The 72,089-nt window shown below is 40.9% G+C and overlaps 1 protein-coding gene across 4 annotated transcripts; it reads left to right on the top strand.

Moving 5' to 3' along the window:
* The first annotated feature begins 16,557 nt into the window (after window positions 1–16,557).
* LPIN1 (lipin 1) lies at window positions 16,558–71,209 on the top strand. Of its 4 annotated transcripts, XM_083378767.1 has the most exons (22): window positions 16,558–16,682; window positions 18,328–18,586; window positions 28,864–29,064; window positions 30,319–30,414; window positions 32,708–33,036; window positions 35,252–35,338; window positions 36,141–36,248; window positions 40,309–40,438; window positions 41,775–42,087; window positions 43,189–43,282; window positions 44,312–44,502; window positions 49,094–49,187; window positions 51,555–51,624; window positions 55,441–55,533; window positions 56,773–56,828; window positions 57,467–57,587; window positions 59,820–59,968; window positions 62,333–62,419; window positions 63,692–63,844; window positions 64,862–64,976; window positions 66,568–66,671; window positions 68,215–71,209. In XM_083378767.1, the coding sequence occupies exons 3-22, from the start codon at window positions 28,873–28,875 to the stop codon at window positions 68,372–68,374; spliced, it is 2,742 nt and encodes a 913-aa protein (XP_083234893.1). In that variant the 5' UTR covers window positions 16,558–16,682; window positions 18,328–18,586; window positions 28,864–28,872; the 3' UTR covers window positions 68,375–71,209. The 4 variants fall into 4 exon arrangements, with proteins under 4 accessions (XP_083234893.1, XP_083234892.1, XP_083234895.1 ...); XM_083378766.1 differs by lacking the exon at window positions 16,558–16,682 and having other exon boundaries at window positions 18,231–18,586; XM_083378768.1 differs by lacking the exons at window positions 16,558–16,682; window positions 18,328–18,586 and adding an exon at window positions 21,808–21,813.
* Window positions 71,210–72,089: the final 880 nt, after the last annotated feature.

Raw genomic sequence — 72,089 nt, 5'->3', positions numbered from 1 at the left:
CGTGTCGGGACAGCCCACAATGTCTTGTGCTGTGCTCACCACCCTTTGTAATACTTTCCTATCTGAGGCTGTCAGACCAGCATACCAAACCACAATACAGTACGAGAGGACGCTCTCTATAGACTGGTAAAAGAGGGTCATTAGCTGTTGTTCTACCTGTTGTGTATGTAAATAGTTATTAATATGGGAATTAGCTGATTGCAGAATAGCAGGGTTTTGAGCGGGAAATCCAGGTGCAATCATTGGTTGCAATAACCTAGGAGCGGGAAAATAAGCTCCATTGATTGGTTACAGTTCAAACACTACTCCTATAAAAGATTGCAACATTTGACAGTTGACAGTTGACTTTGTGTATTCAATAAACTCGTTCATTGTTAAACTACTCTGAGTCTTCGTCTATCAGAACTAAACAATTGGCGACGAAGGTGGGATAGACAGAAGACCAGAGAATTGGCGGAATCGTCGCGCTAAGGCGGCAGAGTCAGAACGAGCCACAGTCAACCGAGCGGCCGCGGCAGAAAAGAAAATTCTCCGAATGGCGCAAATTGGGTCATTGAAGGAATTCGACCCAAACTTTCCCGAGGATTGGGAAGAATACATAGGACAAGTCGAAGGGTTCCTGTTAGTGAATGGAATCACAGACGACCGTAAAAAAGCGGCAGCGCTATTGACGATTTGTGGCACACCGGTCTACAGAATCGCTGTCGGACTATGTCAACCGCAACCAGTCTCAAGCGTGCCTTACGTCGACCTCCTAGCCAAACTAAAGGTCCACTTTACACCAAGGAGGTCCGAACTATTCTGGCGGCGCATCTTTGAGAAGAGAAACCAGAGACCTGGAGAATCCATACAAAAATTTGTCGCTGCCGTCAGGGAAGCCGCAGTACGATGTAAATACGATAATTTAGAAATAAGAATTCGGGACCGAGTAGTACTGGGCTTGCGTGATGAGCAGCTTCAAAACAGAATAATCGCCAAACCCACTGGCGATCTGCAGGAAGTGATCGACGAACTTCTAACGTACGAGTCCACCGGGTATCGCGACCCCCCCCGCAGCAGCATGGCAGCGGCATCCGAGATCAATCAAGAGGGCTATGTGGACTGCGGGGAGGCGGACCAGCAGTGGGAAGAAGATATAGCTGAAATCTCCAGGTGGTTCGGAAAATTGGCGCCAAGACAACCCAGAAGTGAAGGGCCTGAACCTGCCCGTCGTCAACAACCCGCAACTCCGCAAAGACAAGCGACGGCGACACAACGACCTTGGCGGGACACCACAACCAGACCGCGCGACATGGACAACCAGAACCGGTGTGGCAGCTGCGGAGGCAATCATCCCCGCGCCTCTTGCCGATTCCGTACCGCAAAGTGCAGGGCATGCGGCAAGACCGGCCACATCCAGGCCATCTGTAGGAGCCGTGTTCGTGACAACCGCCTTCACGAAGTCGATGTGTGGGCCGAGGGGAAGGTAACCCCTTGTTTCAGTGGCAAGGAGACCCCTAAACCCTGGGTTAAAATTCCAAATCTAGGGGAGGTGGCGCGTGTCAGCCGGAGGAGACAGGGAAAAGGTTACAATTTTCCTGGAGGAAAATTAAAAATCACAGTCCACCTGCAAGGGGTCCCTTGCAGAATGGAAATAGACTCAGGGGCTTCAGTGTCAATAATTTCCACTGAAACCCTTGAGAGGATCGAACAAATAAGTGGAAGGAAAATTCCACTTAATTCAACAAATATTCAATTAACTGATTTCCAAAAAAGCCCCATAAAAATAAAAGGGAAGATCAGCCTTAGCGTTAAATTTAAGGGATTTAAGGGGGTCTTAGAATTAATAGTTACTGAGGGACATAGGACTAGCTTAATAGGGGTTAACTGGTTCCCTGCCCTGGGCATTTGGATTGGGGGGATAAATTCAGTAATTAAAAATAAGACCCTCGAATCAGTCTGCAATGAATTTGCAGACGTATTCGATGGGTCTTTGGGTAGGTACAAAGGGCCCCCAATTAAATTTAACCTAGACCCCTCTGTAAAACCAATCAGGCTTAAGGCCCGAAGGGTGCCTTTCGCCCTGAAGGAAAAAATCGAGGCCGAGCTCGACAGGCTTGTAGGCCAAGGGGTATTAGAACCTGTTGAGGGTGGTTTGTGGGAAACGCCGATTGTCACACCCCTCAAACCCAATGGGGATGTGAGAATCTGCGCTGACTACAAGGCCACCCTGAACATTGGAATGAAAAAGCATGCTTACCCGGTCCCGACGGTGAAGCAGGTCCTCGCCATGATCCAGGACGGCGCCATGTTCGCCAAGCTAGACTTGGCGCATGCGTACTTACAGTTGACTGTTTCTAAAGAGGCTGCAGAGGCACAGACAATTGTTACCCACAAGGGGGCGTTCCGAGTCCACAGACTGCAATTTGGTATTGCAGCAGCTCCAGGCATCTTCCAAGAAGTGATGGAGAGGACCTTAAAGGGCATACCAGGAGTATGCCCTTACTTTGATGATGTCCTGATAGCTGGAAAAGATGAGGAAATGTTAGTAGAGCAGCTGGAACAGGTACTGGGTAGATTTAGGAGGGCTGGATTGAAATTAAAAAGGGAAAAATGTAGCATAGGGGTTAAATCCACTGATTTTTTGGGGTTTAGGATTGACAAAAATGGAATCCACCCTACCCCTGACAAAATTAAAGCAATTAAATGGGCCCCAGAACCAAGGAATAAGGCGGAACTACAGGCCTTCCTTGGCCTGGTAAACTTTTACCACACGTTTGTGCCCCACAAGGCTGCCATTGCAGAACCCCTCCACAGACTCTTAGATAAGAAGACTCCTTGGCAATGGCTGGACAAACACAGAGTAAGTTTCCAAACTTTAAAGGACATTCTGTCCAGTAAATCAACTGTAACCCACTTTATAGAAAACAAACCGATTTACCTGGCGTGCGATGCTTCGCCTTATGGTGTAGGGGCTGTAATCAGCCACTTAGACAAACAAGGAATACAAAGACCAATTGCATATTATTCACGCACACTAACCAAAGCAGAGCGGAATTACGCTCAGATAGACAGGGAGGCATTAGCAATAGTGGCAGGAGTAAAAAAGTTCCACGACTACCTTTATGGTAGGAACTTTACTATACTGACAGACCACAAGCCCCTGTTGGGACTGTTTACCACAGATAAACAGACTCCCCAAATAATGTCGCCTAGAATGCTGAGGTGGTCCATTTTCCTCTCAGCATACTCATTCTCCCTCCAATACAGACCGGGCAAGGACATGGGACATGCTGACGCCCTTAGCAGATTGCCCCTAAACATAACAGAGGAAGACCCTGCACCTGCGGGACAAATAATGTCCCTACAGGATATCCCCAATTGGCCCCTAACTGCTAAAGACATAGCTGAGGCAACAAATAAGGACCACACTTTAAAGAGAGTAATGGCCTGGGTCCTGAGTGGGTGGCCAAACGCCAACCCGGATGAAAAATACATTCCCTATTTTAGAAGGAAAGATGAACTGTCAGTTCATTTGGGCTGTTTACTCTGGGGAAATCGTGTGGTCATTCCAGGAATACACAAATCAGCCATTTTACTAGAATTACATGAAGGACACCCTGGAATAGTACGGATGAAGGCGTTGGCTAGGAGTCACTTGTGGTGGCCAGGACTGGACAAGGACATCGAGGAATGTGTTGCCAATTGCCATCTGTGCCAACGCTCTAGGCCGGAACAACAACACATCCGTACGCATAAGTGGGAGTTAGCTAGAAATCCTTGGTCCAGGATTCATATTGACTTTGCTGGGCCTTTCCAAGGGTTAACATTTCTGGTAGTGGTTGACAGCTTCTCTAGATGGCTAGAGGTAGTACCAGTCAGTTCAGCAACCTCAGGTAGAACCATACAGGCATTAAGGGGCCTCTTTGCCACTCATGGGTTGCCGGATTTAATCGTGTCTGATAATGGGCCACAATTCACATCTATTGAATTTCAGGATTTCCTCAGGGCCAACTCGATTAAGCACAGGACATCAGCACCCTTCCACCCATCCACCAACGGCTTGGCTGAACGGAATGTGAGGACCACGAAGGACGCCTTAAAAAGAATCATTCGAGGTGACTGGCATCAGAGACTGGCCGAGTTCTTGTTGGCCCAACATACGACCCCATGCTCTGCTACAGGGAAAAGTCCAGCTGAAATGAGGTGGGGAAGGAGACTAACCACCAAATTGGACAGATTACACCCTGACAGACTTCTACCAAGCGCTGAATTGGACATTCCTAACAGAACATTTAAAGTGGGGGATTTGATCTGGGCCAGGAACTACACCCAAGGGGACAAATGGATTCCGGGGGTGGTGACTGAAATTTTAGGCCCCCTGTCGTACACTATTGAGGGGGAAGGGAATAGGATATGTAAAAGACACACAGATCAGCTGAGGAAGAGATCCAGTGGGTGCTTGCCAGTAGAGGGGGGCCAAAGCACTTTTGGGGAAAAAGGTACATCCAGGTTCAGTAATAACAACATGCCAGAGAGTGTGGTAGAGGAATGGCAAAACATCTCTTCTCCTGCTACACCACCACCACAACAACAACAATCGAGTCAAATAGACTGGGAGGTACCTCTGCGAGGTAGGCCAGTGACTACTGAGTATCAAACACAAACCAATGCACAAAACAGCAACAGGGAAACATCAGAGTCTAATAACCCAGAGCCTAGGTCCAACACAGAGAAGCAGCCAAGCAGTCAATCAGGAAAAGGGGTCCCTAGCAGCCAGAGTAATAGATACCCTTCTAGATTACATAGGCCGCCAAAATATTTAAAGGACTTTGTAAAGAAATAACAACAACTGGGGGGTAAGGGGTGTTGTGTATGTAAATAGTTATTAATATGGGAATTAACTGATTGCAGAATAGCAGGGTTTTGAGCGGGAAATCCAGGTGCAATCATTGGTTGCAATAACCTAGGAGCGGGAAAATAAGCTCCATTGATTGGTTACAGTTCAAACACTACCCCTATAAAAGATTGCAACATTTGACAGTTGACAGTTGACTTTGTGTATTCAATAAACTCGTTCATTGTTAAACTACTCTGAGTCTTCGTCTATCAGAACTAAACACTACCCTGTTCTTCTGCAAGACTCTGAGGAAGGGGAGTCTCTGTTGGGCCTTCCTGGCCACCTGGGTTGTATTAACTTTCCAGGTAAGATCTTCACAGAAGTAGACTCCCAGAAAGTTAAAGGAGGAAACTCTCTCCACACAGCACCCCCCTGATGTAAAGTGGGGCAGGTTCCTCTTTTTTCCTCTGGAAGTCTAGCACCATCTCTTTCGTCTTGCCAATGTTCAGGTGCAAGTTGTTGTTGCAACACCATATGGATAGTTTTTGTACCTCCCCCCTGTATGCTGTCTCATCTCCACCTGTAATAAGACCCACTATGGCAGTATCATCTGTGAACTTAATTATTGCAGTAGATGGGTCGGATGATACACAATCATATATGTACAATGAGTACAGGTAGGGGCTAAGCACACAGCCCTGTGGCGAGCCGGTGCAAAGTTTCAGGGGGGTGGATAAAATAGACCCGACCCTCACTGTTTGTAACCAGTCTCTGAGAAAGTCTTGAATCCATTCACAGATGGAGGGGGAAAATTTCAAGTCACTCAGCTTTTCATTGAGAGTGCTCGGAAAAAAATGTGTTGAAAGCTGAGCTGTAATCAACAAAAAACATCCTGACATAGCTTCCAGGTTTCTCAAGATGGCTTGCTACAGAGTGTAGAGCAGTAGCTATGGCATCATCTGTTGACCTGTTCCCCCTGTAGGCAAATTGATGTTTGTCGAAGTCCAGTGGGAGGCATGTCCTCAGATGTTGGAGAACCAGTCTTTCAAAGCATTTCATGACTACAGACGTTAATGCAACAGGTCTGTAGTCATTCAGGCACTCAACTGCAGTTTTCTTTGGGACTGGGACAATGGTAGCTGCTTTCAAGCATGATGGTACACAGGCCGTTTGCAAAGAGATGTTAAAGATCCTTGTCAGGACCCCTGCTAATTGGTCGGCACAGTTCTTAACCACTATCCCCAGCACCCCATCTGGGCCTGCGGCTTTGCTGGGATTCACAGCCTTCAATACAGCTCTCACTTGGTCTTTGAACAGGGTGAGTGGCTGAGAATCAGAAGGCCGGCCAGCAGAGGCTACGGGGTCTGGTCTTTTTACCTCATAGCGAGCAAAGGAGATATTCAGCTCCTCTGCCAACGACTTATCGGTATTAACCGTGTTCCTCATACTGCCCTTGTGGTTGGTTAGGTGCTGCAGTCCCTGCCACACTTGCTTCGGATTGTTGTCTGCTAGGTGGTTCTCCACCTTATGTTTATATTGTTGTTTCGCCATCCTAATGCCTCTTCTGAGATTTGCCCTGGCCTCTCTGTATGTGTCCCTGTCCCCTGCCTTAAAGGCAGAATCCCGGGCTCTCAGGACGCACCTTGTTTGGAAAAGTTTTGCCCTATGATGCACTTTTGCCCGGTTAAAAGTTATAGACAGAAGAGTTTTAGTGGTATATGGATAGATTTAAAATGTTTGTATGGCTATGAAACTCAGCCAAAGTGATTTTAGATGGCCTGCAGAAAATTCAATAAAACCTAATAAATGCAACAATTTCCCCCTCCCCTCCAATATATAAATGGATAAGCAAGAGTAAAATAATAAAGTGGTGATCCACACAAAAGTGACACCGCATCCAGCAGGGCTCCAACATATCATGACCTCTTCATGGGAGAACCTTGACAGTCTTTTCAGAGGCCAGCAGAGCTGCAAAAAAGTTTGTTCCCTATGATACTTCTTCCATGACCAAAATCAAAGGACTGTACGAATCTGAGAATAATTGAGGTCATAAATACAACTGCCATGTAAATGGAATATTATACTGGAGAGAAGGTATTTTCCTTCCTTCCTTCCGATAAGAACTTATTCCATCATGCCTTAATGTTATTATTTTGCATAAAGATAATTTAGCTGTTTGCAAAACAAGGATCAAATGCACATGACAGAAAGTAATAATCTACAGTGCAATTTAATTGGTGTTCTACCTCTGGAAATCCTCTGATTAGGATCAATTGGTATTAGAATTTCACAAACATAAACAGAGGAGATGTGCTCTAATCAAAACAATGCTATCAGGTTTTAAAGCAATAATATATAACAATTATAAAAACAGAATGAATGTGATTTGACTGAAGAAGAATCTTATTGGATGGAACTGCCATAAATTCCATTTCATGGTACTTCAGCTTTAGCCAGAGTTTGAAGTATATAGCAGCATTTTATTAACCATATGCACATTATGAACCTCTCTTTTAATGGATATAGCTTGGCCAAATCATTAAAAAAAGTCTAATTAATTAAACCAAGCCTTTCTTATTAAGCAACCAGATACAGGGCCTTGGTTTTGTTTTGTTTTGTTTTTAAGCACAAATATTGAACATCTCTCAATAATATTTTTTTTTATTGGAAAGTAGAATTATAATGAATCTCCATTGGTTCATCACTCATAAAATACAGTGCCCCTCGCTTAACAATCACTCATTGAGCGACCATCTGGCCTTGTGACAGTGTTGAAGGAGTGACAGGATTGGTCCTCAAAATTCCAACCCCCAAGGGCCCTGCAGTCACATAGTCGCCATTTGCAACCTTCTTTGCCAGCTTCTTACAAGCAAAGTCATTGGGGAAGCCAGCAGGAGGTCTCAAATGGAGATCAGGTGACATCCTTGCTTAACAACTCATGATGATTGACTTAGCAATGGAAGTCAGGAAGTCTCAGATCAGCTGTTGCTAAGTGATGCGTTTTCCTACTGTGTAGCTTAGCGATGGAAATTCCAACCCCGACTGCTGTCATCAACCAAGAACTACCTGTACAACATTTCTATAACCTGAACCAGGGAACATTTGGGTTACTCATTGCATGCCGGCCAAACCCCAGATTCAATCTTGTTGATGGCCTAACACAAAAAGGAAGAACAGAATAGCTGTAAATGGAGTCACTGAAGCAATAAGCGTGAGCTTAAGTGGACTCCAGAAGATGGTAGAGGACAGGAAAGACTGGAGGAACGTTGTCCATGGGGTCACAATGGGTCGGACACAACTTCGCAACTAACAACAACAACACTTGCCTACCTGATAATAAAAAAGTAAAGGTAAAGGTTCCCCCGCACATGCGTGCTAGTCGTTTCCGACTCTAGGGGCCAGTGCTCATCTCCGTTTCAAAGCCAAAGAGCAAGCGCTTGTCCGAGGACGTCTCCGTGGTCATGTGGCCGGCATGACTAGACGCCAAAGGCGCACGGAACGCTGTTACCTTCCCACCGTAGTGGTCCCTATTTTTCTACTTGCATTTCTACATGCTTTCGAACTGCTAGGTTGGCAGAAGCTGGGACGAGTAACAGGCGCTCACTCTGTTATGCGGCACTCAGGATTCGACCCGCCAAACTGCCGACCTTCTGATCAACAAGCTCAGCGTCCTAAGCCACTGAGCTACCACGTCCCTCTATACCTGATAGTACACTCTCCTAATTCTACTTTACAAAAAAAACCCTGCAGGAACTAGACAGGAGTCATAATTGACTTGAAGGCACACACATACAAAATTCTCCTTAAACATATGGGAACATCACTGAGTTTTGCTCTTCCTTGTACTTGACTGAAAGCATTGCGTGCATTTTCTGTCTTGGGAAATATTGGAGGCAAATTATGTGACAGTGCTGAATCAGGATGTAAACTATGACTCATGTAGCAGGTGCCACAATTGTGTGTACGACCACCTTTTCTATTTTTTCTATTTATATCTTTTCTATTTGATGCAATAACTTGATATCAGTATGTCTTACATTAAAACCACATGTGCCTAAATGCAACAATGGTTTTAACAAACCCTATAATCTGTTGCTATTGTACAGGTAGTCCTCGATTTATGACCACAACTGAGAGCGGAATTTCTGTCATAAATTGCTGTGGTTGTAAGTCAAATAGTGACAATTTTTACACCAATTATTTAGTGAATCTAGCTCCCCCAATGGGATTTTGTTTACATTTTTTTGGTCAGAAATTGCAAAAAAAAGGTCACTAATTGTGATTATGTAACGGCAGGATTCTGCAAGTGGTCATAAGTGTGAGCTATTTGCCAAGCACCCCAACTGCGATCACATGACTGAGTAGTGTGAGGGTGGGAAGTGTGAATACAGGTCATTAATCACTTTCTGAGGCCATCATAACTTTAAACTATTATTAAACAAATGGTCGTAAGTCATATTACTCATATTATAATAATACTTTATTTAGTTTAGTTTAGTTTATTGAATTTATATACCGCCCTTTTCCCATAGGACTCAGGGTGGTTTACAAAGTATTTAAAAACGTCAATACAATACAAAAGTTAAAGACAGTTAAAATAATTAAATTTAATCCCTGAACAAATATAAAACCCCATTTAGTTTATAAGGCCGTCTATTTCTGTAGGGCAACCTACAGATATTAAAAATCCAATATTTACAAACAGCAATTAATAATGCCTGAGGTAAATAATCCAGTCCAATCATAAAACTATATCAACAACAGAGGCTATGAGCTCAAGTGGCTGGAAAAACAGCCAAGTCTTCTACGCCTCAAGAAAGGCTAATGGGGGTAGGGTAGGGTGGCGGAGTCATCTGGATCCCTGGGAGGATGCTGTTCCCCAAGGCATTGGCACAGAGAAGACCCAACTCCTTGGTCCAACAAAATCTTATTGTTTGATAGAGGACACAGAACATGCCTATTCTGCTAAATTTGGTGGGGTGAGCAGAAACAATGGGAGCAAGACAGTTCCACTGGAAGTGCCCCCATGCCACGCAGGGCTTTATACTGACAACCAGCAACTTTTAATTGCCCCATGTTGGCCTATTTTGCCATTGCACACTCAAACAACCACAGTCCCCCCTTACTATTATCCTTCTCTTTCCCGTTACCCTTTCCTAGCTTCTTACGATAACTTTGTTGTTTGTATCTCATGATTTATGTTTGTTTTTATTTAGGATCTTATTATGATTAATGTTGATTATTTTGTATCCTATGACTATCACTGACTGTTGTATCTTATGATTGTATTTTATGATTATGAGCATGAGAGCTTATGCATCGGAGACAAATTCCTTGTGTGTCCAATCACACTTGGTCAATAAAGAATTCTATTCTATTCTATTCTATTCTATTCTATTCTATTCTATTCTACTGTACTCTACTCTACTCTACTGTACTCTACTCTACTCTACTCTACTCTACTCTACTCTACTCTACTCTACTCTACTCCATTCCATTCCATTCCAATGAAGCAAAAGCATTATATGGGTAAAGTGAGATATGCCAAAAACTACCCATGGCTCTGCTTTCTGGAGCAGTTGCAGAAGTCCTCCCACCAAAGCCAGCAAGGGATGATCTATTTATGATAAGGGATTGATGGTAACTCCGCACCACTCCCCTTCCAACTCCATATCATGTTGCCATGGCTGTAGGATAAAAACCAGGTCTAATGTGTGGCTGTGTTTTGGGCCAGAGATAACCTGGATCATGGTTACCAGATGCCTCTCAGTTTTATTTATTTTATATAACCCATGGATAGCTGACTGAATTCCCACAACCCAGGGAATTAATTCCACTACCAATCTTGGCACAGATTCAAGCAGCTCAGGCAGAGGTTGCTATGCAGCCAGGAAACTCTTAACATACAGTTAAGTAACAGTTCGTTCAGATCCCAACAGCTCAGATTCACAAAAAAGGCCTCATATCCAGTACCCCCGAATCTCCCCCTAGAATTTGTTGAATAACAACTGCCCGGCCATCATCCTGATCCTGAGTCCATGCTAATGCCATACTTGAAAACTACCTTGGGAAACCTCAAAGAAGGGAAGTGCCCCCTCCCCAGGCAAATTTCAGTAATACAAACATTACTGAATTCCCAATTAAGTCATGGACGAGGCAGATTTGTTATAGAAGCAGCTGCTAGAAACCAAGTTCTCTGGAGCGCTGGTTACCAGACTTTGGAGCAGAGCCCAAAGGATTGGAATGCAACAATTATATTACACATTGAGGCCACCTTCCCAGAAAGTAGTGCACCCCAATACCACCCTAACTGGTATGCCTGTCCATTATCCCCAGCCAATTTGAAAGAGGTTTCCAAAAGGAGATTGGAGAACCATTTGTTTGAAATGATACAGGGTCTCTGGCTTGAGGAAAGGGGTGGACTAGAAGACCTCCAAGGTCCCTTCCTATTCTATTCTATTCTATTCTATTCTATTCTATTCTATTCTATTCTATTCTATTCTATTCTATTCTATTCTATTCTATTCTACTCTACTCTACTCTTGCCATTCTTGTTTTTATAAATAACTCAACATATGAACATACCTAATATTCCTTCCTCCTCCTATTTTCCCCACAACAGCAGCCTTGTGAGGTGGGTGGGCTGAGAGAGACTGATTGGCCCAGGGTCACCCAATCAGCTTTCAAACTTAAGGTGGGACTGGAACTATCAGTCTCCTAGTTTTTAGCTAGGTGCTTTTACCACTTGACCAAACCAGTAAAATGCTAGGAAGGAGCAGCTGAGCGGGGAGGAGCTTGACAAAAGCACAGCCTGAATCCTTGGTAACTTAGAACATTCTGTCTTCAGACAGTGACAGCCACTGATCAGGGTGAAGGAGTGGAATAGTTTGGACCAATTTGGTCATTTTAATTTGTCAAGGTGTGGGTGAAAACCCCAACCAAGCTGTGGCTTAGGTTGTACATGATGGACACAGGTGGTTTTCAAAAGCCTGTTGTGAGAAATGCAACTCGGCTGCCTGTTGTTTGCTTCTTTTCACTGACCTCTGCATCTATAAATACAACTCTCCTGAAAAGGTTACTGTAAATCTTCAGTGCTGACTCATTCAAAGGAAACTAAACCCTGTAACGTTACCCTGGGAATCTGTCACTTTTTGAGGAAGCAAAGAACTAACTACTGCAATGTAATCTCCTACTCGGATCCTTTAGCTATAATTGTGGTTGTTGTTAGCTGCGAAGTCGTGTCTGACCCATCGCAACCCTATGGACAACGTTCCTCCAGGCCTTCCTGTCCTCTACCATCTTCTGGAGTCCATCTAGGCTCACGCCTACTGCTTCAGTGACTCCATCCAGCCACCTCATTCTCTGTCGTCCCCTTCTTCTCTTGCCCTCAATCTTTCCCAGCATTAGGCTCTTCTCCAGTGAGTCCTTCCTTCTCATTAGGTGGCCAAAGTATTTGAGTTTTAGCTTTAGGATCTGGCCTTCTAAAGAGCAGTCAGGGTTGATAATTCCTTTACCCTTTTAACTGGAGCAGAAGCTAAAACTGGGTCCATCCAACCAAACCCTGTTTATTTCTTTCATCTTTTCTTATCCTCTTGTAACTCAGTACTTTTGATATTATCAGAATCTGCCTGGAAATGATGCCCCCCTTTAACAATAGCCACTTCCTAAGACATAGGAAATCAGGATTGGTGGAGGGAAATTCAATTCTTGGGATTTAAGGAGAAGGATGTGGGAACCAAGGGAAGAACATTAAATGTCTGAAAAGAAAACAGGATCATCAAGCAAATGAGGAAAACTTCAGTAGATAACTCAGGGAGTGACTAATCTACTCTGCCTATACAGTACATTTATGTCAAGATTTTAAATAAAGACAAGCCCAAACAATTAACCAGTCTGCAATAGGAATTCCAGAAATAAGTTAATACTTCAACCAAATATGGACTAAGGAATACCTACCATTTCTTAAAGATTCCCACCTAAGAAATCAAGTGAGAGAACCACTGTATTTAAATGTCTGTTTATATGTCCTTGATTTTTTATAATAAACAAAGCTAGATAGCTTTGGGAGGTATGTGGGAGAGAGAATTTGTTTTCAGGATTTACATGATTTGCAAGTGAAAATGGATAGGCCAATTGTGAAAGGACGAAGAACTAAGTGCGTTTGCATCCTGTTTAGCTAAGGCTGAGTATGTATTTCAATGTATTGAAAAGGTTTCTTTTTAAAAACAGTATATGTGAAAATTGCTATGCAGGTCGTCCTTGACTTACGATCACAACTGAGCCCACATATTCTGTTGGTAAGCAAGGCACTTGTTAAGTGAGTTTTGCCCCATTTTACTATTTCTTTTTATCACGATTAAGCAAATATTGCAGTTGTTAAGTGAATCATGCAGTCACTGAATGAATTTGGCTTTTCCCATTGACTTTGCTTGTGGAAAGTTGGCTGGGAAGGTTACAAATGGTGATCACATGATCCCAGGACAGTGCAACTGTCATAAATATATGCCAGTTGCCAAGTGCCCGAATTTTGATCACATAACATGGGGAAGCTCATTGGTCGCCAAGTGTGAAAATCAGTCATAAGTCACTTTTTTCGGTGCTGTTGTAACTTTGAATGGTCACTAAATGAATGTTTATAAATCGAGGACTACCTGTACAAAATGTTACAATGCACGCTATAAGTGCTAAATAGTTAAAGGTTCTAAAACTCAAATGTTTGGCAATGAATATTCCCTGAACACTAGGAGGATCTGTTACTTAAGATCCTGATATTCTTTTTTATGGGTTCATTCAATTCCTGCCCATTCTCTTCCTATAATAACATGCCAGCAATAGGTTTTGTTGCTTTTTACTTGTTTCTTTTGCTGCTGCTGTTGCAATCCATCAATAACAGGAAAGATCAGATTAAGAAACTAGTTTCCTGAGTTAGCAATAGGAATCATACAAAACATGTGATCGGAGCTATACTAAATCTATAGTGCTAGAACTGCCAAACTGTAACTTGGGGCAATAAGTATATTCGCCACTCCCAATTCACTTTGAAAAGTAAAATTTTAAATTGGAGTTATGCTTACTAAACTGTATTAATCCATCCCAAGCTTTAACAGGTATTTTGGGCAATTAAGTAAACATGAATTCTGTGTGGTCAGAGTGATGCTTAAAATAAAGTGCACGTATAGACCTTAAACTGAATAAGTAGACAGTATGTTGTCTCAATACCATGTTTTCAGGATATTCAAACTTTTAAACTGTAGGCTGCAATTATGATACAGGAAGTCTAAGGACTGTGGTTGATAGTAAGTGAAAACTACTCTACTGTGAAAAGTGAACTATTCAGTGAAACCTCAATTAAATGTGGAGGGGGCCAAAAACCAGTGTTCCTGCAGGTTTTGATGGGAAAACCAGTGGTCCTGCAGGTTTTGATGGACTTCAGCTTCCATCTGCTTAGCCAGTATGACCTCTCACTGGGAATTATAGCCATTATGAACTTGAATCACAGACTCTTGCAGCAGGTCTGAGACAGAGACTCACTATCTTTGGAAGCTTCTAGCAGACCAGGGCTTTTTTTCTCACAGAACGCTCAGAACGGAGCTCCGGCACCTTTTTTGGATGGAACCTTGTAGGGTAGGCAAGGCGGGTTGTATGACATGTGTGAGTTCCGGCACCTTTTTCTTTTACAAAAAAAGCACTGATCAACACAGAGAAGAATGGTCTCATGTAGTAAGGACATATACAACCAGTGAGTCACTCTAGAAAGGCCATGAACTTTTACAGCAGAAAAAAATCAATAATTGATTGTACGTGCAGATAAAGAAAATTCCTCTAGGCACTGGGGCACAGAGGCGCTGGTGTGGGTGTGTCCCACAGACTGAGAATGAGATTGTGTCAGGGACCTCTGTTTGTGGCCTAGAGTTCCTTTGATAGATGAGTATTGATATATTATTCCTGCCAATTATTGAACACAGTTAAGAGTGGATTATATACACTGGAGTGTCTCAAAAGCCAGCTACTGTTTCTGTTGTGAAACGTAGAATATTTCTGATACCCTTGTACATTTCATAACCAAAAAACTGTGAAACAGCCCATACATAAATTATTAGTTGTGTAATACGTTAAGAGCATCTTTTTTCCCCCCCATCTTGCTTTTGACCTGGAGATGTTTGACTGAACCGGTTCTTCTCCATTCATTTTTACCCCTAAGTTACTACCCAAGCAATTTATCTAGAACTGCTGCTTCAACCAAGTTAAGTTTTCTAGGGAGTATATCTGACGTCAGACCACCCAAACAGAGCCTTCCGTTGCTTCCTTTTACATCAGACTGGAGAGAAAGATTGCTCAAGCAACAGATACCAGGTTGTTTTTTTTAATGCTCAATGGGAAGAGTAGCTTTGTAAAATTACCAGATCGGGTTCAACAACGCAGTTCTGGGTCTAAGATTTATGAAATTGAAAATGCAGAGAAGCCTGCCTCTCTCCCCCCCCTCCCCCGACCACTCCGCCCGGGCAGGATGGAGGAATTCATTTGCTATTTTTTTTTTACTTTATTAAATTTATTATTTAAAAACATTGGACACGGTGCAAACGGACTGACATACCTTCTTGTCTACAATATTCATATATATATATATATATATATATATATATATGTGTGTGTGTGTGTGTGTGTGTGTGTGTGTGTGTGTGTAGACATAAAATACACTTAAGATACAATTATTATTATTTTTTTAAATTCCATTTATATCCCGCCCTTCTCCGAAGACTCAGGGCGGCTTACAAGCTTAGCAGTAGCCTTCATTCTATGTATATGCCTGCTTATTAGGGCTTTCACACCCCTCCCAAGCGGCATTTTTACAAAGTCAGCTTATTGCCCCCAACAATCTGGGTCCTCATTTTACCTACCTCGGAAGGATGGAAGGCTGAGTCAACCTTGAGCCTGGTGGGATGCGAACCTGCACTAATTGCAGGCAGCTGGTGTTACTTAAGGAGGCATTAGCCCACTGCTCCACCAAGGCTGTATATAAGTATTGTATTAAATATAATACAATACTTAGAACAATCAACCAATCTATAAGTTCTAATAGAGATTTGCTATTTTTTTAAAGGTATCGTGTTTTTTCTTTTTTCCCCCCCCCGAGCAGCGCAAATAAGCACCGTGTGATCCACGGCGTGATTGACTGGCACTAACGTCACCTCGTCCTTTTTTTAATTAGACGTGCTAATAATAAATCACCTCCTTCTCTAACGTGTGCGTGTTTGTGTGTGTGTGTGTGTGTGTGTATGAAGTCCTTTCGGTTCCGCCTGCCCATTAAGCCAGCGCCTCCGACGATCCCAGCAATGTTTTTCACGCCAGCCTCAGGATAATGGTATTTACACGACACGTGCCTGAGAGGCTCCGGCCAACAACATTCCACAGCGCCACCCAAATACTCGCATTTCGCGGATCCGCCCCCTTTCCTGAAGGCTGGCTGTTCGGCTGAGGCCAGGCGGGCCCTCTGATTGGCCGAAGGGATCACCTCAGCTCTCCTCCTCCTGGCGCTGAGTCACAATGCAACGGCCAAGCGCAGATCAACTTGAAAAGCAAAGGGCCCTGCCGAGGGGGGGATCCCGACAGCCGAACGGGACCCGCCAAATTAAAAAAAAAACCAGGTGGTTCCTCTCGCGCCTTTCGCGTTGCCCTTCCTCTGCGTTAGAGCAAGCGCGGCGTCTTTGCAGAGGGGAGGAGGTGGGCGCGGGTTGGCGGAAGCCTACTGGCACAAAGTCTTCAGACCTCGGGGTAGAGCTTAAATAGGGAACAGGGTTTCTGCCTCACCGTTGATTAGCCGTGACATTTTCCAGGTTTCCAGTGTTCAGAAGAGTTGTGCAAAGTAAGAGATTTAAAAGGGTTAACTTTTTTTTTTAAAAAAAAATAGACCTGGAATATTGTCCCAGGAAGCCCTGTTTTGGGAAATTTATACTTCCAGCAGCATTTAAAACTAACAATCTCTTTGTATGAAAAAAAAATACCAAATAAGGTTATATTTTCATTCTAATCTAATGAAATTCTGAAATATTACCTGGATAGCCCCCCCTTATCTATCTATCTATCTATCTATCTATCTATCTATCTATCTATCTATCTATCTATCTATCTATCTATCTATCTATCATCTATCCTATCTCTCTCTCTCTCTCTCTCTCTCTCTCTCTCTCTCCCCTATCTATCTATCTATCTATCTATCTATCTATCTATCTATCTATCCTCTCTCTCTCTCTCTCTCTCTCTCTCTCTCTCTCTCTCTCTCTCTCTCTCTCTCTCCCCCCCCCTATCTATCTATCTATCTATCTATCTATCGTATTCAAGATTGCCACCCTGTCCTTTGAAAATAATGGGTATTCTTTTTTCCCCCAAGCGCAAAATTGTGTGGCATCTTAGAAAACCGAAACATTTTGTCCTGATCACATTTGGCAATTGTTATGTACATTGTGCAGTATGGATGGATGGTACAGAAGTGGCTTTTTTTGTACACTGAAACATATTTCAGCATATGCGCAGGGCTGATTTTTTGTGACTATTTCAGATAGACCAGATTGTTCAAATCATTCACAAAAAGTCATTCTGTGTAACTTAATTCAGTTCAATCAATGGCAAAAATTATATTAGTGGAGACATTCTTTTTTTATCATTTGAATGCATATTTAATCAAGCTACCTTGCAGATTTCCAGCCAGATACAGAAAATCAATTTATTCCAGAAAGTAGCAGCACAGGGCCTGGAAACTAAGGAAGGGTTGGATCTGGTTAATACTTGAATTGGAGGCTGTCATTGACCGTCCTAGGGGCTTAATTGGGAAGCTGAAAAAATTGCCAGCAGGCTGTGATAAACAACTTCCACATAGCTGCAAACCATAATGATATGGATGTATCATTTTATTTCATTATTTTTTGTCGGTTCCAAGTGGTATGCATACCTAATGCTCCCACTTCTTATTTTCCCCATAAGAACAATCCTGGGAGGTGGTCTGTGGACTGAGAGAGAGTGACTGGGCCAAAGGCATCCAGCCACCATCCATCCCTAAGAGAAGACTAGAACTCAAAAGTCTCCTGGTTTCTAGCCTAGCTCAGCACTTTAGCCGCCACTGATTCTTAAGTTGGTTGGAATTGAGCTTTACTTGAAAGAAACTTTACCATATGAATAAATCCCCATCTTATTAATTTATGTCTGATTTTGGCCCTTCTTAATTTTTGAATACGATGACCACTTTCCAGGTTTTACAGAACTCCAATGACATGCATTGCACCCCCTTGCCTCAGCAGCCAATGATGTTTTTACATTCCCTAGATCCATTTTTAGTGATTGGGGGGGGGCCGCTCCGATCTCCCACTGACCTACATCTGTAGAGCAGAGCAGTCAGAGAGGCAGGAATAGTTAAAAGAGAGCCCCACCGTTAATCCTGTAAACTTCCCTTTGTAATCTCAGTTTGAGTCATTCCCCTTAATTCACCCCCTTGGCCTCCTGTCTGTTTTCACTAGCTCCCTCCTCCAGGGCGGGTTCGAAGCAGTGATGTGGGATGAATTGACATCCCTGCAGTAGCCTCCGTAAGACACAGAAGCGAGCGCAGCGCTGGTTCTTGAGCTACTGTGCCTCTTCTGCTGTATCCTGGTCTGCAGTCATTCATTGCTCTGGAGTAAGAGAGCCACAGGAGAGACAGCTGGGGTTTGGGGGGGGTTTTTTGCTTCCCTGGGAGAAATTGCTGATGTGTTCTACAGTGGAGAAGAGAAATCACGCAAGGTACGAAATAGCTGGAAGACAGATCGGGCAGCAGGTCACCGATCCTACTGGAGGTGGAATGTCAAAGAAGTCAAGAGATTGCTGAATTTTTCCTGCTTGGCTTAAGATGCTTATGATGTTTGTCTTAAGGCAAGGGTACAGCTTTGCTTTGGGTCTAATTTATGGCTTTCTTTGTTTTTAATCTGGATGAGTGTTTTCATATATTTTCTAGAAAAGTACTGAACCTCAGGGATTCCCCTTCTGTCCCTTCCTGCCACCCTACGGATGGAAAGATAAGCTGTGTTTTAATAATAGTTGGTGACACAGTACCATTGCTTAGGAGGAAGAATGGTGTCCTTTCCTGGAATTTTCTAGTTGATTTAAGAAGCATATTGTGGGGAACATAGGCAGCAAAGGTTGAGATAGCTGGGCCTAGGTAGTGACAAAAGAAAAAGGGTTGTAGGCCTGTGGTAGAGCTATATGTACTGATTTTTGTCTGCAAGAGCTGTTTTGAGATAAGAAGAAAGCACTTATTGGTTTCTTAAAATGACAAGAAATGACAGCAGATTTACATGCTTTACATCAGGGCTCCCCAACCCCCGGTCCGTGGACCCATACTGGGCGGCGGCATGCCAGAAACCGGGCCACGCAAATAAGCGAAGCCCCATCCGTGGGTTGCGAACAGCATGCAAAACCATGCCCCTTCCAGTCCACGGAAAAACCTCTCTCCACGGAACCGGTCCCTGGTGTCCAAAAGGTTGGGGGCCACTGCTTTAGATGTTTTAGAGAGTTGAACTTTTCTGGATCTTCTGCAAATGTAAGTAGTATTTTCTGTTTGATTGTATAGTTGCCTAATGTGTGGTGAGAAATGACCCTTTGATACTGTTAGATATATGTAGATTGTGTCAATAGCCCAAATGGTGTTAGTGAGTTCTATATCTCTGGATGACATATTTATATCAATTAACATTTTAAATAATGTTTCTATTGCCTAATACTCCTGTAGGGGAGCCAGTCTTTGTTGGCATGGAAGAAAGTACAATTAAAACTATTTTAGCCTTTGAAATATTTACCGTACCTAAGGAATTGTTGTTAGCATTTCTGGTAGAAAGCCAGATAGAATGGGTGTGAGCTAAAATTGTTCCAGCAATTTCAATAGGCAAACATTAAATGTAAATTTAATTCTGCCTGTAAAATGTATAGTGTTTTTCAAAAGGCATGTTTTCTTTCACTGGAATAGTTTCCTTTGCTTAGGGAAGTCAATGTAAACCCTCAGGGTGCTTGAAATTGTATTAACATACTATTTATTTCTCTGAATTCACCTTGATTGTAGGTCTGTGGTAGAAAAGGTTTTGCAATGTTATTTGAATTTTAGCCTCTAAATCATGATATGTATGTGGTTTTTTGCATTTTGAAGCCCTGTAGTATGCTTGATTTTATTGAGAGGAATCTAGTGTCATATCTCTGCTCCGCCACAATGCTCTCTGGAGAATATTGGTCTATAACTTTCCTAATAGTTTTGTTGTAAGGATTAAAGGGGAAGTATTATGTGTGTTGCCCTTGAATGAAATGTCAGACATAGTGTAATCAAAAGAAATAGTTATGACTAGATTTAAGTATAAAGAGTTTTGGACTCAAAATTACATGGTATTCAGACAAATATTTCTTTTGTGATGCCCAGTAATTCCATTATATTTAAGATTAAAAACATGCATTCAATTACAACCTTAATATGAAAGCACATTATGAAAATAAAATCCACAACTTTCTAAAATTTTCTGCAGCTGGGCCACAGTCTTCCCTCAAACTGGCACCCTCTAAGCCAGAGGTCCCCAACCTTTTGAACACCAGGGACCAGTTCTATGGAGAAAAGTTTTTCCATGGAGTGGAGAATGCATGGTTTTGTGTGTTGCCTGCATCTCACAGATGGGGCTTTGCTTGTTTGTGTGGACTGGCATGCCGCAACCCGGTACTAGTCCATGGACCAGGGGTTGGGGACCCCTGCTCTAAGTGGTTTTGGGACTTCAACATAGCTTGCTGGATGGGGAATTTTAGGAAGTATAGTCTCCTGAGAGTTGGAGGGCGCCTGATTGGAGATACCGTAGTTATGAAACAGGTATTTGTCTAAAATACTACTACTAATAATAACAATCACATCACCCTATCCCAGGTTCTTGGGAAGGAATTGATAAGTGGATAAAAATGCCAAATCTAGTCTAAATACCTGGCTGATTGTGTGAACAATATAATTCTAGATGAGATGTGATGAGATGCAGTTATTCACTCTCTCAGTAGCTATGATTCAGTAATGGTTTACATTTGATTTCATCAGCATTAGTGGAATGATTCAGGTGAAGCTGAATCATTTTTGCAAAGTGCTTTCAGACCCAGAAAGTGAGTTTATGCTGTAAAAGGAGAGTCTCATAGCTAGTTCATTGGGTGGACTTTTCAAGCATTCCTGCAGAAACATTATTAACAACAATGGGCTGTGTATTGAATTTCCACTTTCAGTGCATTTGCAGCTTTTCTGGTTTGGGAACATTTGGTTTTCAAGCCTTCTTTGCACAGTTAAATAGGACAAAATATTTTTCCAAGCCTATTAGAAGCAGTTAGGGAAGTTCGTAATGATGGTAGTCTCAAGCATGCCTATACATATTAGCATTTGTTTTTCTTCATAAACAAACATTCAGTATTTCACAAAGCCATTCTGGTTTGGTAGGTTATGTTAGTTTAAAAAGTGGGTCAGTACATCAGCGATCAGGTTTATCTTTGTACAAAGACTACGTTGGTGTAACTGAAATATTCAGTTGTTCTCAGAGCAATTCTACGCTGCAAACTCTGGGGAGCCTCCAATTTTCTGCTGAGGGTTATCTTTAGACCATGCTGGAAAAACCTGACTTCCTTGGGGCTGATCTTTTAAAGCTATATATAACAATGAATTGGCCCTTCTTCCCATGAGTGAATGTAGAAACATATGTGTGCTTATTTATACTGATCAAAGATGTTAAGGGAAGTGGATGTGGTAAGAAGATGGAGCAAAGGCGTGAAGGGTTTCTTCTTGGTGGTTATTCCATAAGTTATGTTTTTAAAGACAAGGCTTATCTCCTTGTCCACAGCTTGGTGGTGGTTAAAAGGATATTGACTCAGCAATAAAAGGATGAATTTTTAGATGGTCAAAGCTAGAAATTAAACTGAAGACAACCACTGTAGTTCTCTAGTTCCCCCAAACCCCAAATCAGCACTTACCGGTAAGTCTTATATATATATAAGAATTAGGTTTCGGTCTCTCCCTGCCCCCTGAGTACAGAAAGTACTGACTTTCCACTTAGAATAATACTTCTAATTCTAGGTAGGCATGTCCATTGTATCCTTGGCTTTTAGAAGATTAATGGTTTGCTTTTGTATAACTAAGGCTAGTTTTGGACCTGAAAAGAGCCAGGGTTGTTTTCATAGCTATGTGAAGTTTCAGTTTTGGGCATTCAATTTGAAAACAGTTTGATCAACTCTCTAATCTGTAGGATTTTTATGCTTCTGTACATGTGCAGGAATGGATTTCTCTAATTTGATTTTGAGGAAACAGAATTGAACAGAGGATCTTAAAAGTTTGCATCAGTTTTCCAAACTATTGTATCTTGAATTATTGAACTGGATTACTTTTCTGAATCAAGGTTCTGTTTCTAGTCGGATCAGTGCTGTTTTGATAATGCTAATTTGTGGTTGTGGTGAAAAGGTCAATAAATATTGCTGTTATTCCCTTAAAGAGCAATCAGACTCATTCCTCCTTAAAGAAATCAGGCATTAAGCAGATACAAATTCTTCATTAAGCAGATATAATTTTTTTTAAAGTTAAAAAATGTGACTAAAAGTTCCTCCTGTCCCACCTTGTAAAATGAAAGAATCTCGATTACTTTTCAGGAGTAAAATTTTGGGGATAACGCTTTCGCTGTTTCCTGATTTTTATTTCCTATCCTGTTTGATGTGGTTAAAGTATAGACCCGAAGCTGAGAGGCTGAAAGTTCTCATTCTCCCTTAGACTATTTGGGGCCTATTACGCTCTTTCAATTTAATTCACATGCTCAGTTGTTGAGAAGAAAATAGGAGAGAGCATTATGCATGATGGTTTGAGTTACACAAAATTAAAGTAAGATATAGATTGAATAAGTAAATATCCCTTGGGAATTTTATACGATAAAGGTAAAATACATGACATTTTCCATACCACTCATTGCTTTCCATTACATGGCATCTATTAAAGTACAGTGCATCAGAACCAGATTTATAAACTTGCTTTGCAAGTCTAGGTATGACAAGCAAACAATTATCTGTACCAATGGAATAGGTTAAACAAACATAGACAGGAATTGATTTTTTTGCCTTTATAAACTGAAGTTTGCTGCCACATAACATACGAAAAATAGGAAATGCTTTTTTTGGGAAATAACCTACAGGTAATCCTCAACTTACAACTGTAATTGAGCATGGAGTTATGATTGTAAGTCATTATGTTTGTAAGCATTTTTTATTTAGTTGTAGGCTGTGGAAGTTGATTTCTCTAAAGCTTGGTTGCAATCTTCATTTTTGACAGCAAAGCCTTTTCTTTTGATGTCTTTCAATCTCTGTTGTGCAATTTCATTCAAGGGGTTCTGTTTGTTTTAACTTTTAGTGCATTGTATTGTTTAGATTATGTTAGGTTTTTAAATAAAGATATAAGCTAGTTTGGAGGCTGAAAGTTGGTTAGATTCAGGAACTCTTTGCAGATAAGTTTTGTAATCATTTTCTGATTATCCTGTGATATTTATTCTAAAATGTGAGAAAGTAGGAAGCCATGAAAGAGAATTCTGAAAATGAAAATGAAATTGTATTTGGTTGGTTTTCATTTTATTACATTAGAAGAACTAGAGGAGTTCAATATACCGGTAGTATGGTCCAGAAGGCGTTACTTTTCATATTGTGCTCAAATATTGGAGACTAAGCCATGCTCACTGTCCTTTTGACTTGTTTTTATAACAATGCCCACTGGAGATATGGATTGAATTTCAGTAATCAAACTTTTCTAATAATCTGTTTCCAACTCTGTAAGTTGAATTATTCAATTGAGGATTCTTTCCAGAAATCGTTAAATCATTGTTTCGAAAATAATTATCCAGGTTGTTATCAAAATGAAATGTTCTCCTCTCTTCTGTGCATCTTTCTCTGCTTGATAACTTTATAGTTTATCATCAGTTGGCAAAGAAAGACCTATGGAAAAATGCCATTTCATAGGCTTGTATGGCAGTTCCTATTCAATAATGCAAGCAATATTGATTTTGCGGAAAGAAAGCTGAGAAAGGAAATAAAAGGCGAGCACAGATGGCTACTTTTTGGTTCTGACCACAAGGGTGAATCTGTGCCCAGTTTCATAGGGCGGACTTCTTAGGGCATCCTAGCTGTTACCACGAAAAGTAGAGGAGTACAGGAGATGATATCCCAAGCTGTTTATCTATTTACAGTTTCAATCTCTAACGCTGCCCACTCGAGTATTAATCTGCTGTAGAGTACCTGACTCCTCCCTTCCTTTCTGTTTTTTTGTGTGCATCATAGGTTATATGGGACTGGTCACGTTGAAAATGCCGTCCTCTCTTTTCATTTACGGTAATTCTTTTAGTTTAATCTGTTGCCAGCGAGAGGGGGACTGGTAGTCCTTGACCATTTGTTTAGCAACTGTTTGAAATTACAAGAAAGTGACTTACGATAAAGTTGGTCCTTTCACTTAACTATCATTGCAGCATCCCCACAGTCACATGATCAAAATTTGGGAGCTTTGCCCACCAGTTTTGATAATATCTCGGGGTCAAAGGGATTGTGATTTGCAGCCTTCCCAGCCCGCTTCCAACAAGCAAAGTCAAAGGGGGGGAGAGAGAGAGAGAGAGAGAGAGCCAAAGTCATTTAATGATCACACGATTCACTTAAGAACTGCAGTGGTTCGCTTAGCAACTATGGCAAACAGGTTTTAAAACAACCTCCTTACTTAGCCATGGAAATTCTGGTCTCAGTTATAGTTATAAGACAAGGACTATACCGATGTAGGTAGTCCTCAACAATAGTTCATTTAGTGGCTGTTCAAAATTACACTGAGAAAAGTGACTTATGATCCTTTTTCACGCTTGCGACCATTGCAGCATCCCCATGGTCATGTGATCAAAATTCAGGCTCTTGGCAACTGAGTCATATTTATGATGGTTGCATTATCCCAGGGTCATGTGATCACCTTTTGCCAACCTTCTGGCAAGCCATGTCAGTGGGGAAGCCAGATTCACTTAACAAACGGTGTTACTAACTTAACAACTGCAGTGATTCACTTAACAACTGTGGTAAGAAATGTCGTAAAGTGGGGCAAAATTCACGTAACAAATGCCTCACTTAGCGACAGAAATTTGGGGCTCAATTGTGGTCATAATTCGAGGACTACCTGTACGTACCACACATGATCAGCTTTCTTTTCCCTTCTTCCAACACTTAGGTAGTGTCTTGTACTAGGATCAGGGGTAGGCAACCTTGGCTCTTTTATGACCCGTGGACTTCAACTCCCAGAATTCCTGAGCCAGCCATGCTGAGGGGAAAGGGAGAGGTTTCCAAGCTGAGCCATGGCTGGCTCAGGAATTCTGGGAGTTGAAGTCCACGAGTCATAAAAGAGCCAAGGTTGCCTACCCCTGTCTAGGTGGACACGAAGGTGTCTTAGAGTTATCAGAAAGGGTCCCTTAGTCGTGCTAGTCACCTTTTGTACTTGAATCTGAGGAAGGGAACATGCCATCTTGTTAGTCCCTTCAGATAGCAGCATCTGATATTTTGGACCTACCTGCTGAGATAAGAGATTGAGGGGAAGACTACTTTTTGTGCTGCTTGGGGAGACTTTTGTAGCTCAAGAAGGCCACGAGAGAAAGATAGGAGCTCTTCAGTTGATTGTTCTAGAATGCTTCAGCCTATCTCCTAGTTCAGGGGTAGGCAACCTCGGCTCTTTTATGACACATGAACTTCAACTCCCAGAATTCCTGAGTCAGTAGCTGACTCAGGAATTCTGGGAGTTGAAGCCCATGAATCATAAAAGAGCTGAGGTTGCCTACCCCTGTCCTAGTTCCTTAGTATTGTAGAAAATCTGGCTTTAAGACGCTTGACGGTGGCTTGGCAGGATGTTTTCTGCTGCATCCTGGCTGGGCAGAAGAGGTCATGCCGAAGAGGAAAAGTGGAAATAACTAAAGATAGCTTTGTGGCTGAAGATAGCCTGTCCACTGTCGGGTTTTTTTCCCCTCTGGCCCTCCCTGTCTGTTTTGAATGATATGAAAGAAATCTGCTTTCTCGTCCCGGAGTGCTTTTCCAGTTGACCTCTGTTATTGTTACTCATTGTGCCAATGCTCTGCAGTTTTGGAGTCTAGTTCATACTTGTTTTTTTTTTTTGTTTTTGTTTCCAGCAGTTGGATCCCTGTTCAAAAGAGGGATGCCCACATGCAGACATGGTAAAAATTGAAGAAAAAGCAGTCTTTAGGCCTGTGATCAGCCCAAGAATTTGTGAAACATAGGTGAATCAAGTTGACATATCATTTCATGCAAAATTTATTCTCGGTTTTTCCCCCAAGCCTCCTGGATTAGCAATCTGATGAGGAGTTAACACACAATTTTTGAATTATTGCTATTTTTATTGAATTTAAACAACCAATGCTTGTGGTCTATTGTAGATTATCCAGGCATCGGTCAATAGGTCATGATTTAGCTTTTGCCCTTCTTTCTAATCCTTTTTATAAGAGTCACAACTCTTTTTGCTCCTTTTCTGTAATCCCGTCATCACTGGTTTTGGTTGTTGTGAGAGTTAGTTTTCACACAGTCTACCTAAACAGAAAAGAACAGGCTGCTACCAAAACAAGAAGCAAGTACATCATCTGCCAAAAAAAAAGAGAATTGCTTTTAGACTTATGTGTAGAGCAGGCACAAGCCAGCAGCGCAGGAAACTGAAGGCTGGCTGTTGTATAAACAGAGCTTGCAGTCACTGGAATTCTTTCATAATGGTTTCATAGTTTGGCTACAACAGGCTAGCTTATCTGAGCCTTCACTCCTGCAAAATATATACTTGGCAGAATTTTGTCTTGCTAGATGAGAGAGGCCGGTTAGCTGTTTTCAGCCTGGAGTTCTTCCCGTCTGCTTACAGTACAGTACAGTACATGCTGGCTGGGGAACTCTGGGAGTTGAAGTCCATAGATCTTAAAGTTGCCACACTGATTTAAAGGGGAAGACTTTTCAAGCATTTTATAAACAATAGCAACTGTCTCAGTTGCTACGTCAGAGAAAAGGTTAAGGGATTATTGCTGTGTCACTGTTCCTCTAAAAAGGAATCAAAAGCAGCATTGATAAATATATTGTCCCACTCATAATGGTAATATGTTAGACTGAGAAATATGGCTGACTCATCCAAAATTTACCAAGGCCTAACTTTTGTTCAAGGGACGCGGTGGCTCAGTGGGTTAGGACACTGAGCTTGTCGATCAGAAGGTCGGCAGTTGTGAGCGCCTGTTACTCGTCCCAGCTTCTGCCAACCTAGCAGTTCGAAAGCACGTAAAAATGCAAGTAGAAAAATACTACTCCCACTACGGTGGGAAGGTAACAGCGTTCTGTGTGCCTTTGGTGTCTAGTCATGCCGGCCACATGACCACGGAGACGTCCTCGGACAAGCGCTGGCTCTTCGGCTTTGAAGCGGAGATGAGCACCGGCCCCTAGAGTTGGAAATGACTAGCACGCATGTGCGGGGGAACCTTTACCTTTACCTTTAGCTTTTGTTCATCACAGGTAGGATAAACTCAGGTCATCAAAGGTTAAAGAAACTTTTTCAGGCTGAAGAGCAGCAGCTGGCAATGTGGATGACATGAAATTACTGCAGCAGGGCTCTCTGACTTGGGCAGAATTCAAGGGGCAAAAATAATCATTTCTGCCTCTTGATACCTTATGAGAAAAATTAGTTCAATTTTCAGGAGTTGTTCAGGGTCCTGAAATGGGTGACCTAAGATATTGCCAGCCTTAAGAAACCTTTTTTTGTCACTTAATCATCTTCCATATCCCCAAGAGTCATCAAAGAGTATTGTGGAGCCTGATGATGGAATCTGGAGGGATCTATTGATCTATGATTGTAATTTTTTCTAGATTACTCTTTTGCTTATTCCCTGGGGCAGGGGTAGGCAACCTTGGCTCTTTCATGACTTGTGGACTTCAACTCCCAGAATTCCTGAGCCAGCATGGCTGGCTCAGGAATTCTGGGAGTTGAAGTCCACGAGTAATAATTCTGTCTACCTTTGAGACTCGTGAGTGTTATTTCCTGCTGTTTAAAAAATCACTGAAAAAAAAGTGCTTTGCATTTAATCTGCTCATTTTATCCCCTGCCTTCTCAGTGGAGAGTACCCATCTTTGATGGCTCTCCTCTTCCTTCTTACCTGGGGACATGTTCCATTTACTTGGTCCATTTACTTGGTTCCATTTACTTAAAAAAAAAAGACCAAATGGGATATCCGCTCCAGGTTTTCCAGCCAGCCCGCCCAGTTCCTGAGTCAAATGTGTCCTTAGAGCTAAGCAGCTGCTCTGGCATTCCCCACCTGCCTTTCAAGTTGCTCTTGCATTCCCCACCTGCCTACAGCTGCTCTTCAACTTTAGAAGGAAAGACGCCCAGACCCCAGCCTGTAAAAAATCACAGACTGCAGCTTCTCCAATTGGTCCCGCTTTCTCTGCGCAGACTAAATGGAAGATCCGCTCCAGGTTTTCCAGCCAGCCCTGTCCCTAAAGTTTCAGCGTATAAGACTACCCCTGACTTTTGAGAAGATTTTCATGGGTTAAAAAGTCGTCTTATATGCCGGAAACTACGGTAATTGTATGTCTTATCAGCATCTTATCTGGGGCTTGCTCCATTGATATGGCTACTTTAGTGATTCCGTCTCCTCGCTTGCAACGGGTGTAAATCAAATGAATATAAAAGCTCATAATAGCATGAACTGGAGAATGAAATCAGTGATAAAATGCAGATGCCTGGATTTAAGAGTGAGGGGGTTAAGTTTTATTGTTGTAGTATCCTTCCCCCCCCCCACTCATTTTCTGCTTGAAAGCCAGGTCATATCCTTTATTTGATTAGATCTGGCCTGAAGAAATAGGGTCAATTCTACTGAAGGCTGATTTTTTAAAAAATGCTCTTTTGCAGAATTGCTTTGGCTTTGCAGGGGTTTTCTGCAGCTGTTTTTAGGAACGCAAATCAGCAAATCTCATGATAATTTTCTTCTGTTTTTCATCTGCAGGCACAAACCATGAATTACGTTGGACAATTAGCAGGGCAAGTCTTTGTGACAGTGAAGGAGCTCTATAAAGGATTAAATCCAGCCACGTTGTCTGGATGCATTGATATCATTGTTGTCCGCCAGCCTAATGGAAACCTCCAATGTTCACCTTTCCACGTACGCTTTGGGAAGATGGGAGTTCTGCGTTCTAAGGAAAAAGTGGTAAGGAACAGAAAACCCTCAGCTTGACTTTTCTTTGTCAGATGTATGCCCTTTGCCCAGAATATTGCAAAAGGAAGGTTTTGCTTTTGTTAAATTGGTAATATGTTGAATGTCAGGTCACATATGGTCACAAGGATTGGATCAGCTGAAACCTTTCTTTTCTACCCAAAGGTGCTTTTTGAAAAGGCAATTGGACTTCCTTTTTTCCTTGAAGACATTTAGCTCCTCATCCAAGAAACGTCTTCAGTTCTGAAGAAACTTCTTGGATGAGAAGGGAAACATTTTCAAGGAAAAAACAAAAGTCCAGTTTCCTTTTAAAAAAAGCACCTTTGGGGTAACCATGACTTGGGTGACTGAGAATCTCAGTAGACTTCCCTTTCTACCATTTTCCCTGAAAAATTTGCACTCTTCTATTTCATTTGCTTCCCAAAGGGGGAATGGTGGCTATAGCCATAAATAACAATTTCTCATCCCAGCATATGGCAGTCACAAGGAGAGCTCAGGTGTGTGTCTGACAGCCATTTAATCTTTATAAAAAATGTACTTGATCCTACTCCTACCACACTTGAAGGAAGTCAAATGACAATGAGTCCAAATAAAGAGACTGTGGATTTCTTAAAAAAATAATCATCAGTCTTTTCAGCAAGTGACAGACCTATGTGAGTTATAACTGCTGTGAGTCAGACTAATTGTGTTTTCAGGAATCATTTGCTGCGCATAAGTGCTTTCCTCACCTATCTAGCAATGAGAGCTTATTTAGTTACTCACCTCAGCCTATCCCTTGATAAATGGCTGTTTTAAGCTCTTTTATGAACTTGATATTATGTGGTTTTAACCACATATTCCAGAACTTGTATTGAAACAAGGGAGATTTAAAACATGTTAAATCAGATGTTACCTGGACTAAGTAAATATTTCTTATTTTTTGCTAGATTATGGTCTTCACTCCTAATGTTACTTGGTGTAGTTATAATGACTAATAATGATATCTGGGATGTTCTGAATTCAGACTGTATCATCTATTATGGGTTTGTTCACAGAACCTAAGGCAGCCTCAGTTATTCTCATTTTTAAAGGCATAATACAACCGGTCAGTCTTAATAAAAATTGCTAATGTAATGTGAAGTCCTTTAACCACTTGGATCCTGTTGCTGTAAAATGGGCAAAAAGTTCTTTCACTTAAGGAATGAACATGTCATGTTTTCTTGAGGTATTTTGTTTAATCCATGGATTTCTTTTTGTATTCTCTTTAAGGTTGACATAGAAATTAATGGAGAATCTGTGGATTTGCACATGAAATTAGGAGACAATGGAGAAGCATTTTTTGTAGAGGAAACAGATGACAAAGAGGTGAGACCAGCCCGCCGTATGCATTTGTTTCTCATATTTTATAGTGTCCAAGGGAACATAGAAAACAATAACAAAGCAAGGGATTGATGTTTGTTTTAAGAGATCAGTTGTGGTAGGATTACTATATCAAGCTTTTTTTTTCTCATCACATTTTATTTGTCATGTAGGACTAGGTTTTTGTCTAAAATAGCCACTAGTTCTCATGCTCACATTCTTCTAATAATTTCAAAGAACAGTGTCAGGTAGTAGCTAAACATTATGGAATAAAATGAGGGTTTATTTTACCATTTTCTCTAGTTACATAAAAGCCATTAGCAGAGAAAAACTGGCATACAATATAATTAAGCCATTATAATTTACTGAGTTTGCCAAGTGGTTAGCATTTATAATCAAGGGTTATTATTAGGGGTCACTGGCAAGTCACCGTTCTTAAATTTGAGATGTTTTCTTGATTTGTACAGGGAGTGCAGAATTATTAGGCAAGTTGTATTTTTGAGGATTAATTTTATTATTGAACAACAACCATGTTCTCAATGAACCCAAAAAACTCATTAATATCAAAGCTGAATATTTTTGGAAGTAGTTTTTAGTTTGTTTTTAGTTATAGCTATTTTAGGGGGATATCTGTGTGTGCAGGTGACTATTACTGTGCATAATTATTAGGCAACTTAACAAAAAACAAATATATACCCATTTCAATTATTTATTTTTACCAGTGAAACCAATATAACATCTCAACATTCACAAATATACATTTCTGACATTCAAAAACATAACAAAAACAAATCAGTGACCAATATAGCCACCTTTCTTTGCAAGGACACTCAAAAGCCTGCCATCCATGGATTCTGTCAGTGTTTTGATCTGTTCACCATCAACATTGCGTGCAGCAGCAACCACAGCCTCCCAGACACTGTTCAGAGAGGTGTACTGTTTTCCCTCCTTGTAAATCTCACATTTGATGATGGACCACAGGTTCTCAATGGGGTTCAGATCAGGTGAACAAGGAGGCCATGTCATTAGATTTCCTTCTTTTATACCCTTTCTTGCCAGCCACGCTGTGGAGTACTTGGACGCGTGTGATGGAGCATTGTCCTGCATGAAAATCATGTTTTTCTTGAAGGATGCAGACTTCTTCCTGTACCACTGCTTGAAGAAGGTGTCTTCCAGAAACTGGCAGTAGGACTGGGAGTTGAGCTTGATTCCATCCTCAACCCGAAAAGGCCCCACAAGCTCATCTTTGATGATACCAGCCCAAACCAGTACTCCACCTCCACCTTGCTGGCGTCTGAGTCGGACTGGAGCTCTCTGCCCTTTACCAATCCAGCCACGGGCCCATCCATCTGGCCCATCAAGACTCACTCTCATTTCATCAGTCCATAAAACCTTAGAAAAATCAGTCTTGAGATATTTCTTGGCCCAGTCTTGACGTTTCAGCTTGTGTGTCTTGTTCAGTGGTGGTCGTCTTTCAGCCTTTTTTACCTTGGCCATGTTTCTGAGTATTGCACACCTTGTGCTTTTGGGCACTCCAGTGATGTTGCAGCTCTGAAATATGGCCAAACTGGTGGCAAGTGGCATCTTGGCAGCTGCACGCTTGACTTTTCTCAGTTCATGGGCAGTTATTTTGCGCCTTGGTTTCTCCACACGCTTCTTGCGACCCTGTTGACTATTTTGAATGAAACGCTTGATTGTTCGATGATCACGCTTCAGAAGCTTTGCAATTTTAAGAGTGCTGCATCCCTCTGCAAGATATCTCACTATTTTTGACTTTTCTGAGCCTGTCAAGTCCTTCTTTTGACCCATTTTGCCAAAGGAAAGGAAGTTGCCTAATAATTATGCACACCTGATACAGGGTGTTGATGTCATTAGACCACACCCCTTCTCATTACAGAGATGCACATCACCTAATATGCTTAATTGGTAGTAGGCTTTCGAGCCTATACAGCTTGGAGTAAGACAACATGCATAAAGAGGATGATGTGGTCAAAATACTCATTTGCCTAATAATTCTGCACTCCCTGTACATTTTTCTGAGTTTGCCTTTTCCAGAAGAGTTTCTGTCGAGGTTTTTTTTTTGTGTGTGCAAAGGATGGACATGTTTGTATATGTGTCTATTAGTAGTTATATTTATGCTTCTGTTTGTATACACATACACATATTCTGCTGGCCTTGAAAGATTCACTGGCACAGAACAGATTGGGAGTGTGTAGATTCGCTACTGTTCTGTTTGAGTTGACAGCACATCTTTTGCACAAATATCAGATGCCAACAGGCTTGTGTTTCCTTTCTTTAGGAGGCAATTCCATACCACTTGGCTACTTCCCCCATTTTGACCGAGGGATCTTCTCTCATGGAATTACAGCTGAAGAGAAATTCTGTTGATAGGTTAAGGAGCATGGACACTGCTGGTCCTTCACAGTTACCAATCCCGACTTCTTCTGCAGCCGAATCCATGACTGCAAGTTGTTCTGTCAAGAAAAGGAGGAAGAGGAGAAGGAAATCTGCCCATAAAATAGACATTTCAAAGAGAGATGACAATGCAGATACCACGGAAGATGAAAACATGTTCCCTATAGAAATGAGTTCTGACGAAGAAAGCGAGCTCCTAGATACGACTTCCAGGTAGGTCTAATTCATTCAAAGTGTTAATTTTTTTCAAGTCAAATAATAGTTTAACATTTAAGTGTTTTAAATAGATTTTTTTTCTCCTGCTTCTTTTGTAGTACAAGAAATATAGAATGCTCATCGATCGTAGCTTTTATTTTGATTAAAGTTACAGGATTGTAGTATTATAGTTACCTTGTGAAGTTTAGTTGAAAAGTTAAAGCTTATGTTCAAATGCAAGCTGTCATTTACGTTGTATTGTTTTTTAAAATGGTGTGTACATGAATTGCAGCATAGCATCCAAAATTCATTCCTCATAGATAGGTTAATGCCTATGGATTCTCTCCTAGTTGTTCTTGGAATTGCAGATTCCTAGCCATCCTCAGTTTACTACTATCCTTTATTTCATAAAACGGAACCAAAAAAGAAAAAAAAAGCTATAGTGAAAAGATAAAGGGATTACGTTTTCCTGCCCACGTGCACAGAGATATTTCATTCATCCATATAGGCATCTTACTGAAAAATTAGCTGGAAGTTTCAAAACACTCCCAAAACACTCATTCAGCTTCTGTGGTTCTGTTCTCTGACCTTTGTGTTTTGTAATAGTAAGGATTTGACATTTGAAACAAGTTCTTGAGTAAAGGAATTCATGAGATCAGATAAAACTGATGAATGTGTAAAAATATTGTGTCTAGAGAACAGTGAATGACTGGATGTTATCAACTAGCAGTTGACAGTTGCTTGATCCATGTTTCTTCAGAATTCTTACCAATATACATATTTTAAAAGAATAAATATTTGTATATAGATGTGTATAGATAGAATATTTATTGTACACTGCCCAGAAAAGAAGGGGAAAGGCAAAGATGTATTTGTGATACTTTGAAATTCTAATTTTTTAAAGAAAATGGCATGTACGCATGATCAAAATAATAATGATAATAATAATAATAATAATAATAATAATAATAATAATAATAATAATAATAATAATAATAATAATAATAATAATAATTTTATTTATATACCGCCCTTCTCCCGAAGGACTCAGGGCGGTGAACAGGGCAGATATATAAAAAATACAAAAATACAAAAGTTAAAAGAAAATTAAACATATGCCCAGCTAAAAACAATAAATATAGATATTAAAAGTGACATAAAAACCCAACCCATCCCCCTTCAGGCCAGGCTGGCTTGTTCAAATAAGAGTGTCTTCAGATCGCGACGGAAGGAGCGAAGGTCGGGCGCCATCCGGAGCTCAACCGGCAACCGATTCCATAGTTCCGGGGCGCCCACAGAGAAGGACCTCCCCCTGGGGGCCACCAATCAACATTCTCTGGTCGGTGGCACCCTGAGGAGGCCCTCTCTGTGGGAGCGCACAGGGCGGAGGGAAGTTGATGCCGGCAGCAGGTGCTCCCTAAAATGTCTAAGTGAAGTTGCCTATTTCTTTTACCCATCCCACAGCTGATTGTATTGTGGTGCATCTGTAATTTTGAAGCTGTACTCCTGTACTCTTTCAAAATAAATTACTGTGTCCTCATTAAATGAAAACAAGATAAAAAAGTAAATAAGATAATAACACCATCTGTTTGCTCCATTGAATTTGTAATAAACAATTACTAGAACATTTTAAAGAATCCATCCAGAAAGAACCTCAGATACTATATATGGTATGATACGATAAATATTGTAACATAATAGCTTTTACCAGTAATTCCTAATTTGGGTGGTTATGGAAAATTTAGAAAACATATTTTTTTTTGGCCAGAAAATAGAATCCTTTTTTTTTAAAAAAATGCACTATTTCTAAAAGTATCTAGATTTTTAACAATATCATCCATGAGTTTAAAATGTGTTTTTATGTTGCATACAATGCTAGATATGGGCACTTAAAACAAATCCCTTCTTTTTTTTATTTATTTATTTATTTATTTATTTATTTATTTATTTATTTATTTATTTATTTATTTAAATCCCATTTATATCCCGCCCTTCTCCGAAGACTCAGGGCGGCTTACAATTTAAGCACAAACCATAGCCTTCATTCTATGTATATGCCTGCTTATTAGGGCTTTCAGGCCCCCCCAAGCGGCATTATTACAAAGTCAGCTTATTGCCCCCAACAATCTGGGTCCTCATTTTACCTACCTCGGAAGGATGGAAGGCTGAGTCAACCTTGAGCCTGGTGGGATGCGAACCTGCACTAATTTTTGCATGTGTTGTTTATATTCAGAACATCTGTCCCTGGTTTGTCAAGGGATGAAGAGATCGAGGCGCTTGCTCATCCCCACTCAGATGGAGAATGGACACCCAGACAGAGGTACGGTGCATGTAACCAGGATAAGTCAAATAATACCTCCAGTCTCTGTGACCAACCCTTTTCATGCAATCTTCCTTCTCAGACCTATTCAGCAGTTAAAGAAAGGACAGGACTTTTCATGCTTCTGGCCTTAACGCTAGGAGCGTCTCTCTCTGGTCTCAACTCCCTTTCAACCATTTAAATTCCAGTTCGGTAGTTCCAGCTTCCATGATACATTGAGGGCTTAGCTATACGTTACATGTGAATGTGTGTAGTAAACAAATGAACTTTCACTTCAAAGCTGCAGGAAGATGGATCGCTTGGAAGGGTTTTTATGTTGGGAGTCGAGGAACGATTAGTTCAAGCTTTGTCTTTCTAAAATAGTTGGGATACAGATTTTCTGTACATTTTGTATGTAATAGGAATAGTTTGATCTCTTTATCTTGTTAGGCTTAATTTCAGAAAACTGGTTGGTCTTAAGTCCCCATTTTTAGGTATAATGTTCTGTTCATTGGTATAAACGTATACAAAGGCTTTATGTCTCCTCAGGATTGAGTGCTGCTTGATTTGATGTGATTATGTTACCGCAAAGTCTAATGGCGCCTGTGCTGTTTGCAGCTTCCTGTTAAGCATTTGTGTAGAGTGGTTTAGTGGTTTCCTGAACTGTATTCTGCCTTCCTGTGTCTTGCTTCAACCTTGCGTTTAACCCAATTTGGCTGTTTTCCAAGGGGCAGACAGCAACGTGGGTTGATTTGAAACATATTGCAGGATAACGTGGCCTAATCTTTTCCTTTTTTCCCCCCTGCTATATTATACTATCCAGTAAACCTAGAACATGCACAGGGAGGTCCTCTCATCTCACTGTTCCAGCAGAGGGAAGCTTATCTAGCTCTTGTCCTGACCGGACCTCTCACTGTCCTGCTGAAGACAGGTAGAACAGCCAATTGCATTTTTGGATTGGTGATTAACCATTTAACCATGTTAACAGTATACAAGATTGGCGGATCTTATCAAGCTGGTATCGTTTACTAACTCACGGCAGGAAACCAGGAAGTCACTCATAAAGTTTTTGTCTGGGATTTTTAAGTCATAGCATTAATTTTACAAAAGTATAAATCTCCTATCGAACAGGGAGTGCCATTCATTCGTTCATTCATTCATTCATTCATTCATTCATTCATTCATTCATTCATTCCTTTAGATCCTGCACATGGGTGTCATGGCACTCGTTTTCTACCCCTTTTCCTTTCTTCAGATTTTTTTTTTACTGTTCTTCCTTTCACCTCGCTTGTCTTAGAATTCATTGGTTACTGCCTTACATTCTTGGTTTTTGTCTTTCCAAAGTTGGGTTCTTAAACTCCAGGCTCCTGTTTGCTAGTCCAAGCCTCTGCACTAGCAGAGAGGAGGGTAGTTTTTGATAGCAAGTCAGAAGATTTCCTCAGTTGCACGATAAAATTGATACTGTATTTTGCTAATCATACTATATTTTATATATATGGTACATATCTCCAATCATCCTTGCCAATACAGGGATTTGGATGCAGAAATGAAACTTTTCTCATTCCAAGGGCTTTTTCATTCCTTCAGTGAAAAGCACCAATTTTGCACACACCATTTTCATGCCAAAAGAGCTGTCCATTGACAAGGAAGTATAGCTCTTGGATAGGAAAATGCCAGGATCTACTCACTATATTTTCTTTAAAACCAATCTAATTCAAAATATCTTTCTTACAGTAACGGGCTCTTACAGTTTATAATTCTTAAAAATGTATCCGTCCGGTTTATAAGTTTATGAATATATGGAGTAATGAATTATTCTGGACCTCCAAAACATCTGGGTGACTTTGAACCAGTCACTCTGACTCCAAGCTCATCTCACAGGACTGTTTTTGTAGAAAAAAATAGGAGTTTTACCTATCTTTGCTGCACACACACGTGTGTGTGTGTGTGTGTATGTATGTACTATGTGTGTGTGTGTGTGTGTATATATATATGTATGTGTGTGTGTGTATATATAACACACACACACACACACACACACACATATAAATAAAGACACATGAAATAGGTGATCCAATTCTAGAATAAGAATCCATTTCAAAGGAAAGTTAATTTAAAAGTGATTCCTGATTGTGCAGGACTTCACTCAAATGCAAACTATAGTCATCCCTTTCAGCAGCACAGAAAAGTTTAGCTTGATCTTGCAGCTCCCGGTAGCTCTACAGGTTTTCCATATCCTGAAGCTTACTGTCCCAAAAATGTTTTAAGGAAGCAAAAAGTAAGAGGTTTGCATGGAAAAAAAAAGAAATGTATAAAGTGGGAATCAGCAATTAGAAACTGAAATTGTTCCAAAGCAAGAGAAATCCTTTGTTAATGGCTTACACGCCCTTTAGGGTGTGGGAAATCTTGTAGACCGGCTGAACAGCCTCTGCTACAAGGAGGTTTTGTGACTTGGGGGGGTTTCCTTTACACTCACTGGCCTGTGTGCTTTTATAGATTCATAACTTCCTTCCTTCAGAGAGCATTTGCTTGTGCTTTTTTTTTTCCTTTGTCTGACGGAAAAGAAAAAATACAGTTCCCATTTTTGCAGTTGTTGCGAGTGACATTTGAGAGCAGCCAGTCATCAGGACCCCTGAATAGGTTTCTTTATCTTTTCTTATTGCCTCAGGGTTCACTTATGTACACAAGCTGCTCATCCGTACGCTTTCTACGTTAGGAAACAAGTTATATCGATCCTCAAATGTAAAAAATAAAAAATAAAGGAAGATTTGAATAAGACTGTATTTTTTAATCCATATTTAGACAAGGGTATTATAATTTAGATGCCTATCTTAATGATATAACTCTACATTCTGAAACATCAGTACGTTTCACAGCTAGGAAAGTTTCTGTAATTTTCAGATTGTATCTAGAGTTTGTAAAAGTAAAACCCAAGTTATAATAAAAGTCTGGTTTTCTCCTTCTCCAACTAGAAAAGGTGAAAACACGTCCTACTCATTTTTTCTCCCGTCTCGCTTGCAATTCGAATTGCTGATTTTTTTTGTTTGAAGGCAGCATTTAAAGGCTAGCACTGATGATGTTACCTAGTTTGGGTAATGAAACGTCTGCAAGAAAACAACCAAACTCAGAGAGCACCAAGGACCCCTCAGCATTTGTTCTAAGATAGGCTGTAAGAAAGGGATAGTTTTCTTACTGGGGATTATTACTGCAACAGAAATGAATGGAGCCCGTAAATAAATATTTACAGTGTGCTTTCAGTTAGAGGTCCACTACGCCTTCCAGATTTTATTTTTTGTTCTGTATTTTCCCCCCCCCCCCCCCGGATTGGGATAGTGGGATAGTTGCTTAGCCTAGTCCCAGCTACATTAATATTTTTTATTTTACTCATGCAATTGATTTCAATGAGCAATTTCCATTCTACCTCCTGGGTCATTTTATAGTGACTTTCCTATCGGGCTAATGAAGTTGTTTATTTTTTTTCTGTTTTTCTTTCTTCTTGATGATGACATACCTCTGGTTATCAGTTTTCTCCAGCCTTAATTTGTACTATGTGCCATTGAATCACCATCATACTTTATTTGGAAATAGAGAGGATCAATGTTTGTAAAGCCTATCAGTGCTTGTTTCTGATGTATGGATAATTTTGACTACATTTCTACTAGCATTAATAATGACTCCCTCCCTCCCTCTGGTTGTGTTATCTTTGTGTGCACACTTTTAAGAATTGAATATAGGCACCAATTTCTTCCTTCCTCCTCAATAATTAACTGATGGTGCTATAACTGAGCAGTGCCACAATTATACATACTTTAAACATGTAATTTATTTACTCAACTTGCTCTTTGTACTTCAAGACTTCTGCTTTGGTGCCAGCCACATTAGCGATTCAAACTGGTCATTTTGTGTCAGCAATTTTATTCTTAAGTGGGAGAAAATGCCCTCACTGTGTGAAGGGTTCTCCGTGGATTTTACCCAGGAGGACAACATGTTTGGATTTTGAAATAGTTTTAGCTTAAAATACCCCATTTCAAGTTCAAACTGATTTGTATGGCATTGAAATGTGCTGTTTTTAACAATGCCGGTGGCCTTCTGAACTCGAAACAAGTTTCTTTTGATCTCAGAAACCGGTTTCAAACGTGAGACAAAGCTGTTTGGGGTTCTGAATGTTCCAGTAAGATTCCAACAGCGTGTTTCAAATTTTTAATCACCTGTCTGGAATTTAAAATGGACATTTTGAGCTTAAAACTTTTTGCACAGTTATCCAAAGTCCTGTGCAGTTCTGAGTTTGGAGGATAAAAGTCACAATATGCATACCCTTGTGCTGTTTTTCCTGTTTCAGGAGCCACTATCTCTGCTTGTGCACATTGCAGTTCCCATATGTGCCTTCCTTTGTGTGGGCATATACAGTATAGTCAGAATTATCTTTTGTTGGCCTTGTCCTGTCACAGAAAGAATGAGAAGAAATCTTTCTGTGTTTTTTTTTCTGGAGGACAGGGGCTTGGCCCTAAAAGCTTTATTTTGCTGCGATCTCTGGCAACTTCCTTTAAAGCGTGCGTCCTATTGAAACTAACACAACCTGCCTTTGTAGAAAACTGATTATTTGAAAACATATATTGTACCCATTTGGCAAATCATCCGTTAAAAGGGGAAAAAAGCACAGTGAGTTTACCATTTGTGCACTTGCACATGTTTCAGGGGCTACGGTGTGGTCATAGGTACGATTGAAATCCTAAAGGAAGCATTTGGAAATCTCTTTTCTTTGTCAAACAGAAGAATGGGCTCTTTGTTTAGCTTCAGGATGTGCACAACTCACTTTAACACCAAATTAATCTCCTCATCTGGCCAGCAGTTTGGGTTGCCTCTTGATCAAGACTTAATATCCAGATGGAATTAGTAGGCTTAAGTCCATACAGTATTGGCACTCAGAATAGAAAATTAAACATCCTGCCTTATCTCATGCTCTTCCCGATTTTTCCTTGTTCTTCCTACAGCCCTTTAGATTCACGACCTCTCACTCCTAAAAGTGATTCTGAATTAGTCAGTAAGCCTCTGGAAAGAAGTGTTCAGAACAATAATCCTCAGATGCATTGGGACTGGGGAGAACTACCTCAAGCCACAAAGGTACGTGAAAAGAAACAAGAATGAGACATTACAGATTTTTTAATAGAATACTTGAGGCTCTTCTTCTGCCTGAATGGGATATAGAACTCTGAAGTGAAGATATAGTTATTGCCTTAAACCATAGCTTATCGTTAGTAGTATTAGGAATATTGAACTCTTAGCCCAGTCTTCTGCCTGGTGTTTTGCCGTGGCTTTGTAGAGAGGGCAAGAATCTATTTCTCTTTTAGACGCATTTTAGTTAGCTTTGATTGTGGCTTGTCCAAACAACCAAGTATTGAGCATGGTTTAAATACTTGCTTCTTCAGTTAAGCTAGAGTTAAAACTAAGAACAATTTCTGGTTGATACAAAAAGGATGAAGTGTAGCTCGAAAGCTGATGGTGATGCTTCCTTATGTTTTCTTAGCAGTGGTACCTGGGGAGAGGAGACAGGTGGGAATCAAATGTATGCATGCAAAACTAATGCATGGTACTGTATTGAATCATTGTCATTTGTCCTCTGGCTCTTTCTGGAAAACGCAATAATTGAATATGTGGAAGGAAGCAAAATTGCCGCCTGGTCTGTGACCTTTTAACTTATGAGTGGGTTTTTGACTGATTTCCAATATCTCAATACTGAGCAGAATTTGAGAGACTAAATTCACTTAAAACCATTTTACACATATTTAGGAGTGTTCCTTTGACCCAGGATGCCTGATTATGACTAAATAACCTCCGTAACAACTGTGAAACTTGATTTCCTGCAACAGGGTGGGAGGAATTGTTCCTACTCTTCTAGTGTTAAAAATGTAGATCGAATTACAAGTGGAGGATTGCTTCTCTGCAATATAGAAATCTAATCCCTTACTCTACTTTTTAATTATTTCATACATGGTCCAGAAGAAGGAGCTGAAGTCATGTTTTGTTTCGGATCCTGACAAAGGTTTTGTCACCTTCTCAATAAGAACTGGGTTTTTTCAGTATTGTTCCTTCACAGAATTCAGTGCAAAGATTATCTCCTAGTGGCCTTCCATCCTGCTGCTGCCCAGACTTAAGTTGGCGTAGTTCTGGCAAGATCAGGCGATCATGAGACTATACCCCAGAATAGTAGCCCACAAAGGTCCGAAAACACATCATCACACCAGAAAGCAAGGCTGCCTTTGACTTTGGAGAATACCTACTTGCGGGCAAATCCAGATTTGTTTCAATGCATTTGTGAAATAATCCTGACCGTTAACAGGGATTTGCCCCGTGATATGAGTGTGACACGGCTGCTTTTATTTCTCACGCGTTGCGTGACTTTGTGTTGTTTTCCCAGGAACCTTTTTGTGAATGACCCTCTTTTCTTCTTCCTTTCTAGACTGCTACCCCACACAAGCCAAAAGAATCCAGCACCTCAGTGACTCTGAATCTTTCTGGAAGCACTCACTTTCGAGTCATCCAAAGTACTGATACGGAAGAGGTTCATCTCTCTTCCCTACCGGACCCCGGACAGGATGAGACTCTGCTGGTTGCGGAAGAAACAGAGATCCTGGCCCCTGAAACATCCCAAATGGATGTAGAGACTTTAGGGGCAGCAGCCCTTCCGCTTCCGGCCAGTGAAGAATTGAAGCCAGCCACAACCGGCTTGATGCAGCCAGCTAGCAGAACAGATTCTCCCTCGAAAAAAAAGGGTATGGCACCTTTTGCAACCAGGTATTATTGTCAACAACTTGTTATCAGTGAAATTAACGGGCCTTTCCAAGAAACGAGATAATGAAGGGAAAGTGGAAAAAAAAAAGCAATTTGCCTCTGAGGTCCACAGGAGTGGAATACAGTCACCTTGCATGCAAAGAGGCTTTCCCTGCTTTCCCTTCCTTAAAATAGCCGCAGCAAATTCCTTAAAAGCGGGGGAGCAGGAGCAAAAGGAACAGCTCAGTTAACGGTGCAGTTTTCTAACCCTTAAAATGGAAAACACAGGGCAGGCAGTCCTCGACGTACGGCCACGACTGAGCCCAATTTTTTGTTGTTGTTGCTAACTGGAACATTGGGTAAGTGAATTTTGCCCCATTTTACAACCTTTCGTGCCACGGTTGTTAAGTGAATCGTTGCAGATGTTCAGTTAGTAACCCAGCTGTTAAGTGAATCTGGCATTCCCTATGGAATTTGCTTGTCAGAAAGTCGCAAATGGGGATCACAAGTCTCCTGGGACACTGCAACTGTCCTGAATATGAGTCTCTGGCCAAGCATCTGAATTTTTGATCACATGACTGGGGATACTGCAACGGTCAGAAGTGTGAAAAATAGTCATCCGTCCCTTTTTTCAGTGCCATTGTAACTTTGAACGGTCATTAAATGAACTGTTGTAAGTCGAGGACTGCCTGTAAACTGTACTGTGAACTGTAGCTTTGCTATCCTGGAGGAAAGCCTAAATAAGAAAGCAACCACAAAATTCCCTGCTTGAGATACAACTTCGCCTACTTAATCTCCTTTGCCTGTCCATTTCAGCACCCACAAAAACTTATCCCGAGTCTGTTATTCCACTGTTATTCTGTGCTACGAATTTTATTCTCCTACTCTTTTTAATGGATGATTTATTATTATTATTATTATTATTATTATTATTATTATTATTATTATTATTATTATTATTATTTTCTTTTGTATCGTAAGCTCCTGGTAAGAGCTCTGTTAAATGGATCAAATAAGTTCTCGCACATTTTTGTTTCCTCAAAGGAGACGAGTGTATTTGCTTAAAAAAGCACTGGACAATAATAAAATTTTACATTTTACAGACAAACGGAGCCGACATCTTGGTGCTGATGGTGTATATTTAGATGATCTGACTGACATGGAGCCAGAGGTTGCTGCACTCTATTTTCCTAAAAAGTAGGCATGCTATAAACGGACAATTACCATTTATGGAAATAGCTTTCTCAAGATCTTGTGTCCCCACGTGCAAAATTCTGTCCTTTGTGCTTTTGAAGGAAATCTGTACTTAGTTGAAGTTTGTCTAAAAGCACAAAACCGAAACTTCTTTTTTTTTTCTCGATTAATGCTTTTTAAGACAAATTAGTTTTTTTTTAAAAAGTGACAAGTTGAAGAAGTAAAACGAAAGGATCATGCAAAAAAAAATATTGCTGGAGCATTATCATACCTCTTTAGGTCTGGTGCTAGAAGGGCACCTTTTTTGAACAAACATCGAACATAAAACCTCCCAGGGCTATTTTGGTATTCCTATAAAAATTAGTGCCCATCCAAAAGAGGCATTGGGAATCTTTGGACTGTACATGGGCTGTTTTTTAAAAAATATGTCTTAGGCACCGGAGTAAGACAAGAAGCATGCATTGGGAGTAAGTTTTTTCCCTGGACCTGCCCAAATATATTACCTAGAAGCTCCTTTGTTTGAAGGCTTTAATAGGCTTTAATCACTCGACAAGAGAGATTCCCTGTAGCAATTGCTTACGGGGGTGTCAAACTCAATTTCATTGAGGGCCGTATCAGCATTGCAGTTGCCCTCAGGGGGCCAGGTGGGTGTGGCCTGGATGGGCGTGGCCTACTGGGTGGGCGTGGCTAGAGTGTGTATGGCCTACTGGGGGGGCGTGGCCAGCTCTACATTGTTCCCATCAAGGGTGCCTATGGGGGCCTGGGCAGGAGTGGGACAGATCTGAGGGTCTCTGGCAGGAGGAGGGTCTCTGGGCCAGGGCCAAGGCAGTGGGGGCCGTTCACTCACTGTTTCCAGGATGGCTTCGCAGGCCGCATGAAACCCCTTTGCGGGCCGGATCCGGGCCCCGGGCCTTGTGTTTGACATGTCTGGTTTAACCTGTCAAGTCTGAGAAGCAGGCTAGATGAATCAGACGATGAAATCCATGAGTTTTAGGAACGAGTGGAGGTCACTAACTCTCCTTCTCTTCTCAGTGGTGACCATATTGCCCTCTCGAAGAACGCCAGTGATAATAGTCCCCGCTCAGCCAATCAATCCCCTCAATCGGTCGGAAGCTCAGGGGTGGACAGCGGGGTAGAGAGCACTTCGGATGGAATCCGAGACCTGCCATCCATTGCCATTTCACTTTGCGGCGGACTTAGCGACAATAAGGAAATATCCAAAGGTACGCTCCACACCTCCGCTCCTCCTACGGTATTGTCAAATGCAGTAATGCCTAGTTTGAATGCTTCAGCCATTCTGTGAAAAAGTGCATATTGACCTCTCGTGGATAATGTGCACTAAGGCACGCGTGACAGAAGGACGTACGAATCTCCATCATTTAAAGAACTTGTGTATAACATGGTATTCTTCATTAGAAGTATTCCTCGGCTTAACGGCCATTTCAGCAACTGCTAAAAATTACGACAATGCTGAACGAAGGGGCTTATGACCTGTTCCTGAAGTTACGGGTGTTGCGGCAGCCCTGAAATCAGAGTAATGAAAATAATGAATCGGATAATGAAAATTTGGGTGCTTGGCAGTTCACCTGCCCTTATGACTAATTGCAGGGGTGCTGCAACTCCTTCCACCTCCTGTCTCCCCCGTCTATGCCTGTAAACTCTTGGGAAGGGCCAGCGTGAAGTAGCTGCCCCCCCACCCCGTTCACAAAGGACCAAATGTCTGGGGAGTCCCAGCCCAGTCTTTCTCTAAGGTTACGCAAGAGACACTTGCTCCCAGCATCCTGGGGACAGGAAAGCAGGAAGCAGGTAGGCCGCATCTTGCTTCCAGTCAATTGTTTATTAAAATGGATGCGTTGCCCAAGATAAATGATCTATTTCAAATAGCACTGGTCAGAATTTCGGAGAAAACTTTACAAGGATGGCGAGACCCTGTTAATAACTTCATATGGAATGGGGGTGGGGGTGGTGGGGAACCCACAGTTAAGCAAAAACTTCTGCAGGACTCCAAAGAGAGATGTGGTCTTTGCCTTTCCAAATTTTAAATTGTACTGTGAAGGTGTACTGATCAGAGTTACCATCTGAGTGTGGCCAAGGGTCTTAGTAGCTTCAGCGACGCTGAGAGGGAGAGTAGGATGCTTTAGTATCGTTCCCTTGCCAGGTAAATCAAAAGGGTGGTGGCGATGGTGGTAATGAAGGTAACAGTAATTCTCAGTGTGGGTTTGAAGGGAGCTAACACAATCAAAGGGACGCGGTGGCTCAGTGGGTTAGGACGCTGAGCTTGTCGATCAGAAGGTTGGCAGTTTGGCGGGTCGAATCCCGAGTGCTGCGTAGCAGAGTGAGCGCCTGTTACTCGTCCCAGCTTCTGCCAACCTAGCAGTTTGAAAGCACGTAAAAATGCAAGTAGAAAAATAGGGACCACTACGGTGGGAAGGTAACAGCGTTCCGTGCGCCTTTGGCGTCTAGTCATGCCGGCCACATGACCACGGAGACGTCCTCGGACAAGCGCTGGCTCTTCGGCTTTGAAACGGAGATGAGCACCGGCCCCTAGAGTCGGAAACGACTAGCACGCATGTGTGGGGGAACCTTTACCTTTACCACAATCCAGGAAGAGAGCCTTTTCTGTCACGATGCCCACCCTCAGGAATGTCATTCTCCCAGAGATTAAAGTTGCCCTGACCCTACTAGCTTTCCATAAGGCCCTAAAGTTCAGGTTCTGCTACTGAGCCAGGGAATGTATGGTTGAGTCCATAGCAAGGTTATGCTGATTATTCTGGGCTGGTTTATTTCAGCTGCTATATTTGTTACCTATTGTGTTGGTTATGATGTTTTTACTTGTTTTTATCCCTTTTTAACCACCCTGAGTGTGACGTTTGAGATGGGTGGCAATGTAAATTGAATAAAAATTCAATTAGCGCAGCGAGGAATAAGAGCTTGAAAATCAAACTGGAAGAAAGCAATGAGAAACTGTGTCTGTATTGTAAGACCATCTCTGTTAGCTTAATAACCCAGTGAGCACTAGCGTTTTACAAGTGTTACACCTACTAAAGATGCAGTGGTGGACAACGTGAGTATTTGATTAATTATAAGAGGTGCTAATATAATAACATTCTTATATTAGTTTTACCAATAGGTTTTGAGGCGCAAAGTGTGAATTTAAAATTATAGAAAGATAAGATAGTTTTACAAAACCTTGTGACGAGAATCTCTGTTTCCTGCATCTGCTTCGAGAATAAAAATAGCCTCTGCACATGGACATCATCAGATACAAAACAATAGAATCAGGCTAACTAGATAATAGGAAACAAAGAAGGAGAAGCCCAGTGCAGTAAGCCAGAAATTTCAGCGTGCAGGTTGTGAAACAGACCGTAAACTATTAGTGTCACGTTTGCATAAATTAAATTTAGACCATTGGAGAGAACAAGATTTGTTCCAGTTAATTAATTAGAATGTAAGATCAACTTAAATATTTGAAAGAGAACTAGAAGGGCTATAGAGTGAAAACCAAATTGCAAAAAAGGATCCTAAAATTTAAAAGAAAAAAAAAGTTTTAAATGGCTTTTAGAGCAAGCCGTTTAAATAACCAGAAAAAGATGAAGGATGAAAGTCTTGGTGGAAGGATACATCACAACTAAATGCACTTTTCTGGCACCAAGCAGGAAAAAAAAACACAAGGGAAACATTCAACCTTTTGTCAACACCTAAAAAAAATATCAAGAAAAAGAAAATTAGATAAGTTCATGGAAAAGCAGGAAATGTATGGCTAATGTTGGAGTAAACAGAAGAAATCTAATAGGAGCGAAGGAAGTTAAAAGAAAAGGGAAGGACTATACTAATATGCCTTTTATAGCTAAGATTTCAGAGTGACATTTTTTTTAAAAAAAATATACACTCAGGAAGCTACTCCATGAAAAAGTGATCTATGGCAGGTAGCAGGAAGGTAAGCGCAGATGAAATTGCCAGCGAACGGTTCACAGTTGCAGAAGAAGATGCATTTTAAGTGCTAAAGCGCATGTAAATAGGAAACAATATTCCTTTGGCTCAGCTACTGGAAAATACCAGTATAATAACTAAATCAGAGAAAGGGGACATAAGCGCATGGGTAAATGACCAAACAATTGCAGTGATTTCTCAAATGAAGTTTTTTTTACTTAAGATCTTATAAGGAAGAAGAAAGGAAAGATATTTGTCTGACAGGTACATAGATTTCGTAAAAGAGAAATAAGCAAAATTAAGAGGGAAGGAGCAAGCGAATCCAAGAAGGAAGTTTTACCTTTTGGTTTATCAACAGCAAAAACTGGCTGTTTTTTGGAAATATGTTTTGTTTTTCTGAAGAATCCATAGTATAGGACAGGGGTAGGCAACCTCGGCTCTTTTATGACTCATGGACTTCAACTCCCAGAATTCCTGAGTCAGCATAGCTGACTCAGGAATTCTGGGAGTTGAAGTCCATGAGTCATAAAAGAGCCAAGGTTGCCTACCCCTGGTATAGGAGAAGAGCTGAGTTTGGAGGAACAGAATAAAATAGGGATGGAAAGACAGACGTGGAGAAGATGATGAAATAAAAGACATTTCAATGACAGCAACAGCCAGAGCAGCTAAAGCAATGATCTTTCTTATGGTAAGATCAGTTGTGAAAGCTGGCTATTGAGAAACAGCAAATTATGGATTTGGAAATCATTACTAAGAGAAAAACAAACCCAAGGAGAACCAATTAATCAAATTTAGATAAAATAAAAGACAGCTCTCCTGGAGTGCTGATCAGCAAGGAGAAATTCACAGAGTTTGAGCTTGTGTTATAAGCAGGAAAAAAAATGGATACGTTTGGCACAGCTGAACAAAATAAAAGATGGGAAGTTGATTAAATAGGTTCAAGGAGATTGCAGAACCGTCTGTAGAAGAGCTGTTGCTTATTACAGGTTGAGGTACAGGCAGTTCTTTTTTTGTAAAAGAAAAAGGTGCCGGCACTCACACATGTCATACAACCCACCTTGCCTACCCTACAAGGTTCCATCCAAAAAAAGGTGCCGGAACTCCGTTCTGGGCGTTCTATGAGGAAAAAAAGCCCTGGGTACAGGTGACTTGTCCATGGAACTACCAGAAGCTGAGCTTGATTCATTTGCATATGACTAATCAATTAGCAATTTACATGCTACTCTAAGATGTTTATCTTGGTTCTTGCCCTTAACCTTAAGTCATGCTGTAAATATTGTTTTCAGTGCTACTCTAAAGGGCACCATTCATGTTTATTCAGATTAGTCTGTGCAAAGTGAATTTATTTATTTATTTTTTATTAACCTATAAAAGCACAACGTAGGTGGAAGGCAGGTTTGGTTGCAACCACCATCCAGGAGTTGGTTTCAGGTAAATTATACATTGCCAGGAGTCTTATTGCCAATGCTACATGACTGGTTATAGCCTGTATATACGTACCTTTCTTTTCAAAGAAGATTCATAGTTCAGTGTTATAATTGTCCAAACACAAATTTATTCAGATCTGTGATTCAGTCTAGCCCCACATTCAGCTTGAGGTTTTCTCAAGAATAATCAGGACAGACTATTCTTAAAGCTGAATATGTGAGTTTATCTGCAGCATTCTCTGCTTCAGTTTTTATGGGAGTCTTCAGATAACAGGCTTTATATTCCTTTTCTCCTAAAACTATGCTGTGCTGGCTACCTGAGATCACAGGCTCTGAAACTGCTCTTATGCTTCTGTGGTTTCCTAAAGAGGCTGATTCCACAATATATTCCAAGTGCTATTTTTACCTTGTTACTTGAGGTTCATTCATGGTGGTTGTTTTTTTCTCTCCCAAACAGAAAAGTTTTTAGAACAAGAAGTTTCTTATCAGCAGTTTGTGGACAACCCAGCTATTATCGACGACCCTAACCTTGTGGTGAAGATTGGAAACAAGTGAGTACAGCTTAGTAGAATAAAATGTGTGCATTTTGTTAAAAAAAACAACAGCAAACCAGAACTCTTGAGAGTGATCAGATTAAAAAAGATCTAGAGCGGCTAGAACACACATGTCAAACTTGCGACGTCACGTGATGTTGCGCAACGTATCGGGACCGTTTTGCCATTGCCGGCAATGGGGTGGGCGCGGCTTCCGCATGACGCATCCGGCCCGTGGGTCGGCAGTTTGACACCCCTGGGCTAGAGCAATTGATTGAAATTAACGAGATGGAACTTAAAATGAGAAATTAAAGGTTCTGCACCTGGGTAAAAAATAGTAGGCACAGTCTAAAGCTTAATGGCCATTTGTTTAGTGACCAAAATTCAACTATCGTTGAAAGAACTATAGTTATGTCCAGTGTTTGAAGTTACAACTATTTCAGCACCCGCTTGGTCATGTGATGCAAATTTGGGCACTTGGCACTGCCCATATTTATGTCTGCAGAACATGCTTCAATTCTCCCCACCACCTATCCCTCCTCATCTCTGCCCTTTGAGATGTCCTCCACTCCACCACCTCTGCTGTCCCTGCTGGCCTTTGCCATCTTCTTAGCAATAGCAATAGCATTTAGATTTAGATCCACAGTGCTTTACAGATCTCTCTAAGTGATTTACAGAGTCAGCCTATTGTCCCCAACAATCTGGGTCCTCATTGTACTGACCTCGGAAGGATGGAAGGCTGGGTCAACCTTGAGCCGGTGAGGTTCAAGGTTGAGTTTTTGCTAAAAGGGAAGAGATGGGTTGCAGGAAGTTGAAGCGGAGACAAGCATGCCATGGCAGGAGAAGCACGAGATCTTCACCTAACAACAGCACGGTTCTGGCCTAATGACCGCAACCGGGAGTATTAGAACTGCTGTCATTAAGTGGTACAATTGTGAGGTTTCATGTAATGACCGCTTCACTTAATGATGAAAAATTCCAGTCCCAATTTGGATTGTTATGTTAAGTGAGGACTGTCTGTAGGACTTGCGGTAATTCATATGAAAGGGATTGGGTCAACTTCAAGCCAGCAATGTGATGCAGCTGCTAAAAAGGCAAATGCTACATAGGATGGATTCACAGGACTATAGAGTCCAGATCATCGAAAGTAATTGCCTTGGTTTGACTCCCTGTGTTCAGTTATGTTCAGTGGCAAATTGGAGTGCGTTAAGAGAGAAGCCACCAAGATTAGTAACTAGTTCAGAAACCAAGCCACTTGAGCAATAGTTAAAGGTTATGTTTAAGCTGCCAAAAAGATGTCTAAGAGAAGATAGGATAGTAGTCTTCAAAATTTGAAAAGCTCTTACACAGAAGAGGGAGTAGAGTTATGTTCTATAGCATTGAAGGGCAGGGTCAAAGCCAATGAGTTAAAAATATACAAGAAGGAAGATCAGACTAGATATCAGATGGAACTTCCTGGTTGTATGAACTATGGAAATAAGAAGCTGCAAGAAATGGTCAATTCCCATTTGCTCGTGGTTTTCACTTATAAGCTAGATTGTCATCTATCAGAGATGATGTAGTGCAGCCTGCATTGCACAAAGAGGTGTTGATCTGGTCCCTTCCAGTTCTGTGATGCTATTTCCATAATAGCAGACACAGTGAATGAATTTCCTTCAGTGAAATAAAACTCCACCCAGAATTGCTTTCCTTTGCATTTTAATCTTAATTCACCTACCTGCACCAAAATGCCCATCCACGTTAGAAAAATATTCATGTGAGTTTTATATTAGAAAAACATGCTGCAGAAGTGCTTATTCTGGGGAAAGTGCACATTAAAAATGGATGAAATTAATTGAAGGTTTGGAAAAAAAATTGAAACCTAATTTGATATCCATCTCTATATAGGAACATTTTATATGCAGCGTATTGAAATTAATATTACTGTAATGCCTGAAGTGTTTTAATTAAATGCCTCTGGTGCCAACCTTTTCAATAGAAATACTTGCTTCAAGTTCTGTGATAATTTATGTATGTATTTATTTACATCTTTTATTATTTTTATAAACATCTCAAGGTGGCAAACTTACCCCACACAACTTCCTCTTCCTATTTTCCCCACCACGACAACCCTGTGAGGTGGGTTGGGCTGAGAGAGAGTGACTGGGCCAAAGTCACCCAGCCGGCTTTCATGCCTAAGGCGGGATTAGAACTCACTGTCTCCTGATGATTGGCTCAGCCAGCTTTCATGCCTAAGGCAGGATTGGAACTCAACAGTTTTCCGGTTTCTAGGCCAGCACCTTAACCACTAGAACAAACCGGGTCTAATTTTCATGTTTAAACAATAATTATTAAATAATTGGCGTGTTTCAAGGATTGTATATAAATATTGTTTTGCTCTCTTAGGTACTACAACTGGACAACTGCAGCTCCGCTCCTGCTGGCAATGCAGGCCTTCCAGAAACCTTTGCCAAAGGTGAGATTGACCATGCCAGCCTTGTGGGCAAAGGTCCTTGCTCTTTCTGTCTAGCCCAGGGGTCTTCAACCTTGGCAACTTTAAGACTTGTGGACTTCAACTCCCAGAATTCCTCAGCCAGCTCAGACTGTAGTTTGTAGTGTTACCCCTCCCACCCCACCACATCCCGGGCTTCTAGTTCCTTCTATCCCTGACAAATACACAATTGTAACTCATTGTGGGGCAAAGTAACCTTTTTGCTTTTTTCCCCCTAGCAATCTTTTTATTCTTGGTTTAGAATGACTACAGATTTAAAGCTTCAGACTATTTTTTTTTAAATAACAAGAGTTTCCAAGATAACATTTAGCCATTTCCTCCTTAGTTCAGTCACATTGGAAAGTAAAATTATGTTGGTGTGACATTTCTTCTAGTTTACCTAGTTAAAAGATAGATAAGAAATATTTGGGCCACTAAATAATTATATTAATTTTGGGCCATGAATTGGCACTTCATAGATTTTCTAGATTTTGCATGAATTTGCAAATTTTGTTTTCAGAGCCACTGTTTGTGATGGATTAGATAATTTGCCTTCAGAATTGTCTCTTATGAAAAGAGAATGACAACCTAGATTCATATCCCTCCCTCTCTCCCTCTCTCTCTCTCTCTCTCTCTCTCTCTACCTCCCTCTCTCTCTACCTCCCTCCCTCCCTTTCAATAAAATGAAGCTTGGAGCTGCTTAATCTTTTGTTGTATGTTATCCCCATGCCTGGATGTATGCTATCAGGGGAAGAAACTCCAAGTTTATTGTCAGCCTTTTTGGGTTAACTTGACAGGAAACAGAAGTAGGTGACCTAAATCTACTTCATTATAAGGTTATATTAATAGAAACTTGTATGTCTGAAGGCCCAGACTTCCCACTGTCACTCTGACCCATCTGATCAACTAGGACAGGTTCTTCCTAAGTTTCTTATCTCTGATCATTAAACTCTCGGGGGCTCCTCCTCCTCCTCCTCCTCCTCCTCCTCCTCTTGCCTGATTGTTTCCTAGACAGTATCTCTTTTCTTTCATCCCCCAAGGTCATCTACACGCTCCATTAGTCCTAGCTCTTGCATATAAAGTCCCTTACCCACTTCTGAACTAATTGATTTCATTAGACACACTTATGTCCAGTTAGAAGTCTATTGAGGTCTTCCCTGTAGACTGATAGTGACATAAAAATCTATCCCAAGATACCCCTTAATTTTTTTAATGTTTGATGAAATAATGGACTCAGTGGCATCCTTTTGTCTCGCTGAGGATTGATTGATTGATCGGTCTGCCCGGTCAGTAAAGTTGCAGCAGATAAATTCAAGCCAGGATTTGCTCTCTGCTTTCACTTTTCCCTTACAACATCAAATGGCATTTAAAAGAGCAAAGATCATTGACAGGTCACACTGGCTATAATAAGTTTCATGCTACTTCCATTACTGAATTCAAATTCACTAGAAATTCATGCTTAGTCCTCTTCCAAGCCAATATACCAGACATGTCAAACACAAGGCCCGGGGGCCGGATCCGGCCCGCGAAGTGGTTTCATGTGGCCCGCGAAGCCATCCTGGAAACAGTGAGGGAACGGCCCTCACTGTCTTGGCCCTGGCCCAGAGACCCTCCTTCTGCCAGAGACCCTCAGATCTGTCCCATTCCTGCCCAGGCGCCCATAGGCACCCTTGATGCGAACGATGTAGAGCTGGCCATGCCCACCCAGTAGGCCATATGCACTTTAGCCACACCCACCCAGTAGGCCACGCCCACCCTGGCCATACCCACCCGGCCCCCTAAGGGCAACCGTAATGCTGATGTGGCCCTCAATGAAATGGAGTTTGACACCCCTGCAATATACCATATGGGTAGTCCTTTCTTACTGACCCACTTGTTCGGCAATCATTTGAAATTGCCACGGTGCTGAACTAGGCGAACGTACAACTGTTTGTAGAAGTTCCAGCCATCACACCATCCCCGTGTCGTGTGACTGCGACTTGGGCACTTGACTGCCAGCTCCCACTTTCGACCGTTGCAGTGCCCGGCGGTCACGTGAGCCTCATTTGCCCACCTTCCCTGCCAGCTTCCTACAAGCAAAGCCAATGGGAAACCAACAGGGAAGGTTGCAAGTCGCTCTGCTGAGTCTTGCCCTGCCTTTCTAGGCTTGCATGGCCTGGTGCCCTACCCCCCCTGCCCCCCCTTGGTTTGCGTGCTGTCCTGCTTCCCCAAGCCTCCCTTCACTCGTGCAGCATACAGGTAGTCCTTGACTTAACGACCACAACTGAGCCCGACATTTCTGTGGTGAAGCGAGACATTTGTGAAGTGAGTTTTGCCCCATTTTACCACCTTTCTTCCACACAGTCGTGAGGCGAATCGCTGCGGTTGATAAGTTAATGACCTGGTTGCGAAGCGAATCTGGCTTCCTCATTGAGTTTGCTTGTCACGCGACCTTGGGACACAGTGACGGTCGTAAGGGTGAACCAGTTGCCCAGCCTCTGAGTTTTTGATCAGATGATCGTGGGGCTGCTACAAAAAACGGTCACAAGCCATGTTTTTTCAGTGCCGTGAACTGTCGTAAGTCAACGACTGCCTGTCCTGCTTTGCCCAGCCTCCTGTGCTTGAGTGACACCACAGCCTCTTCCTTTTCCAGCCTCCCTGCGCATGGAGATGTCCCCCTCTGCTTAATGACCCACCTTTCTTGGGGTTACTGTGGCATATGGGACTACCGGGATTGTTGCCGCTAAGAGATGCAGTCCCTTGACATCGTGCTTTATGCCCGCATAAGCTTAGTGACGGTAATTCTGGTCCCAGTTGCCATTGTAACGCGAGGAAAGCGTTTCCTGCCCCATTGATCAGAGAAGATCTCTATTTTACTGCTATAAGCCTGAGAGTGAGAGACCCAGTTGCTGATCTTCAAGCCCCACCTATTGTAGCCAATCCTTAGGGATGATGGGATTTGCAGTCCGGCTTCTGGTTCTCCCACCGCTGCAGTCTTCACGTGGACTGTGCATCTGAACTGATGTAAAGCTGTGGTCTTTGTGGTAAAGGAGAGATAGGAAAACAATTGTTGCCTTTTTTTTTTTGGATGGCTCCCTCACATGTGTAGATTGTAACTTTCATCAATTTACTAGAATCTGGGGAATTATTCAAAGTATTTTAATGCATTTTAGGATTGAACCTTCAGCAGTGAATATTGTATTGAATTGGATGCTAATTTTATCTTGGCCTAAGGAGAAAATATTTGTTTTGGTTAGAATAAGAAATCAGCTATATTTATCTACGTTCAGTTGTAAGACAGTATCTTTCTCTTCAGCAGTTTGTAGCTATTAGGTTGCCATATTAATGCTAAAGTTTCATTCAACCATTATCATTTAATCCTTTTCTAATAACTATTAGAAGACAGTAAAACAGCCAGCTATTTATTATTTTTTATGAAAGACAACCGTGCTGAATTCCTTGCCAATGAAATGTCTTTATAATTTGTACTAAACAAAATTAGTATTTCTTTCTCCCCACCTTTTGTGCATTACACTAAACTTATTATGCCCTTTTTGTTCCCATTTTTCTTTCCCAATTCTTTTTTGAATTTTTGAAGCGTTCTTGTTTAAGTTATTTCCGTGCACTTGTGGATAACATTGGCTTTTGCTTTAACAAGATTTGTAACCCACAGACAGTATGTTTTTCTTTGACTTGCTTTGCCTCAGTTTAAATTGTCTCTGTGTTTGTTTTTTGTTGTTCTTTAAGAAAACCTTTTGTTTGCATGAATTCAATTACTTTTTGTTTAGTTTCATTATTTATGTTACCATCCATTTATCACAGGCCACTGTGGATTCTATAATGAGGGATAAGATGCCCAAAAAAGGTGGAAGATGGTGGTTTTCATGGAGAGGGAGGAATAACTCTATCAAAGAGGTAAATCTGGAACTACCCTGAATGTTTCTTCTAGGCTTCTACACACACACACACACACACACACATACACACACACGAAATCTGCATGAAATCTGTGAATTGTTGACTCTCCTTAAAGAATCCAGATTTAACCAAATGAACTGTTGAATGCTAAACACTGGCGTTGCTTTGCTTGTTCGTTTGGGATCCCAATTTAGGTGATAACAGAATGTAAAGATTACAGGTAGTCCTTGACTTAACAACAGTTTGTTGAGTGACTGTTCAAAGTTACAGCCGGATTGAAAAAAGTGTCTCCTGACCATTTTTCACATTTACGACCATTGCAGCATCCCCATGGTCACCTGATCAAAATTCAGATAGATGCTTGGCAACTGACTCATGTTTATGACCGTTGCAGGGTCATGTGATCTCCTTTTGTGAAATTCTGACCAAGCCAGTGGGGGAGCCAGATTCACTTAACAGCCGTGTTATTAACTTAACAACTGTGGTAAGAAAGGCGGTAGAATGGGGCAAAATTCACTTAACAAATGGCACTTAGCCCCAGAAATTTTGGGCTCAGTGGAGAACTACCTGTATTTGGAGATTCTTAAGCCATAAAAGCTGCCACAACAAAGATTTCCGGGAAGCTGATTATTGTAATTCTTGGTACAATATTTCACATTCTTTCTTCAGCATCTCAAACCTGGCCATATTATTTTCCTGAATAGTATTCAAGCTCACTGTCAGTATTTGCTGATTTGGGTCATGAGCCATCTGATTAAGCATTTTAGTCTTGCAGGGATTGCCAAAGTGGTTACGGGAGATCTTGAAGAAAGGCATATGATTAGCATGGCCAGGTCCTTTTATTATTCTCTGGTAGAAAGACAGTAGACGTAGCTGTTCCATTTAGCTAATGGTATACAATGATTACCCAGAACAACCCAATTGCAATTCACTTCTGTATTGCTGCCAAGGAAACCCCATGGATGTATCCATGAAGTCATCAATAAGTCGAGTTACATTCAGTCTTCCTTTACTTTTTACTTGTCATTAATAATCTCCATTAAACTTTAGAAGTAGGTCCATGAAGAAATTATTAATCATAATAAAGCTCCCTGTGTGAGTCACCTGAATAAATGTTTCCCTCGTAGCTGGATAAAACAGAACTATGAAGGCCAATAAGAATGGATTTTGCAGTAGTGCCACAACTGTGTTAATTTTTGCTGTAGCTCTGTTTTCTTACTTACATTTTACCCACAGGAGGCAAAGCCAGTGCAAAGTCTCAATGGAGAAGAAGAGAAGAGTATTGCAGACAGGTATTGGACATTTCTATCCTATTTTTTTTAAAATTTTTAAACATTATCTCGTTTATCTATTCAAAATGGTAAGAAAACATCTTCTGAGCTTTATAACTGAATAAGATTCGGATGCAAATCTGTTAGACATTATGCTATGGAGTCTCTTTCCAAATTGTTTCAAACTTATTTCACTGACAAATTTATTTTGGGGGTTTTGCAAGATGAAAATCCTTTTTTTAAAAGTTCTGATAGCATTGTCATGACAAATGGCTCTGTTTGTCTCTGCTGCTACTTTAAGGTATTATCTTATTGCTTTTATATTAAAATAACAGTTCTGGGAGCTTCAACAAATACCAAATTATGAATAATCAGAGGCAGAGATAAATGGTTGTGGATTATATCGGTATGATTACAGCCCATATGGTTTAATGAAGGGAGTAACAGATTGCTGAGACTGCTGTCCATATCAGGGAGGAACGAAATTCACTGGGTGATCTTGAGCCAGTCACTCTTTCTTGGCCTAGCTTCCCAAAAGAGAGTTCACTTGCCATAAATAAAATAATCGATTATGGCTGAGGAGTACATATTTACAAATGTGTCTTCCCCACTGAGATGATACAGAAAAAAATGGGGGCTTTCTGTGTCTGATGTTTCAGAATCAAAGATGATTCTTCCTCAAGTGATGAAGACCACCGAACGAAAAGTGAAACCACTCACCTTCCACTGTTGTCTGGAATAGGTTATAAAAAGAGTCTTCGACTCAGTTCAGAGCAGCTGGTAAGTAACATTTGTCATCAGGATTCCTCCCCGTTATCACACAGAATCCATCTGTGATAATAAGAGAGTTCCCAGTATCAAATAAAGGATATCCTGGGGCATCACTTGCTTACAAGAGAAGAGGAGGTCACTGATCGGTAGTCCAGCCGGTCCAGTTATGTCCATGGTAATGGGAAAGGAAGCCTGCTAGTTGAACTGTAGCAGAACAAAACAGTCAAATAACATCCATTAAGAATGGAGTAAAAGGGACGCGGTGGCTCAGTAGGTTAGGGTGCTGAGCTTGTCGATCAGAAGGTCGGCAGTTTGGCGGGTCGAATCCCGAGTGCCGCGTAGCAGAGTTACTCGTCCCAGCTTCTGCCAACCTAGCAGTTCGAAAGCATGTCAAAATGCAAGTAGAAAAATAGGGACCACTACGGTGGGAAGGTAACAGCGTTCCGTGCACCTTTGGCGTCTAGTCATGCCGGCCACATGACCACGGAGACATCCTCGGACAAGCGCTGGCTCTTCGGCTTTGAAACTGAGATGAGCACCGGCCCCTAGAGTCGGAAACGACTAGCACGCATGTGCGGGGGAACCTTTACCTTTACCTTTAAAAGGGAGCAAATAAACAGGTTGAGAAAAATCAGTGAAACGTATGGTACCATTCATAAATTAATTTATTTTTCTGTCTATGGAGAGTCTCCGTCGTCCAGATCACGGTTGTCTGAAATGTGCTGTTCAAAAAGCAACTGGAGTTTCTTGGGTTTTTTTTTTTTTGGAAAACATTTCATTTCTCATCCGAGAAGCGCCTTCAGTTCTGAAGAAGCTTCTTGGATAGAAGCAAAATGTTTTCAAGGAAAAAAAATCCAAGAAAATCCAGCTGCCTTTTGAACAGCACCTTTGGGGTTTCTTTCTCTGGGTCCTGGGAATTTGTTTTCTTTTTCTTTGAGGCGTGCTTCGGTGACATATCTTTACTATGGTGTGTGGAATCTGTTCCCCTTCTTGAAAGAAAGCATGCTGGTTTCTAGTACTAGCTTTAAAGATGCCGCTTTGGTCTTGCCAGGAATATGCTCTGTTACTGAGCCATGGACCCTTCTGCTTTCACCAAGTCACTGGAAGAGTTTGTGTAGTCACCCTGCCAAAAAACGGCATCTGAGCAAACTCTGAGAGAATCTTTTGCCGCCTTGAAGAAAATCTGGAATTTAGGGCTCAGTGGGTTAGGACGCTGAGCTTGTCGATCAGAAGATAGGCAGTTTGGCGGGTCGAATCCTGAGTGCCGCGTAACAGAGTGAGCGCCTGTTACTCGTCCCAGCTTCTGCCAACCTAGCAGTTCAAAAGCACGTAAAAATGCAAGTAGAAAAATAGGGACCACTACGGTGGGACGGTAACAGCGTTCCGTGCGCCTTTGGCGTCTAGTCATGCCGGCCACATGACCACGGAGACGTCCTCAGACAAGCGCTGGCTCTTCGGCTTTGAAACGGAGATGAGCACCGGCCCCTAGAGTCGGAAACGACTAGCACGCATGTGCGGGGGAACCTTTACCTTTACCTTAGAATTTTTTATTGGCCAAGTGCGATTGGACACACAAGGAATTTGCCTCCAGTACATAAGCTGTCAGTGTACATGCAAGCGAGAAGTAATAAATCATCATAATCATAAATAATTTAGGCTGGTCTGAATAATTTTTGTAAAAGGAGAAAAGAGAAGCTGAGTGCTTGCACTGTAATTCTGACTGACAAGAAGAGATTCTTGATTGGTGACGGACACAGGGCATAACTTTTAGAAAGAAGTCCAGTTTAAGTCTTCACATCTTTTTGGCTAAAGGGGCTTCTCTGGTAACATAGCATTTCATTCTATAGGCTCGGCATTGAATACAAGCGAAGGAGGCATCTTGCTTTAACCAGAGTTGATGTTTAAGTGTCTATAAAATTATTTTGGAAAAGCTTAACATGATTATTGTCTGCATATGCCAAAATTACCTATAGCGTTAATGAGATTTTCCTAAGGGATTTTATCTGTCATGGCTTTGTACACTAGTGGGCTTCCCCCTTGTAGTTTTTCTTAAGGCCAAAACAAAACAATTCATTCGTTGGAGTGAAATGAAATATTTTCCTAACATTAAGTCTGTGAGCGTAAATTGTTAGCTTGGAAGCTGTAAGTATAATTGCAACTTCATTTGAACTACAATTCCATATATATTTCCTTCAAATAAGTTTACATTCTAGACAGTGTGTGTGTTGTTTTTTTTAACAGAAAAATCTCAACCTTAAAAATGGTCCCAATGATGTCACTTTTAGTGTCACAACACAATATCAAGGAACATGTCGCTGTGAAGGCACCATTTATTTATGGAACTGGGATGACAAAGTCATTATTTCTGACATTGACGGCACCATCACAAGGTGAGTTTTTAGCCAGACACAGAACGACACATTTCTGTTCAGGGAATACTAGGTTTTGCTGTCCTATAGAAACAACGTTAAAAGATTTCCTTTGAAGTGTCCTTTCTGTTTAGTGCAGTGGAATTGTGTATACATTTCACTTAAGGAGCAACACATTAATGGCACAGTCTGTGCTTTACAGCATATAAAAGCACTGGGCCATTTTTAAACACCATGCCACATGAGACAAATTGGGGATGCCAGCTATTTGCTTCTGTTATGTGGTACAAGAGTGACACAAAAAAAGTAACAGTGGCTTTCTGCCGATCTGGCTAAAAGAGATAGGAGAGTGTGTTTTCCTGTTCTTTTATGTGCCAGGCGGTGGCCAGCTGTAGGAGATACTCACCCTGACCACAATATGGGTAAAATGTTGCAGGAGGTACAACATTTGGTCTTTGGTTTTTCATAGCCCAGGAAGTCAGTGGTTGCCGTTCTTCTGCATCCTCTCATTTGGTTTGTTTACTTTTAGTAATCATTTTAAAGTGTTCTTTGATCATTCCTATACATGTGAATAATATTTATGTGTTACTTATATGTAAGGGTGTAGGTCTATACATATGTTGTATATAGTATGTTTGAAATGTGGTATGTGTGTGTACACTTCGAAAGAAAGCAACTAAATTTCATTTTTAATGTGTGCCATTGTGCCCACAGGAAAAAATGACAATAAAGGTCTGTCTGTCTGTCTGTCTGTCTATCTATCTATCTATCTATCTATCTATCTATCTATCTATCTATCTATCTATATGTTTTTATTGCTGAAGTCAGAGATCTGATTTTTTTGTCACGCTAAGCCACAGTTTGTGTAAATGTGGCTTATTGAGTTAAGCACAATTAGTTGAATTGACCCATCATGGTTTATAAATGGCAGTGGATAGGTTTATACAGTATGCAAAAAGAAATACCCCCTCCCCTCTCCAAAATGCCAAAATGTAGAATGACGTGTGGGAAGCGTGAAACCATTGCTGCTTTTCATAGCGCGTCTAACATAATGATTTTTAAAATCTACATTAACCTTAACTTTATCATACTGCAATTATCCATGCCACCTAAATCTCGGGTTCTGTCATTGTAATTCCAAAAACATTCTGTTTCTCAGCAGCACCCACTCTTTCATCCAAACCAAACAACAAGCTGCAAAATATAGTGACTTCTTTTCTTTGTACTTTGCAACACCTTATATTTAACTTGTATTTTTTTTCCCATCACACAAATTTAGATATATTCTTCTGGATTATTTAATTGGTGTATCAGTTGTCAAAACTGATGTTTTGTTTTGCCTGAAACAAAAACAATATTCTAGGCAAAACATTCATCTTAATCGTAGAAATTCTCCCCAGCAGTAACAATTGTACTGCACCTCATTTTAACATATCTTTTCTAACTTCATTCTATGTCTTAACATAGTTATTTGGAAGTAGTATATAATCCATATTTGTCATACGATGACAAATATTTTATCTTCTTCTCAATTTTAAACCTTTTATTCATCAATTCTGTTTTATCTTGTATTTTTCATATTTTGTTACTATCTTTAGCTTCTGTTTATTAATCTTAAATCCTACTAATGCATCAAATTCTGCTAGATGTGCCATACTGAAAATATGGAATAGTTACAAACCCAGGTTGTGCCCAAAACACCTTTGTTGCTATTAGAACAAAAGAAGTGTTTGATGGATGTGCAATAGTAAGCAAACATAAATGGCTTACTTATCGTGAATTATTAGAATTCTGTCAAGGGAAATGTAAAATAAAACCAACAGAAGAACTAGTGATAGAGGGATATATTTATCAATGTTTTTTTTATTTACAATTACTATAAAGTTTTAAAGTAGACAAAAAAATTCATGTTTCTGAACATTGTAGGACTGAGTTTGAAATAGAACTGTGTACAAATAGGAACACATAACCACTAAAATGTATAAACATTTATTGAAATTTGAAACAGAAGTAAAAGAGTGCATGATAAAGTGGCTTAAAATAACTGCTTCTAATATATAATTTACTCATGGAAGGATATTGGTAATAATACTGTTACCAAGTCAGTAGGGTCAAAATTAGAATATTTCCAACACTCTCACTGTAAAGTGAAGATAATTGTTTGGAAAGGAAAAAAAGTGAGTGATGTTTCTAAATATATTCCTGCATTGTTAGAGATCATTAAAGTAATTATTCTGACCAACAAGATGGAAAATAGTTAGTAAAATTAATTTACAGTATATTATTGTTAACTGCCAAACGTGTTTTCTGTATTCCACAAATGCAGGTTGTTATTGTATATTTCTTCTTGGTTTCAAATATCTTCTGGTTGTTGTTTTTTTCCAGATCAGATACCTTAGGTCATATTTTGCCTACCCTTGGCAAGGACTGGACACATCAAGGCATTGCTAAATTGTATCACAAAGTCAGCCAGTAAGTATATTAACTATTTTGCAAAATCACCTTTCTTCCTTTTTAAATGTCCGTTTCCACTGCATATGAGTTGTCATATAAAAACAAATGCCATTTATCACGTGAAGAATATTTCTAACGTTGAGAACTGAGCATCCATCCTTCAGGAAGGATGGGCAGCTTTGGAACGATAAATAGCATGGCTGCCTAACGAGAGGCAGCTCTTACCATTTTTGCCCTCTCCTGGAACATCCCTGAATGTGATCTTTCAGGGCTCTCCAAATTTGGCAACTTTAAGACTTGTGGACTTCAATTCCCAGAATTCTTCAACCAACCATGCTGACTAGGAAATTCTGGGAGTTGAAATCCACAACTCTGGAAGTTATTAAGTTAGCATAAAAAAGACTTAAGAGCCAGTTTTTTCTCTCCTTCTTTAATGAATATACAGAACTCAGGGAAATGAGTGATGCTAAATTTTCTTGCATATCTGTATTTGGACTTGTATACCTTTTGAGGTACAAAGGTAGTCCTCAGGTCATGGCCACAATTGTAACCAGAATTTCCATCGCTAAACTAAGGGGTTGTTAAGTGAGTCGCACTCATTTTAACGCCCTTTTTTTTGCTGAAGCTGTTAAGCGAATTCCTGCAGTTGTTAAATGATGTTCTGTACCAGCCTGCTACCGGCCCTGCAGAAAAGGCAGGGACAACCCCTTTTACAAGAAGGCAAGAGGCTGGAATTAAGCCTGCCAAATTTATTGATACAAAAACAAAGAAGACACGAACCAAGAAACAGGAGCTTTTCAAGCGGTTGCCTTCAGCAAACCAGCCCTCCCACGCATTCCCCTTTTATACAGTTTAGGGCGTGGCTTCTCTCTGCCTCCTTCCGAGGTGCCCCATTGCCTTCCTCTGTTTACTCCTGATTGACTGCCTCCTGCGTCGGGCGTCCTTGAACAGGGCCAGCTGTGGGTCATCTTCATCCACGCTGTCAGGCTCACACAGCTGGGTCTGCGTCGTGACCAGGTGGGAGGGGCCTGGCTGAGGGCTCTCATCAGCAAGCTCTCCAACACCCCCTCCTCCTCCTCTGAGTCGTCCGACCCAACTGCCGAACCCACAGGCTGACCCTGAATCACAACAAATGAATCATGTGATAGTTAAGCAAATCTGGCTTCCCCCATTGACTTTGCTTGTTGGAGTCTGGCTAGGAAAGTCACAAACGTTATTTATATAGGCTGCAAAAACGATTTAAATAAATGTGCGATGGTGATGGCATGTTTTCTCTCTTTAAAACTGCAGAAATGGATATAAGTTCCTGTACTGCTCGGCCCGTGCTATTGGGATGGCAGATATGACTCGAGGTTACTTGCATTGGGTGAACGAGCGGGGAACGGTGTTACCACAAGGGCCTGTGCTATTGAGTCCCAGCAGTTTGTTCTCAGCTTTTCACAGGTATCACAGCACTTGGTCTTGCCACCCTAGACCAGTGTTTCTCAGTTTGGGTCCTTTTTAAGAGTTGTGGATATCAACTCCCAGAATTCTAGTTGAGGAATTCTGGTAGTTGAAGCTCACACCTCTTAAAAGGGCCATGGCTGAGAAACCCTGCCGTAAACAGGGTGTAATTTTTTCCATCCCTAGAATGGCTGAGGGGTTAGACTTATTACCAATAAGATTAGGGTTATCAACAGTTATGTACAGTTGCAAAGGTATCATATATGAAACAATGTAGTAAAATATTGTGGTCCAGTAATGCATGTTTTTGCATTCAATATTTATGGATCGACTCTAAAGAAAGGTAATTATGTGAGCCTGATGAAAAATGCTATTTAGGCTATTTCTGGCAGAAATATGCTCGCTTGGATTTGGGACCTGTACTCAGAGTTTACCTTAGGCTTATGCCCAAAAATTGTTTTTTAATGGGAAGTCTTTAAAAGCAGGATATCTTCCCCACTAAATACATTCTTAATCAACTTGCTTTTTTCTTTGCACTGAATAAAAATAAGCTAAGAGAAAAAACTTTTGATCTTTATATTTCTAAAATACAGAAGGTTGAAAAACTTTCCCATCCTGATTTGATGTTGTTGTCCATTGAGGGAGAGGAAATCAGATAACCCTAAAATAATTAGAAGGCCCATATGTTCATCAGTGAACTGTACGGTTCTTTGAAGACAAAAGTTTATCCAAATGAACACAGCTCTCACATTGCCAAAATCAGCAGGCTTGTAGCAATGCAATTGGCCTTTTTTTGTGTAGATTGAGTCTTCACATCTAATTTTAAACAGCCCTATGGAGCATGAAATATTCCTGAAAACCTTGAGATATTATTAGTCAGAAGTCTTCATCAATTGAAACTGTTCAGATAGCTGAAAGAAATGTAGTATGTACCATTTACACATAAAAGCATTATCACCCAATATTGATCTCGTTTTATTTTATTTTACCTAATTTTATTGTCTTCTTTTATTTCAGGGAAGTGATAGAGAAAAAGCCAGAGAAATTTAAAGTTCAGTGTTTAACGGACATAAAAAACTTATTTCATCCCAACACGGAACCTTTTTATGCTGCCTTTGGCAACAGGCCTGCCGTAAGTACCAACTGTGATGATTATTCCCAAAGAGCTCTTCCACAGCATTGGCACGGTGGATTTATTGTTCAGTTCAAAAGCATTCTCCAGATTCTGTTACACTACATTTCCCACCGCCCCAGTTGGCCATGCTGGCTTGGGCCATTTCGATCTGTTTTTGACCAGCCCAGACCTCCAATCTGCTTCAGAAGGATGCCATTGTTGGTCTCAGTGCTACATATTGGCTCTGTTGTGATTCAGGGTAGGCCTGTGGGTTCGGCAGTTGGGGGAGGAGGGGGGTGTTGAAGAACTTGCTGATGATGGCTTTGAGGCTCCGCAGAGCCCCCAGCCAGGCCCCTCCCACCTGGTGGAGACCCAGCTGTGTGAGCCTGACAGCGTGGATGAAGATGACCCACAGCTGGCCCTGTTCAAGGACGCCCGACGCAGGAGGCAGTCAATTAGGAGTAGACAGAGGAAGACAATGGGGCTCCTCGGAAGGAGGCACAGAGAAGCCATGCCCTGAACTCTTTATAAAGGGAATGTGTGGGGAGGGCTGGTTTGCTGAAAGCAACCGCTCAGATAGTGTTTCAAAGCTCCTGTATCTTGGTTCGTGTCTTGTTTGTTTTTGTAGTAAATAATTTGGCAGATGTCATTCCAGCCTCTTGCCGTTTATAAAGGGGTTGCCTTTTCTGCAGGGCCGGTAGCAGGCTGGTACAGAACAGGCTCGAGACTGGACTAAAGGAGTCCGAGAACCTGTTTCTTCCAGGAGTGACCATTGAAACTCTAATCTTCCAATGTTGCTGGATCCCGCAATGGTTTCTTGAGGTGGGATCAAACCATCTCCTCCAGCGTCAGTAGAACCGTCCCCTCTCTCAATGATGAGGTCACCACTGCATAGATCCAACCATACTACCTCCTGGGAGAACTTGACCAACCTGAATGGACACAGATCTGAAACCCAAGTGGCCACACTTACAGCCCCCCTCCTCCCCAAAGCCTGGCCCTTATTTCAGAACTAACAGATTCAAACTCTTCCCAGATTAATAGAACTAGACTGTGCCTCAATCACCTGCAAAGAACTTGCATGGCTGACATTCAGCTCAAAGTAGATCAGACCCAATAGATAATGAGAATAGCCCTCAGTGGCCTTGTAGGTATTCCACTGGTTCCCACTGGCCCTTCCCTAGGTATAATTGAACCAGCTTAAATTTGCAGATGGACAATTGGTAGACGCAATAAGAGCAGAGAAATGCACGCACTGCTCTTATCTTCTCAAGGTTCTTATCTGTGCTGAGATACACCCTTCTATATTGCTTCCATTCCCTAAGCAGCCAGATCAAGTAGTCACTGAATGTTTGTGCTGCTAGTTTTTAATGGTGATGACGACTAGGAAATTTTTAAAATAATTGTTGTAAAACAACAACGGCAAATCATTTCTGTGTTATTACTGTGAAAACTACTGTGCCAGAAGTTCTGATCCACTTGAAAGAATCAGTACTTGGAATATATATTTTTGTAACTTAAAATTCATGAAGTGCCTTTAATATATAGACCTAAAACTATTTGTGGGTTATTTTGATGAGATTCATATATTTTTTGTTATTTTATCCAGGATGTGTACTCATACAAGCAAGTTGGAGTTTCACTAAACAGAATATTCACTGTTAATCCAAAAGGAGAACTAATTCAAGAGCATGCTAAGACCAACATTTCATCGTGAGTATCTTTCTGCTGCTTTACGTAGTGCTGATTTTCTTCTTAAGTCCTTGGTGTTGGAAGTTATAACAGGAATTAAATGAATTGACTTGAAATAAAAATTCTGTGATATGATCTACACTCCCAACATTTAACTTTGGTTGTGTAAAGATCAAAAAGTATTGGATTCAGCGCTTTCTTTATTTAAACAAGCTCTTTGTTAAAGGACACCCACTTTTGGTTGAAAAATACACTTGCAGGGATTTAAAAATGCCCTCTTAAGATTTCAATAAGATGAGGGTATTTTGTGCATACAACAGAATAATCAAGTAAACATCTCTAAGAAAGAATGACTGAGTCCTGTTGTAGGTAAAATCCATTAATAGCTTCTCTGGTTTCCAAATTTTTGTTTTTTGCCATCCCATAAACTGTCTGTATGTCTACCCCGATAGGTTTTCTGAAGCTGAAGTTCTGGTGGGGAAAAAATATTTGGAAGTGATTATGGAGGGGAATGTAAGGCTTGGCTACAGATGGAGTTTCCCTAGGGTTAATAAATTGATTTGGAAAAATAAGATCTTGTTGCTTTCACCTAGAGCTCTATCCTGCTCTTTCCAATCTCCAAAATCCAAAGATCAGGATAATTTCACTTTAGCCATTGAAACCCTCACTCTTAAAAACACCTTACTTGTTCACCTGTTCATTTCCGCAAGCTGCACGAAATGCTATTGTAGCTGTTTTTACTTCAGTGGGTTTTGTAAATCGATTATGGATTATTTTCTTAGAAGTCTTTTGCTGTAAGGCTGACTAACTGCTGTTTACAAATCTTCAGCAGCAACTCAACTCCTAGCACTATTTTAGAAAATCACACCGCTATGCCTCATGTTTAGAGATAAGTTAAAAGGCTGTAGGGATGTTACGTTTTTCTAATTATTTTGCCTGAGTTGTGTTCATGCAATTCATGACATCAGTAATAATGGTTTATTTTTCACCTTTTTACGGTTTTACAAGCTGTCCAAAGTTGCCTTATTGGTGAGAAGGGCAGCATGTAAATTAAATAAATAAAATAGTTTAGATCAGAGGTCCACAACCTTTTCAGGGAAAGGAAGGGGCACGCATGGGGCTACGTGCACGCAAATGGGGATGGCGTGAGTGTGCGCACGATGCTGAGGGCGGGGCAAGCACCCACATAATGCTGGGGATGTGGTAAGTGCTCATGCAAAACTGGGGGCAGGGCAAGCGCCTGTGCTATGCTGGGAGCAGGGCTAGCACCTGTGTGATGCTGGGGGTGGGGCTAGCACCCACGTAATGCTAAGCTCGGGGCTAGCGCCTGTACGATGGACGGGGCTATTCCCTGTGTGACACTTAGGACAGTGCTAGCACGAGTGGGGGGAGTGCACACACAGCACACATGCACGCACTGGTCAGCCATTCACACGGCCCAGTGGCCAAGAGGCCATGGCCCGGTAGTGGGCCGTGGCCCACAGGTTGGGGACCCCTGGTTTAGATGTCTCATGTTTTTTTCTCTCTTTCTCCCCCCATCCCCCCATTCTCTCTTCCCTTACAGGTATGTGAGACTTTGCGAAGTGGTGGATCATGTATTTCCCTTGCTGAAAAGAAGGCATTCTTCAGACTTCCCCTGTTCTGACACCTACAGTCAGTTCACATATTGGAGGGAGCCACTGCCACCTTTTGAAAATCCAGATGTTCATGCTAGTTTACCATAACTCTTTTGAAACATCTTGGCAGCATCTCAACATCTCAGCTCTTCTGTGCTTCAGTTGTTCAACTGCATTTTGCATCTCAAACAGAATTTGGGATGTGGTGGTTTAAAAATCAGTTCAGAAATTACTGTTGTTCTTTAAAATAACATTTCTCAAGGTTGTCCATCCAGCTCTTCACCAGCACAGTGCGTAAGAGGTACCCGATGCCATATATTCTTTTTAAAGGGACAGTTCCAGGTACCGTGGTAGTGGAAATTTCAAAACCGAAGTCCTCTACAGTCTTCAGTGTTTCCATGTGAGCTTTGAAAGCACAGTGTCATGTTTGCCCCTTGAACCACTACCGGAGCCATTCCATCTCCTACTTCTCAGGTAGAGGAAGAGGAAATAACTCTAAGCGTCCGAGGGGTAACACATGCATTTTCTATACTCCCCCCAAAAAACGGTCATCAATGAAATACGTTGAGATCAAGTGAACAAAATTCAGTCGGTCGATAAGCTTAACACAGCATGGCTGTGATCACTAGCACTGTGCTAGTTCGTATTGATAGGGGTGTAATTCTAGCATCCAATTCTTGTCAATATGTACCATTGCCAAATTGTTCTTTCAATTTCATTTTATGATGATTTTTTTAAAGGAATTGAATGCACTTTGATTATCAGTTGCATGTGATTAGTTGGCTGTACTAAGTTTCAGCCAAATCTTGAACCTGCTGTGTTTCATCTTAATCCTGCTAGAAGGTTTGGGCCCACCAGAGGTCCCACAGTGCAATATTTTTATGGTCGTAGCTAGAGTTTACTACTATGACATATGCTTTTCAAATAGTGTGTCTTAGAAGGATACTAGGCAGTTGGAGTCCTCTGCCTTTCCTGATTTCTTTTCCATGAAGAGTGTTGCCGTTTAAATAGATGTGGCTCTTCCCACCTAACATAATACGCAAAGGTTTCTGCTTCCAACGGTAAGGGAAACATGTCTGGAAGTATTTTTAGTGAATTTTCTTGAATTGCTTTGTTGCTGGTTCAGCATATTTTATTTGCACTACATGAAGTAGATGTGAAGGGTTAAGGAGCTGGCTGATTTTAAACCCTCTGAAGATATTTCTTTGGGGATTCTTTTTATTTTAATCACACAATTTTGAGATTAATACGATTTGGGGTGCCCTATATTATAGACAGCCATTACTGAGAGTTTTTCCTTTACATTTCATTTTTTTTCTTGATACAATTAGGAGAAATCATTATCTTCCTTTTTTTTTGGTTACATTTGACTCTTGGGGTTCAACATTATAAATGAACATTTTAGATTGTTTTTGAGAGAAGCTGCTTTTTACAAGTTGCTGGCCTTCTTTAAAATGCAGATTTTCATTGTTTATTGTATATCAAATAATCTTTTAAAAAAACAAAATCCTTGCTTTTATTAAACTATTTCCTTTTAATATTTGTTGAAAGGTTGCTAGGTGATCAGTTTAAGACTAGACATAAAGACAGTAAGTCTGAGGCCTGTAAGTTTTTTTAAAGTGGGAGACTAGGCAAAATTAAATGCTGTTGAGATGGTTAGAACATATGTTAAAATATCTTTCTCACTGTGTTAAAATTTAACTCTAGTATTTTTCTCTTGCTGATCTCTGAGTAAATAATATCCCTTAGAAGAAATTGGAATCCTTCTCATATCAATTTTAGATATACCTCACTTGCCATTATATAAATTCTGCTTCTTTTAAAAGGGAACTTAGAATTCTGCCTAGTTGCGTTTTCATAATTGCACTCTAGCAGCTCCCAAATACAGTGGCCAAAGTTAATTATAATAAAGTTAAATTAGTTTCAGTCCCAATAAAGTCATTGGGCCTGACTTCTGAAAAAATATAATGGATTGCTGTGTTAGTAACCTCTGCCTTTAACTGGATTAGGTCCAAAGCCATAAGCCAATTTTAAGTAAGATACAAACTATTTTAGGAAATTTGTTTGCCATTAAACCAGTGGCGCTTTTACAACTGATAGTGAAAGTGTGATAGCTTGTCACTCTTTGTATTTAATGAATTAATTTCACACGCTGGCTCCTGTAATGCACATTCCGCCAAACAATTATGTCATTAGCTTTATAGTGCAACTGATACACCTACTCAGAAATAAGCCCCATCAGTACAGTTGGATTTTGTCATACTTTAATTGTGTTTAAAATTTGCAATTTTAATCCTGTAAGACAGCCCACATGATTAAATCATATGTTCTCAACAATCTTTGGAATGAAGATCGATTCAAATCAGGACTGTGGGTGACTATGGCCATGGCCCAGCTAGCAATTGGTTTTAGGTTCACATTTAATTCCTTCTGTGCTGTTAATTTTTGTGTGAATACGCAACCCTTTCTGAAGCAGCATCACTGTTTCCTCTAATTACTGTTCTTGGCAGTCCAAAGCAGCATATATCTAAAATAATTTAAAATCAATACAAAAGCTAAAGAGGAGCATGTAACACCAAAACTGCTCAACCCCCAAAGTCATTTTGCTTCATAGGGAAGGAGAAATGGGGTTGAGATTTGAATCCATTTCTCTTTCAAGCTCTATTAATCAGCTTTTGGGGGGGGGGAAATAACACCACAAAACTTTTCATGTCTAAAGCCCAACTGTTGAAATTGAAGAGGAATTATGTGCGCACAGCCATATTTCTACATGTTGTTTTGCTTCAACAGGCACACAAGCACTTTCTTTTGTATTCCAGTAGCTGAATTAGGGTATCAATATCTGTAAGGAATATCTGTAATGAAACATCTATAATGCCTGTTGCTTACAATTGCAAAAAAGGGACTAAATATTATGTTTCCAGTCTAAAGTTATGATGAAGATCCAGTAACTCAAATGAAAGTAATTTGCCATGGCAATTCTTGGGGCCCTTATCAGCAGTTAGTGGATAAAGATGGAGTTGGATGCGTAGGACTAGATCACACATTCCATTTCATTCGCTTGAAGGGGATTTTGTTATTTTCCTTGCTTGCGACATCCTATATATAGTTCAATTGGACACCATACCTTACTGGGATTAGTAAAGTGGTTTTTTCTCCCCAATTATTTCTGAATGTACATTGATTCCTATATGTGGGCAATATCACGGGTACATAAAGAAATACAGGTACTGATCCAAAACCAGCATTAATTTTAAGGTCTTTAAAATTACTAGTTGAACAACATGAAATCTACTTCTCAGGTCCAAGAACACGATTATGGATTTAGCAACATTTTATAATCCCAAAAGTCTAGAATGGGGAACGCAAAGCCATGGAAAAACTTGTTTCGATATTATCACTTTTGGGGCATGTTTCTCTTATTGCAGAATGCTTCTCTTGCTCATTCCTCGTTCTTACCTTAATTACAGCCAGGACATGTGTTTGCCATTTTGAATTTGTATTTGATTTCTCAGAACAAAATGTGGACGATCCAGCCAAGGTTAAACAATAGCGTTGTGTAGCACTTTGAATCTTGCTTTGGCGCAGCTGCTTTACAGTTGCAGAGAGATGTTATGTCTCCTGTTTTGCTCTGAACACATTTGGGGGTATTGAATGTAAAACTCTGCCCAGTCCTATTAAACGGGTTTCATTCCTCTTTAATTACAAGAACACAGCTAAAAATTAGTGGGATTCACTACTTGGTACACGCAGATGGTTTTCTTATTCTAGTTTTTAAAGGATGAAAAATCTGCCTTATAAACAGGAATTTTAAGGAATTGTT

The sequence above is a fragment of the Vipera ursinii genome (assembly GCF_947247035.1).
Source record: "Vipera ursinii genome assembly, chromosome: 1".
NCBI lineage: Eukaryota > Metazoa > Chordata > Lepidosauria > Squamata > Viperidae > Vipera > Vipera ursinii.
The sequence above is the reverse complement of the archived record's forward strand: the minus strand, read 5'-3'. Positions and strand labels throughout refer to the sequence as shown.

What these genes read in the sequence shown, in the direction of transcription:
- LPIN1 (XM_083378767.1), top strand. Translation starts at nt 28,873, where the DNA reads ATGAATTACGTTGGACAATTAGCAGGGCAAGTCTTTGTGACAGTGAAG. An exon ending in GTGGTGAAGATTGGAAACAA is followed by an intron (nt 49,188 to 51,554) that starts GTGAGTACAGCT and finishes TTGCTCTCTTAG; the next exon opens with GTACTACAACTGGACAACTG. An exon ending in ATTGACGGCACCATCACAAG is followed by an intron (nt 59,969 to 62,332) that starts GTGAGTTTTTAG and finishes GTTTTTTTCCAG; the next exon opens with ATCAGATACCTTAGGTCATA.